Source organism: Lissotriton helveticus, chromosome 4_1 (genome assembly GCF_964261635.1).
Source record: "Lissotriton helveticus chromosome 4_1, aLisHel1.1, whole genome shotgun sequence".
Lineage (NCBI taxonomy): Eukaryota > Metazoa > Chordata > Amphibia > Caudata > Salamandridae > Lissotriton > Lissotriton helveticus.
The window spans coordinates 1,210,808,169-1,210,880,257 of NC_136063.1; positions in this window are offsets into that span (position 1 = coordinate 1,210,808,169).

Consider the following 72,089-nt stretch of genomic DNA (forward strand, 5'->3'; position numbering starts at 1 on the left):
TGGTGATGAACAGAGTGTCTGAATTAAGCAGACCACTCTTACCCAGTCCAAAGATCAGGGCTTGATCCATCACCGTTATTTAGCTCACTGCCCCATCCCAGCTCAGAACCTGGCTATATGCAAATTAGTCTGTCCCTGGCCCAGTGCATCATGGGAACAGGGCAGACCAAACTACCAAGCCAATTCTTCACCAGAAAGGAGACAAGCTTCCGGGGACCGGTTTCTGCCATTTCAGGCGTCGTCGGCCCGGCTTGCTTGAATCCTGATGGAGCAGTGAGCAAGGGACTCATGTCTGAGTATACCCTTCCACGCTTATGGTGGACAAAATGATTCAGAAAAGGGGGTGGTGATGAACAGAGTGTCTGAATTAAGCAGACCACTCTTACCCAGTCCAAAGATCAGGGCTTGATCCATCACCGTTATTTAGCTCACTGCCCCATCCCAGCTCAGAACCTGGCTATATGCAAATTAGTCTGTCCCTGGCCCAATGCATCATGGGAACAGGGCAGACCAAACTACCAAGCCAATTCTTCACCAGAAAGGAGACAAGCTTCCGGGGACCAGTTTCTGCCATTTCAGGCGTCGTCGGCCCGGCTTGCTTGAATCCTGATGGAGCAGTGAGCAAGGGACTCATGTCTGAGTATACCCTTCCACGCTTATGGTGGACAAAATGATTCAGAAAAGGGGGTGGTGATGAACAGAGTGTCTGAATTAAGCAGACCACTCTTACCCAGTCCAAAGATCAGGGCTTGATCCATCACCGTTATTTAGCTCACTGCCCCATCCCAGCTCAGAACCTGGCTATATGCAAATTAGTCTGTCCCTGGCCCAGTGCATCATGGGAACAGGGCAGACCAAACTACCAAGCCAATTCTTCACCAGAAAGGAGACAAGCTTCCGAGGACCGGTTTCTGCCATTTCAGGCGTCGTCGGCCCGGCTTGCTTGAATCCTGATGGAGCAGTGAGCAAGGGACTCATGTCTGAGTATACCCTTCCACGCTTATGGTGGACAAAATGATTCAGAAAAGGGGGTGGTGATGAACAGAGTGTCTGAATTAAGCAGACCACTCTTACCCAGTCCAAAGATCAGGGCTTGATCCATCACCGTTATTTAGCTCACTGCCCCATCCCAGCTCAGAACCTGGCTATATGCAAATTAGTCTGTCCCTGGCCCAGTGCATCATGGGAACAGGGCAGACCAAACTACCAAGCCAATTCTTCACCAGAAAGGAGACAAGCTTCCGGGGACCGGTTTCTGCCATTTCAGGCGTCGTCGGCCCGGCTTGCTTGAATCCTGATGGAGCAGTGAGCAAGGGACTCATGTCTGAGTATACCCTTCCACGCTTATGGTGGACAAAATGATTCAGAAAAGGGGGTGGTGATGAACAGAGTGTCTGAATTAAGCAGACCACTCTTACCCAGTCCAAAGATCAGGGCTTGATCCATCACCGTTATTTAGCTCACTGCCCCATCCCAGCTCAGAACCTGGCTATATGCAAATTAGTCTGTCCCTGGCCCAGTGCATCATGGGAACAGGGCAGACCAAACTACCAAGCCAATTCTTCACCAGAAAGGAGACAAGCTTCCGGGGACCGGTTTCTGCCATTTCAGGCGTCGTCGGCCCGGCTTGCTTGAATCCTGATGGAGCAGTGAGCAAGGGACTCATGTCTGAGTATACCCTTCCACGCTTATGGTGGACAAAATGATTCAGAAAAGGGGGTGGTGATGAACAGAGTGTCTGAATTAAGCAGACCACTCTTACCCAGTCCAAAGATCAGGGCTTGATCCATCACCGTTATTTAGCTCACTGCCCCATCCCAGCTCAGAACCTGGCTATATGCAAATTAGTCTGTCCCTGGCCCAGTGCATCATGGGAACAGGGCAGACCAAACTACCAAGCCAATTCTTCACCAGAAAGGAGACAAGCTTCCGGGGACCGGTTTCTGCCATTTCAGGCGTCGTCGGCCCGGCTTGCTTGAATCCTGATGGAGCAGTGAGCAAGGGACTCATGTCTGAGTATACCCTTCCACGCTTATGGTGGACAAAATGATTCAGAAAAGGGGGTGGTGATGAACAGAGTGTCTGAATTAAGCAGACCACTCTTACCCAGTCCAAAGATCAGGGCTTGATCCATCACCGTTATTTAGCTCACTGCCCCATCCCAGCTCAGAACCTGGCTATATGCAAATTAGTCTGTCCCTGGCCCAGTGCATCATGGGAACAGGGCAGACCAAACTACCAAGCCAATTCTTCACCAGAAAGGAGACAAGCTTCCGGGGACCGGTTTCTGCCATTTCAGGCGTCGTCGGCCCGGCTTGCTTGAATCCTGATGGAGCAGTGAGCAAGGGACTCATGTCTGAGTATACCCTTCCACGCTTATGGTGGACAAAATGATTCAGAAAAGGGGGTGGTGATGAACAGAGTGTCTGAATTAAGCAGACCACTCTTACCCAGTCCAAAGATCAGGGCTTGATCCATCACCGTTATTTAGCTCACTGCCCCAGGATTCAAGCAAGCCGGGCCGAAGACGGCTGAAATGCCAGAAACCGGTCCCCGGAAGCTTGTCTCCTTTCTGGTGAAGAATTGGCTTGGTAGTTCGGTCTGCCCTGTTCCCATGATGCACTGGGCCAGGGACAGACTAATTTGCATATAGCCAGGTTCTGAGCTGGGATGGGGCAGTGAGCTAAAAAACGGTGTTGGATCTAGCCCTGATCTCTTGACTGGGTGAGAGTACTCTGCTTAATTCAGAGACTCTGTCCATCACCACCCCTTGTTGTAAATAATTTTGTCCACCCTAAGCGTGGAAGGGTATACTCAGATGTGAGTCCCTTGCTCATTGCACCATCAGGATTCAAGCAAGCCGGGCCGAAGACGGCTGAAATGCCAGAAACCGGTCCCCGGAAGCTTGTTTCCTTCCCAGTGTAAGAATTGGCTTTTGTAGTCTGGTCTGCCCTGTTCCCATGATGCACTGGGCCAGGGACAGACTAATTTGCATACAGCCAGGTTCTGAAACTGGGATGGTGCAATGAGCTAAAAAACGGTGTTGGATCTAGCCCTGATCTCTTGACTGGGTGAGAGTACTCTGCTTAATTCAGAGACTCTGTCCATCACCACCCCTTGTTGTAAATAATTTTGTCCACCCTAAGCGTGGAAGGGTATACTCAGATGTGAGTCCCTTGCTCATTGCACCATCAGGATTCAAGCAAGCCGGGCCGAAGACGGCTGAAATGCCAGAAACCGGTCCCCGGAAGCTTGTTTCCTTCCCAGTTTAAGAATTGGCTTTTGTAGTCTGGTCTGCCCTGTTCCCATGATGCACTGGGCCAGGGACAGACTAATTTGCATACAGCCAGGTTCTGAAACTGGGATGGTGCAATGAGCTAAAAAACGGTGTTGGATCTAGCCCTGATCTCTTGACTGGGTGAGAGTACTCTGCTTAATTCAGAGACTCTGTCCATCACTACCCCTTGTTGTAAATAATTTTGTCCACCCTAAGCGTGGAAGGGTATACTCAGATGTGAGTCCCTTGCTCATTGCACCATCAGGATTCAAGCAAGCCGGGCCGAAGACGGCTGAAATGCCAGAAACCGGTCCCCGGAAGCTTGTTTCCTTCCCAGTGTAAGAATTGGCTTTTGTAGTCTGGTCTGCCCTGTTCCCATGATGCACTGGGCCAGGGACAGACTAATTTGCATACAGCCAGGTTCTGAAACTGGGATGGTGCAATGAGCTAAAAAACGGTGTTGGATCTAGCCCTGATCTCTTGACTGGGTGAGAGTACTCTGCTTAATTCAGAGACTCTGTCCATCACCACCCCTTGTTGTAAACAACGCCGCCAAAAGGCAGCTCTAAGACATTTTATGACAACTTTCCATACTTTACAGGTTTTAATATATCAAACCCAGAAACGTTTTATTTAAAAAATGTGAATAAGACAGGAATAAAAACAATGTTGACCAACACTAAACAAATTTATTCTGCAAAATGTTATGCTCAACTGTCTACATTAGGGTATAACTTTTGGAAAGACAACATTGAGACAAAAACTGTCTGGGGCACAAAAGAATGGCAGGTGCAGGGTTTAGAAGCCTTGTTCAGAGCCTGCATTATACCAGAACAAGTTATATTTTTGAATGACACAGTTCAACAAACATCCTGTCTTAGCTTAGCTAAGATAAAAGATTTAAACAAACCGTCCATACCTAAGCCCACGCCTGACAGTAATAACACTTCGGATGAGGAGGTAGACGTAAATCAGATTTTAAAACACAACAGAACCGATCCTCATTGGAAACATGGTTAATCTGGCCCATAGACACGAATAACTGTCAAGATAGATTCATGAACAAAACAGAAGGGTTCAAAATGAATAGGCCAGATCCAAGATACTCCCAGAGACAACATCCAGGGATAGTCACCACTTACAGTGTAGGAAAACTATGCTTTGATTGGCTACAGAAATCCACACTTCCAGAAATTAAACAACACTTATCTTTACTTAAAGAAGGCGTTGACTTACTAGACTTCTTACTTGGGACTTGTAAACAACGTCAAAAACGTTTCATATACGCCGGTATATACGCTGCGTACAACGAAGCTTGGAAAATAACGCATATAGAAACTGCTGAAAAAATACAAGAAATTGATTGTATTAATTTAGAGAAAGCACTCTCTGTAGTGGACAATGGGTTAACGACTCTATCCTCCAGAATTTATTCTTTGGACAGCCTTGTATCAACTGCCATTGACATAATAGAGCAGGACTTGCTCATGTTACAACATGGCCAGTCTCAATTACTTTCTATAATGCTGCTAGGCTGGACGTTACAAAAACTCCGTTCAGGCTACGTGCCATGGCGTCTAATCAATACCACGTCATTGTTTACTGTCTTTAACCTTACAGATAAACAAATCTCTTTGGCACAAAGAGGACCAGACTATACGGTGCTGAGCATTGAAAAACTGGAAAGAATACTATAAACTGTTTCTGAGAAGCCTGTCATTGAATGGATAATACATGGCACCATCACGATACCAGTGACGATTTTCCAATTTCAGTATTGTCTACAGCATATACCAGCAGGCCTGTATGAAAGGTTGGGTAAAGGATACATTACGTCAACCTGGACTTTACCATACACACACAGATGTTGGAGTGGGGGAAAGGAGGTATTTCTTAGTACGAAATATTGTAAAAACTCACTAAGAGGTACACATTTATGTGAAGGTATTAATTTACATGGAGCCTGCGAACGTTCTTTACATAACCTTTCTTGCCACATGCACAGTACTCCAGCGGCCGTGATAGACCCGATTTTCAGGCAGCTTTCCAATGGGAGCTATGTTATGCTCAATGATCACAGCTGTTGTGGCATGTTGCCAGGAAAAGCCTATCTGGTTAGTGTGTCGGCCAGGGTCACTTGTTGTATCTAAGTATTGTATCCAAAAAGTAATACAGACAGGGAGTCGGCGTTATGGCCTTCACTAAATATCTCTTTTATACGAATTGAATGAAAGCCATTCTTTTGCAAAAAACTGTATCACTGACCTCGTCTAGAGAAACGTATGATCTGCAAGTTGCAAGGACTTCTGCAGAGATACATGCATTATTATCAACAAACTGCCCAGTACATTTCGCAGAGATGTTAGATCAAATCTTAAACATGTCTGATACCAGTGGCATCGCACATGTTTATAAGACGATCTTTTCAGGACTGTTAACACCATTTGAAGCAGTCCTCGGCCTTTTTCCAAATTTCGTGCACTCTGTGTTCAGCGGCCTGCCTCTCATTTTGGGACTCGTAGCAGGAATTCTATTTTTGTTCCTTCTGCTCCGATATGGCAAGTCCAGTCACCAACGATACCCAGACTACCATAGAACAAGCCCTCCTAGCCATGCGGTATCATGAAAGAATTACATAGATTCTTGGCTTGGCTCGTTTAATAGATCTGAACACCACTTGGTTCCTTTCATTCAGACCAATCTGGCAAGATTGCATCTTACCTGTTCTGCGATACATGCTTTGTGGAGAAGAATGCATGTTGGACATCTGTCTTACACTTCCATCAGCACTGCCAATGGATGTTGACACCTTGCTGAGTCCTGTAACGACTCACACATCGTGTTGCCTCCAACGGCTGCCAATCCTGATGACGGCATTCATTGAGATCTCACCAGCGAATCTAGCTATTGGTGAGGTACGCGGAACAACAGGCACACAGGTACCATCAACATCGAACATTGCTAATGCGAATGACGCTGACGGCGATGCTTCACATCTATGCACATTTGATCTACTTGAAGAAGTAGTTCCACTTTCACCAACTGTGGTAGACGGCTTCTTTGCCAGCTTAGATGATTTGATGTTTTCTCCTGACACCGAGAATAACTTTTGAAAGTGCACACAGCGTTCCATGAACTCTGAAATTCAGCCTTCGGTTTTTCAAAACAAACCCTCTAACATGGGAACTGTATGTTTTGGCAATCTACATTTGAATGTTTTCTCTTTTTTCCTTTTTCAGAATAGAACCTTTTCCCCTTGGCACAAAGTAATCTGCTTAAAGTAGAACTATTCTTAGAGAACAAGAAATTCATTTGACACTTCCTATAGACAAATATTTGGCATTATCTCATGAAAACGATAACATTTTATATATCATGCTATGGAATGGTCTCAAACTTTTTCTTCTGTAAATTTAGAGCCATTTCATAACTATCATTTTATGTTTTGTTTAGATAGCGTTTTTAATAACAGCTATTGCTTGTAAAATACGTGCAGGACAGATACTCATGTATGTGTATGAACCATGTTTAATGCATTTCATGTATTTTGGGTGGGACTATGAACACATGCTTTAGTTATGTTTTTATGCTTATAGATTGAGTAATATTAGACATAATATGTGGAGTGGGTGTTGTATAGCGTTTTAGGACCCTAGTGTAATTTTCCAGATTCATGCCCTTATATAGGTATAAAATATCATATCCTAATATAGGCATAGGAATCATGACCATATTAAGACATAGCTCAAGTAGTCCTAATACGGCTTGGCTACTTCCACTAGTTCCAAAAATCTAGAACGATTTCTTGGAAAAACCCGCCTTCAGCAGTCAGGGACTTCCCCCTGCATGAATATTAATTTATCCAAGAACTCATGGAGTTTTCAGAGAATCAAGTCTCTAATGATGTTATTATGTCCAATCTTACATCAAACTCGGCACCTTCAAGGTATAAATATGCCCACACTTGTCCAAACAAACACACTGTGGTTTGGAGCAGTTCGACTATCTACTTGCCCAACGTCCTGCTGCAGCAAGTGCCGAAGGAAGCCGACCCTCCAGCTGACGCACTGAGAGACGCTGTACTTTCTCCAGCCGAGAAATCCAGCTCCAGTGTTTCCAGGCTACCCTTGCAGGTTGCTGGGAAATCGAGTCCTGAGAGAGAGATACAAGACCTCCTTCATTCTAAACCAAGGTACGGAGCTGATTAGACCCTAAGAGAATTCTTGGAATAGGTTCTTGGCAAAAGAATACTAAACTTAAGCTACACCTTACTTACTTCTTCCCTTGTACTAGACCTAGGTTACGTACACCGGGGTAGGCGTATTTTAAAAGCACCAGTTGGGCATTTTTAGTCATTATATATCACTGTATGTATTTTATGCATCTTATGTATTTTATGGCTTAGAAACCATATCATGCTTTTACAATATTATTTTATAATACTCTTCGTACTGTACGCTTTGAACTTTACCACAAGTATTACGATTGCAGCAGTTCATTTCTTATTCTTGAGAAAGAAGACTGTTCAATAAAAACCTTTTATTGAAAACACCAGTCTCTCTATTTCTCTGCACCTCTGGTGAAACGAAGCATGCACGATTGACTGAGTGAAATAACTATCTATTGTTTCCGCGACTCTAGAGATTGATTTCTTATTCTTGGGAAACAAAGTTGTCATGTTTAAAGCGGTTGTCAGAAACTAATCCCTTCTTGTTCATTCAAGAAAGTTTCTAGTGACCTCTGAGCTAGCTGGCACACCCATAATTAAGTCTAGTATATTCGGTAGACACCTAGTCGACTTCAGTCCTACGTCTAACCTACAGGATACACTATTCCAATGCGCAGAGCCAATTGGGAATATAGGAACTACACTACAATGTCACAAACTGTGTCCATTTGGCATAAGGCCACCAAGCGCCTGGGATGGGCTGATAAACTTACAAAAGCTACATTACTGTGGTCCTCTCACCAGCTGGGATTGCTATGCCACCACACAGGGTTCGATAAATGGGACACCATTGGCATAACAAACATAGGAGACCTAATCTGCAGACTTCTCACATTCAAAGAGCTGCAAACCAAATATGCTCTTGCACAAGGGGAGGTTGTTTGATATTTGCAGATCAGACACGCTCTTCTCACAAATATTCCAGATCTACCCTCCTTACCAGACTCCTCCCCTTTAGAGGCCTGCCTGCTCCTAGAACTGCTCTTGACTAAGGCTATCTCCTGCACCTATCGTAAACTCTGTAACAACTTACCTGACTCCATTCGGACTCTTCGGAACCACTGACCGACGGACATAGGGCCACAAGTTGACGAAGACTCGCAGGCAACACTAATGTCCCCCAGGGAAACGGCGATAAACCATTGCTTTCGCCTCATACAACTAAAAGTTCTACACAGGTCCTACCTTACCGGGGTGCTCCTGGCCCAAATACGCAGCCGTACAGCTGCATTGTGCCTTAGAGGCTGCGGCCAAGACAGCACCTTTGATCTTATTTTGTGGGACTGTCCTGAGATACGTCCTCTGTGGAGCAATGCAACAAAAAAATGAGGGACACATTGGGTAAGCAGCTCCAATTGTCACCGCGGTTGGGGATTCTAAATATATGAGAGGCCACAGACCTGACGGAAATAGAGCAACAATGGGTGGCACTGGGGTACCTACTGGTGAAAAGGGCTATAGCGATGCTCTGGGGATCCAATAAACAGCCTTTGATGGTTGGATGGGTGGCGAAGATGGATAGATGCATGATAGTGGAGAAGGAGATCTACAAACTACGGGGCTGCCCCAAGAAGTGGGACAGGAAATGGGGTGGTGGAATGCCTTTAGGGAGGAAATTTGTACTTCAACGACAGAGGATATGTCACCATATAATACAATATAGTAGCCTCACGAATTTGGAATACCCTCCCCCTGCATATTAGACAGATTAAATCACTGCTCCCATTCAGAAAGCGCTTAAAGACATGGCTCTCCCTAGGGTTCAGTAACATGAGCTCCCCAAATCAGTGAATAGGATATCTGTTCTGCTTAGTGACAACTTGGCAAGTTGCAGCACCAGGATACCCGTAGGGTGAGTTTCGCGCTACATAATTCCACCATACAATACAATACAATATGGCGATGCAGAGACAACCGGAAAAGTAACCTCCCAAACCACTAAACATATGTAGTCTTTGAGTATTGACGCACCTTATTTCACTGAAATTAAAATGTAATATTGTATTGTAATGATGACTCTGTGTTTACAACTTTAATAAAGTTGTTATACAAAAAAAGAAATAACTTCAAGAGTTGGAACTCCGATATTCTCTTTGTCCCGCGCACCTCCGAGTTATCCTAGGTGGCAACACTCAATATTTTGATTCTCCTGCAGATGCATGGGACTTTTTTGAAGAAAACAGACTGACAACGGCTCCTAGACCTACTGATGACCCCCAGCTGCACAAGAGACCCCGCCGTGGTCGTCGCAGGGAGAAAGACAAAGACGGATGGTTACCCGTCGCAGCAATGGATCCATAGCAGATCAGATTGGAGCATCAAGAAGCTCTGCAGGATGCGGCGGCCCTTCGCTTTCGCCATCGAGTTCCGCCGGGTCCCCGTCGGGGTGCAGGGAAAGTGCTGATTCCGCACTAGAATGGTCAACGGATACTGGCTCGCCTCAACTTCCGGATGTTACGCCCCAGATGGCGGACAACATTATATGAGAACTTGTTGCTCCTCACCCCCGGATGCCTCAACTTCACAAGAAACAGACACAACTAGGAGCGCTCGCACGCACATATGTCCCCACTGTTCTAAGTTGTATTTCTGGGTCTATTCATATTATCTCACATACCCCAGTACTCTACTTCCTTCTACAGAGGGGCAAGTAAGGGGGATTGAACATGCAAGTAATCTTTCCTTTCCTTCTTTAAACCTGTGTTTAACCCCGACTCAAACAACAACGTTGAATTAGTTGTCATAAAAAAAGACGTAAAAGTTTGTGTCAACTTCCCTGTTGAGGGTCCGCTCTCATGTTTCATGTATCCTTGGATGCATACATTTTATTTTTCCCCTAGAAGAGTCACCCTACCTCGAGACCTGATGCCGTCATGCATACCCTTCCTGAGGGTGTTCACTTCAAGAAGGGAAACCAACAGATATACATAATCTCCATGAGTAACCTAAATATTATTACATGGAATGTTAGAGGTATTCATACATCTGCCAGGCGGTACTCCATATATGTTTACCTACAGGACAGGGTGGTTAGCACCACTCTCTTACAAGAGACACACCTAAGACAGCCAGAGGCCGTTCGACTGCGCTGTCGCTGGTGGGGTCAGATCTATAGCACCAACTACTCCGCCATGGCCAGAGGGACACTTGTCTAGGTAAAGGCCGGGGTCTCATGGGAGGAGGAGGAGATGGTGGTGGATCCAGGTGGACGATATGTGTTCCTTAAGGGTAGGTTAACTGGCCAACCTATTTTGTTGGGTTCCATCTACACCCATAACACTGACCAGGGAGCATTCCTCTGCACCCTAACAACATTACTCCCTAGATGGAGGGAGGTTCCGTTGTTGCTTGGAGGGGATTTTAACTCTGTGCTGTACGTTTCTCTCGATCGTTCCTCTCCACCTTTGAATAGAACCACATCCTCTTCGAACGCCCAGTCCCTATGTACTTGCGCGAATGGGTGAATTTATTTTTCTCGCCTGTTCACAAGCTGCACGTCCAGCTGGACTGCATTATGGTCTCGGTGGCCCTGGTTCCCCTAATTCAGTCCACAGAGTATTTGGGTCAGACGCACTCCGATCACAATCCACATACAATGCACATGGGGTGGGAGGCCGAGGCGCCCCTGGTTCCAGCTTGGCGTCTACAGACGGCCGCGCTGGAGGACCCGTCGTTCCGGAGCTCTCTGGAGTCTGCAGTGATTGGATATTTTGATCTTAACGCAGACTCTGTGGACTCAGTATTGACGGAATAAAGGCATTTAGAATGGTGACAAGGGGTCATTGCCTTGCGCACACGTGGAGTATCCATAAACAACTTAATGCATCCTTATCCGACATTGAGCGTCAATTACTCCAGTTGGAAGCGCAGGCCTTCGATCGGCGGATAGGCAAAAGCAACTTGATGACGCCCATGCTGAGCAGGAAGCGCTATTAGAAAAACTACGATGTCACAATTTCATGGCGCATTCGGCTCGGTCTCAGGCTACAGCGGATTGGGCGGGCATGCTGCTGGCTTACCGAATCAGACAAGAACACCCCCAATGCCTCATACAGCTCCTAGTGGAGGAACTGGGCCGTAGGAGCTGTACACAGAGAGACATTCATGCAGTAACTACACCGGGTTATATTCGGCTCAGCTGAATGGGAATAGCCCTCACATTGAGTCATTCCTCTCCACTGTGGAACTGCACACACTGACGCTAGGCCACTTCCTCGCTCTGAAGTCCCCCCTGACAGTAGACGAAATTCAGGAAGCACTTCAGTCGCTGGCATCTGGAAAGACGCCGGGGCCTAACGGGCTTCCCACTGAATTTTTAAAACATACGCGGAGACTCTGGTACCTCATCTGCACTCCTTGTACTCCTCTGCAATTAATCACCAGTCTTTACCACCCTCGATGTGCACGGTTAATGTGGTTTCCCTTTTGCAGCCGGGTAAAGATCCAAACTCCCCCGGATCAAGTAGACCGATACCGATACTAAACGGCGACTATAAAAGTTTGGCCAAAGTTTTAGCCAGTCGCCTAGTGCCCCTTGTTCCTGCCTTGGTCCACCTGATTAGAACGGGGTTGTGCCCCAACGAAACACGGCTCTAAAGATCTGGCGGTACTTTCGGGTAGACGAGTACGCTCCCCTCAAATGGCCTCGATCGGGCTGCCTGGTGTTAGACCTTGAGAAGGCATTTGATTCGCTTGACTGGAATTTCCTTTTCGTCTCCCTAGCCCGATACGGTATAGGGCCTTATTTCCTCAGTATGGTTCAGCTGCTGTATAGGCGTCCATCCCTCGGGGTTCGGACGGGCCCCTACTTATCAAATCCTATCCACATACGGCGCGGAACTAGACAGGAATGCCCGTGTCCCCCCTCCTTTTTGTGCTGGCAGTGGATACACACAACCGCGCGCACGTGGACATGGGATTTACACTGGGCGAAGGGTTGCACGCTATTTCGCAATATGTAGAAACCTTATTGCTGTACGTACAAGACCTCCACGACATCCCGCTCTCCCGGGGTATTTCATGGAAGGCGTGCGTATGACGTGGTGACGTGGTGTGATAACCCCTTTAGATACCTAGCTGTGCACATATACCGTGCTAAGAAGGATCTGTTTGAGGATTTATTGATTGGTTTAGCAAACCATTTACAAAATATAAACATGGCTAAAACGAACAATAAAATGACAGTAGTAAATGTTAAAAACTGTGAATTTAAAATTACCAAAAATTTGGTGAACCATTTTGGATAATTATGTTCTGCTGGAAGACTTCGCTCTAGCGTTCCAATGGTCTAGACCCCGATTTGATTAATGAATCAGATAACTCGACTGCCGTACTAAGATGGGGAGGGTTTAGATGTGGATATAGCTTCCAGTTGTTTTGACGCTTTATGGATGAATTTGCAAACCCAATATTTAGCTTAGTGTTGTCAGGGCTAAGAGCTGCCCTTATTGCTTGGCGGCAAGATCGAACTCCCAACATGATACATTGTCCTACCAGCTGTGACTGTCTGGCCATGATCAGTGCAGGGCATGCACAGACGATGTGTTCCATTGTTTCTGAATGGTAACCACACAGCCTGCATTCAGTACTGCTACTTGGCCGGTGCCATTCGGGGAGGTTCTTAAAAAAAAGCCAGTCGCCCATCCTCAGAGCTAAAAACGTATTTTTCCAATAAAGTGTGTATGTGTTTGAAAGATAGAGTGGCTGAGCACCCACTTTGAAATTGGAGATCATTGCCAGGCATGTTTCCTCTTGACAGTGTTGCCCTGTCCGAGTGAAAGGACCACAATCTAACAGTTTTTTTTATGGCAGTCTTTAGCACCAGATGGAAGGGGTTTGCTTCCCAGAGGACCTTTGCTCCTAGTAACTGTAAACTGCGGTCCAAGCATTGCAGATGCTTAGGGCTGGTCTGGTTTTTCTATATTTCCTGCCATAGTCGGGCCTCCAAGGAACCCTCCCGGGCACGGCGCAGTCTATGACATAGTTTAATAAATGCACCTTCCTCCACTCTGTGGTGGTCTTGTAATCCCAGTTCGAGTCTCACTTGGGCTGGCGAGACAGATCTTGACAACCAAAAAGCTCTTTTCAAAATTTTTATTATTAGTTTGGTAATTAACACGTTGGTTGTGCCCTTAGTAACTTCATGCCCATACGTCAAGAAATTAATTACCTTAGCCTTCATCACTTGCAGCATGGGGGTTAGGCTGGGACCTAGTAACTGTTTTACCAATTTTGCAGCGGTCGCTTCTAACGACAAGTCTTTGGTTTTCAATGTTTCTTTGTGCTTGGTAAAAGTGCCTCTTGGTTCAAAAAAGATGCCCAAGTATTTGTAACTGGGGGTTGATGCGAGCTTTGTGTCGTTGAAGTGCCACCTTTCTGTTGACTTTATTTGCTTCCCAAAAGATATTGTTTTGGTTTTCGAGGCAATTTCTTCTTGTGTATGGTAGCAGTTCATCCAATAGCCGCTGGAGACCTACTTTTGGGTGGTTTTACAGCACCAGGTCATTGATGATCTGAGCAATCTCCGACCCATCTCTCTCCTTGCAGCCCCCGGCAAAATGTTTGAAAAAATGATCCAACGGTAGTTAAACAACTTTGTTGAAGAAAGCGGTGCCTTACATGAAACCCAGTCTGGCTTTAGGGCCGGCTTCAGCACCGAGACGGCCCTTATTGAGGTGGCCGAGTCAATCAGGTGGTCCCTAGATTCAGGGGCATCAGCCATGCTGGTGCTCCTGGATCTATCTGCTGCTTTTGATACTGTAGATCATAGCAGACTGCTGACTCGGCTCAAGGACATTGGACTTGGAGACAAAGCACTTAATTGGCTACTCTCCTACCTCACTAATCGCTCCCAGAAAGTGGCCCTAGGTCCCTTCTCCTCTGGACCTAAAAACCTCTGGTGTGGTGTTCCTCAGGGGTCGGCACTTAGCCCTCTGTTGTTTAATGTCTATTTGGCCCCGCTTTTTACCTTGATTGCCAATTGGGGGGGTCAAGGCAATATCTTATGCGGACGACACCCAACTAGTCTTCCCATATACAGACACGTCTGAGGCAGCCTTCAGCAAAATCAGGGGCTGTCTTCGAGACGTGGCCAAATGGATGAACACTAATAAGCTCAAAATGAATGCGAGCAAAACGGAGGTGCTTTTCTTCGGAAATCTCAAACATCCCCCTCCGGACCTGTGGTGGCCAACGGAAATGGGCCCTGCCCCTTCTCCTGGAACCCATGCAAAAAATCTAGGAGTAAGATGGGATGAGAACCTGTCTTTTTTGCCGCATATACAACAGCTCACCGCTGGCTGCTTGCATAAACTCAGAAATTTGCGGAAATTTCTGCCTCTGATACCAGTCGAATGTCGAAAAACGGTTGTTCACGCAACAATCACATCTCGACTTGACTATTCTAACGGCCTCTATCTTGGTTTGCCCAAATATGCGGTAAAACGCTTACAGATCGTGCAGAATGCGGCTGCGAGATTGATAAAACGTGTCCCTTTCAGGCAGCACATCTCTCCGCATCTGCACGAGCTGCATTGGCTGCCAGTGGCTAGCAGAATTAAGTTTAAGGCGCTTACCCTTGCCTTCAGAGCGCTAAAAGGCAAGTGTCCCAACTATCTAAAACTCCGACTCCCCCGCTACCTCCAAAAACGAGAGCTGCGCTCCAACTCCCTGCTTAAGCTAACTGTACCGCGTGTGAGGAAAGCTAGACATGGAGGCAGGTCCTTCTCGGCCGGCACGGCGAAATTGTGGAATACCCTGCCCCCTGCCATCCAATCTGCCACGACAGAAGCCAGTTTCAGGAAGCTCCTAAAAACCTGGCTTTTTATGCAATAATCCTCTCATCCCCCTGACGGCTCGCTCCTTGATGTAGGATTCTCTAGCGCCGGGACACCTCTCCAGAGGTAGCTGTTCGCGCTTTATAAGCATCAGTATTATTATTATTATTATTGGCATACAACAGGTTGGTAATGCGGGTCCCATCTAGTTGAGGGGGATAGCAATTTAAGCTGTTGAGTACTGGAGAAAGGAAGGATATGAACAAATTAAAAAGAAGTGGGGCTAATACACAACCTTGTTTGACGCCAGTTTCAGTACGAATCTTCCTAGAGACATGGAAGCCGTCACCCAGCTAAATTCTTATCCATGTTTTTGTATGGAGTTGAATTATTGCTTGAAGAAGAGGCGGGGGTATGCCCCATGATTTTAGTTTCTGCCATAGCAGGTCCCTGGGCACACGGTCGAAGGCCGCTTTGAAGTCGATGAAAACAGCAATGCAGCTGGATTTGTTGAGCTGTTGCTTTCTCCATCAGAAGTGTTAGAGTTAACAGGTTGGTTGTAGTACCGGTGTTAGCTACAAAACCGGTCTGATTAAAAGGGAGGCGCACTGTTATTTTGACCCAGGCCTATAGCTCCTCCAATAGGATGTTTGCATAGTACTTAGATTCCACGTCGAGGAGTGCTACCTTTCTGTAATTTTTGGGCTCATTTCTCTTCCCACTTTTGTGAATTGGGTGAATGATTGCACCTCACCAAGATTCTGGTACCGTGCTGTGTAGACTACAATGAAGAAATAAAGGGGTCAGGTATTCTGACCATAGGGTAATGTCGGATTTGAACATGGCCTGGGGAAGGCCGTTCGGGCCTGGGGCTCCTTCAGATCTGGCTTTCGTTATAAGGCGTGAGATCTTGTTTTTTAAGACATCGGGAGGCACCATGGGCTCTAGCGATATATTGAGGGGAATGTAGTCAGAGCTACTACAGCTATCCAATCACAAATGAACTTTTGGAAGACCCTCCCACTGGCAATCTCTGGCAGAGTTGCCCTTGTAAAATTGGTAGCTCTCCCTCGTCTCCTCTACCATTTCACTACCCTACCTATTATAATTTCCCCATCCTTCTTTAGAAAATGGGAAATGATAATAAGGGTCTTTAAATGGGGAACGTCCAGACACAGAGTATCTATGGGGAATTTGTATTTATCCACAGAACAGGGTAGGGTAGCGGTGCCCAACTTTGAACACTATTACTTGGCCTCTCAGCTACAGTGGATGGCCCGATGGATATCATCTCGGTATCTGGCAGGCACGGCCTCACTGCAATCTCCAATCCCGCACCAAACATTACTACAAAACTTTCACCCATGCACAAAGCCTAGGCCCATAGATGCGCTTCTACCCACTATAGCTTTCAAGTGTTTCCGTAGGAGCCTATTCCTCACCAGGGCTCTCATACCATAAGCCCCTGCCATCGCATTATTGGGTACAGCACAAGGTGACATATACACCACAGCAACTGAATTGCATCACCAGGACACAGAAGGTATTCAGGAACTGGGAGACCTTTACCGGGATGGCTCCCTCATTCCGTACCAGGAACCTACATGTGATGGGAAATAGGGGTCACTTGACTCGTTAGTTCGCGTCCTCACTCCACCAGCACACAGAAATCGACTTGACCCCCTGAAGTAACATTGGGAGGGGGCTCTGAGTAAAGTATTTACAGACAGGGAATAGTTTGCCATTCAGGGAGGACCGACACGGATTCCACGCAATCAGCGCTTTAAACAAATTCAATTATTTATATTGCACCGGGCATACCTTGCCCCAGCCCAAATCAATAAGTATTTTGCCAGATCAAATGCAGCTTGCCCTAGGTGCCGCTTAGTGAATGCAGACATGCTACATATGTTGTGGAATTGCCCTGACTTGCGTGAATATTGGGCCAATGTGACATCTACAGTAGCTACCCGCACCTCCCAAGCCATCCCTCTTCTCTGGGAGGCACACATACTGCATTTTTTTAGTAGGAGTAAGAAGCACAGAGCAGCTACCCGGTTCCTTATCACCAAAAGGTGAAAGTCCACAACGGCTCCTCATGCCATAGCCTGGCAACGTTCCTTACTTAATTGGGCAGGGCGGAGGGGGTTGCATTACATCGGGAGGACTTGCTTGGGATCCATAAGGTCCCGTTGGCACACCACTGGGATGCGGCGGTGTTGAGTTTGCAGGGCACGGATAATGTCATGGAGGAGGTGCCCCAAGGTAGGGAGCAAGATGAGAAGCCCAGCGCTTAGCAATTGGTAGTACACGCACAGAACTGGCCTCACATACTAACATGATTTCACTTCACTGAGTTTCTGTCGGTCTGCTCTAGCATGGCAGTTCTGCTCTTTCCCCCTTTGTTTATAGCACATACGGCAGCTGGTTTCAGGCGACTATCCCATCCCTCCTTTGGATCCTTTGCCCTCATTAATTTGGACCCTATGCCCACTTTTTGAATAAATGTTGCACCACAGCTAAGAGGGCTACGAGTTGGTACATCGCAATGCCTGACACGATAATGCCGCAGTAATTGCAAGGACAATCCTCCAGGAACTGTTACCAATAATTCATCTGAACCCACAAAAATGATTAAATAGGTTGCGTTCACAAGTCCCTATTTAACTGTTGGTTTGACGAAAGTTGGTGTAACCCAAAATATTATTGTGATTTTTAGTTTCAGATTTTTAGTTTCATTTTTTGGTGTAACAATGTAAAGTATTTGTGAGTCAACATTGAAGCTCAGATTTAGCTCAGTCAATGTGGAGGCCGAAAAGATCCCAAACGTGAGATTTCACACATTAGAGGGAGGAGGTTATCAGATGGACAACGGACAAACAGCAGTATGCCATCTGCATACAGTAGAAGTAAAAGGGGGGCATTTGTGAGTTGAAGGCCACTGTGCATGTGCCGTTCCTGGAGGTGCAGAATAATGGGTCCTTTGTAATGTTGAATAGGAGTGGAGGCAATCTTGCCTGGTCCATCTAGTGATAGTGAAGGTGCCAGTGTGGGAACCACTCACCCCAAGGCATGCCACTGGGTTAGAATAAAGGAGCATAACTAGGGAAATGAAACTGCGGGGGAGACCTAGCTTTGTCAGCGTGGCTCTCAGGAAAGGCCTCTCCAATGAGGCAAATGCCCTGTCAGCATCTAACATGGCCACTGCCGCAGGAATAGTTGGGGAGAGCCTGTTCAATACAGCGGATATAGTCCTCAAATTGAGGGAGTTGGGGCAATAGGGGGACATAGCCGGCCTAGACAGGAGGGTTAATCTGCTCTATCAGGAATGACATTCTCATGGTGATGACTTTGGCTAAAACTTTGTTGGTTAGGTTGAAGAGGGAAAGTGGGCAGTAGCTGGGGCATAATTGGGGATTCCTGCCAGGATTCATGAGAAATGTGCGCACCGCCTTGTGCATTGTGGGTGGTAGAGAGCCTGTGTCCAGGGACTCCATGTACATAGCAAAGAGATGTGAGGCTATTGGATGTTTGCAAGCTTTGAAAAATCCTCCAGTAAGGCCATCAAGCCCCGGGGCTGTGGACTGTCCAAGGCATCTATTGCCTGTATAATTTCCTCACACGTTATTTGCTCAGCTAGAGGCAGTGCTGGCCACCAGTCACCCACACCATCCCAACCTCAGCAAGATAGGCTGTGAACAGACTCCATGTCCAAAGAGCAGGAGGTATACAAGTACTCATAATAGTGCCTGAATTTCATTGTTAGGAACGCTAGACCCAGTGGTGGCATGGAGTTCGGGGACATACCCACTAAGATGATTAGGACAGAGTATTTATGCTATCTCTCGGTCTGCCAGATTACAATATTCGGTCATTAAGACTGAGTGTCTATGTAACTAAGGGTGGCAGCAAAGTCGGGAGTCAGCTCGGTCAATGTCTCGAAGCTCAGATTAGATCCAGGTGTATATCTTGGAGAATATCCGCATGTTTAGATATGCAGATACCACAGATGTAGGCCTTAAAGGCCTCTCAGAGAGGGGCCTGAGTCAACACCATTCCCGTATTTAAAGCAAAATATTCAACAATGACTTCATGTAGCTCAGTGCAGAAAACCTGATCATGTAGGGCCTCGCTTGGGAATCTCTGCCATAGGGGACATCCAGTCCGAGAAGGACCAGATAATTGTCAGAGTATGCAGCAAATGTCTCACATCTATGCTCCAGAGCGAGGCATTGGCAAATAGGAGCCTATAGTTTAGCCATGTCCACGCAACTTGGGGAGTGGAATGGAAGGTATAGTCCGATGAGGAAGGGTGATGTGAGCGCTGTATCTCACTGAGAGCATATGTGTCTACAACATGGCAAAGGATCAACCAGGTGTGGGGTACCACTCGGTTGTGTATTGGTGGAGTCTACTGAGAGATTCTGAACAAGGTTGAAGTCTCAACCCTTACAATAAGATCCACCTCTGTCCGACCCATGTGTGCATGATGTCATGAAAAAAAAATCAGTATTAGGGGCATAGATATTAATCAATATTGCACATTTGTCTGCCAAGATGCAAGTCAGTATAATGTGATGACCCTCTGGGCCTACATGGCCTTCGATAAGATAAAAAGGTACACTTATGTAGGAGGATACAAACGTCTCTCGAATAGGAACTATAACTAAAACCTTGATGAGTGCTCCAAGTGGAAGCAAATTTCTGGGAGTCTCTAGGTAGTAGATGAGTTTCCAGAAGGAAGGCTATTTTAGCTCCATGTCGGGACAAGTACAAGAGGACCTATTTACCCTTAAGCGGATTGTTAGTTCTGTGAATATTCCAAATGAGGAGGGGGATGTCTGTCACCATCTACCGGCCGTTATCTGTTGGCATTCAGAATAGGAGCATTTGAGAATATGTGCCATGTCAATGCTCTAGCGATCCAGGCATGTCCAGAGTTGCAGCGCATCTTGGCACAGGATCCACAGCCCCAGCCCGCGTGTTGCAATATCACATGGTTGAGGTGTTGTTGATGAACAAGCCTTCCCTTGAAGGAACAAATACAGGGTTTAAATGCCAGCAGGATAGCTCTCAGCTCCAGCAGGTTAATGTGGAGCTGAGACTCTACCGGAGACCAGAGTCCTCAGACCTTGAGCTTCCCCGTACAGTCTTAGCAGCCCAGGAGTGAAGCATCTGTCACTAAGGTTAGCTCCGAGTGGGGAAGGGAGCGGGATCTACCGCTGACCAAGTTACGCTTCATCAGCCACCACAGCTGATCTTTTGAACTTGCCTCCGATATCTGGACCAGGTCAGGAGATTCCCCTGATGCTGCACACACTAGGACTTCAGGTCGCACTGCAGAGCCCACATTTGCCAATGGGCTTGTGTTACCAGCAGGAGGCCATGAGGCCTAGCAGCTTCAGTCTCACCGAAATCCAGGATAGAGGCTGAAACATCAGAATCATAGCCTGCATATTGTGGACTCTGTGTTCTGTAGAATAGGCCTGTTAGACCTTGCATCATTGCTGTGGTTTCTTATAACTTTTTGCCTTCTGACCTCCCGTTTTGCGGACTTAATTGTTGATGGTTTTAGGAGTCTGGGCAGTGCCAAAGTGCATGTGCTCTTTACTCTAAACATGGTAACATTGGCTTATCCTCTATTGGCATATATAATTTACTTCTAAGTCCCTAATAAAGTGCACTACATATGCCCAAGGCATAGAAATCAAATGCTACTAGCGAGCTAACAGCACTGATTGTGCCACTCAATCAATTAGCACTTTATCCATGGCTCAGGCCTGCCACTGCAGAACCTGTGTGTTCAGTTTTGAACTGCCATTATGTCCTGGAAAGATAACTTACTTACCAGGCCCAAACCTTCCTTAATATTACATATCAGTCACCCCTAAGGTAGGCCCCAGACACCCCTAAGAGCAGGGTGCAGTGCACTGAAAGAGAAGGACATGTAGTTTTAAGTTTGACATGTCCTGGTAGTGAAACACTCCTAAATTTGTTTTTCAGTACTGCAAGGGCTATCTCTCCCACAGGCTAGCATTGGACTGCCTTATAACATTTTAGGAGTGCAGTTTACAAGTGGAACAAGATAGGAAAAACAAAATTGGGGTCTCTGGGCTCACAATTTAAAAACACAACTTATGGTGAAGTTTATTTTTGTTTTGCAGGTCTGAAAAAGCCACTTTCAGTAAATTGGGCTTTTCTTACTTAAACTATTTGGTGCCTTCTGCCGGTATCTGGAATACACAGGGGTGGGAGACTGCTGGCTTCCTGCATTTCCTCTAGACAGCCGCACACAATGAAGAGTAGGTGTGACTGTGCAGCTATCTGCAGGTTGATGGGTCATCCTGAGGCAGGGGGAGAAACTGGCACGCTGCACCTGGAAGACTTAGGTCTGTCCCCACACAAAGGGTTGCAGACCTCCCTGTAGTGAGTCTGGGGCAAGGGCAGGAAAGGCAGGGTCTTGTGCACTTCAGAGCATCTCTTTGATGTCTCCCTACTTCAAAGGACAGAATGAATATAAGTAATGGACCTATGGCATTATGACTTCAGACCACTTCTGGAACAGAGGACATTCTACAAAGAAGGACTGCTGTGCTGCCACGAAGGACTGCCACTTGCTGTAACTGCTTTGCTCTGCTGGCCTGCTGCTTCTTTCCTGGGAGTGATAAGGACTGGACCAGATGCCCTACATCCTCCAATAACTTAAGTGACTCCAAGGGTTTGACTCCTGGTTTGAAGTCTCATGACCATCAAAGACTTCCTTCAACTGATGAACCCTGCCAACCGAGAGTCCTGATTTGCCAAGAGGTGCCATTGTCAACTTGCATCGACACATTTCCTTCAACGTCAACACAGCACCGCTTCATGGACATCCCTGCGCAACTCGACATTGACGCAGGACCCGGCTGTGAGGTTTGATGACATATTGCCTTCATTGTAATGGGTTCGAAGACAACATGAGATTCAACTGTGAAGCTTGACAATGACGCATCGCATTCATCACTAAGGGGCTTGATGACAATGCAGGATCCTACTGCGGGACTCGGAATAGATGCATCGTGGTTTTGCAGCCGGCGAATCTTCCGGAAAGGTACTATTTTCAGCAGGACCAGCATGACTTCTGTATCCGATCAACGCTTCATCGTGGTTAGCTTGAACTTTCAGATTTACCCCGGTCAATCACGACCAGATGTCCTCTGTTGGCCCTATATGCTTTTAAGCAATATATTGCAGTTTGATCTTAAAAAATTCATATCTCAAGTTCTACTTATTGGATTTTTGTCGTTTTGGTCTTGTTTTACTCAGAAAAATATTCTCTATTTTCCTAAACTGCTTAAGTCTTTTTGTGGTGTTTTCACTGAATTACCGCACAAAAACTTTACACATTGCCTCTTAAGTTCATCCTGCCTGCTCTGTGCCAAGTTAATAGATTGTGAGCACAGATTAATTTTTGTTGTGTATCTGACATACCCAGACTAGGATTCTGGCTCCTGCTTGGAGGGTGTATAAGCCAACCTGAAACCTCGATTTCTAACAAAGGGTGCTGTGGTGAATGTGCACCTGGAGTAACGTAATCTCAGAGGCGTGGGGTATGTGTGCCCTGTGGCTGTTTGAGACCTTTCGAACAGTCGCGGCCCGGACCGGCAGCCCCAGAGGAGCTGAGCAGCCAGGCCGAGCCGCTGAGGCTCATTGAGAAAGTTCTACAAGGAAGGCCCAGTTTGCTGACGGAGGAGAGGAGAGTGGGGTCGCGCCCCCAGGTAACGTGGATCACTACCTGGGTGGGCTCAGAGGGACACTCTCCCGGCCTCTCATTCTTGCTGGCAATGTGAGCCTTTGCTTCTGCTCAGATTGGGCCCGTACTGACCGAAGGAGTGGCAGTACTGGGGCCCATATCGAGAAGCTGTACTTTCTGTCATCGTTGATACTTATGGGGGGGGCAACTGTTATCGAAGAGGCCGATTGCCGTAATACACATTGCCGATATTGCTGCTAACAAACTCCCAGACTGTCTTATGATGCCTGACATTATTTCTGCATAATGAAGTAGACAATTGTAGCGCTACACAATGCATTATATCTCCATTGCCAAGTACAGGATGGTAGCGGCCCGCATTGCATTATTTCTTCATTGCAAAGTACATGATTGTAGCTTTGCATTGCATTATTCCTTAATTGCAAAGTACATGATTGTAGCGGTGCGCATTGCATTATTTCTTCATTGCAAAGTACGTGATTGGGGTGGGAAGCATTGCCTTATTCCTTCATTACACAGTACATGGTTGTAGCGGTACGCATTGCATTATTTCTCCCATTGCAATGTACCAGGCTGTATCGTTAAGCATTATATTATTTCTCCTTTGCTCAGCACAGAATTGTATCGTTATGCAGAGCACTATTGTTTGTCCATTGCAAAGTGTGTGATTCTAGTGTTACGACCAGCATAGCGTTTGGAAAGCGGTGGTTGGGATTTGAACCTACCAGCCAGCCGGAACAAATATTACCCATTATTATATGTTGGCTTTTGTATCGTGTGGTCTGATCATATATATTTTTATATAAAGTTTATACTCATTTTATCAAACTCGTGTGGAGTCCATTTGTGGTGTCACAAGTGCGTTGCTGTGAGCGAAGTTGCACAGACTGTACACTCGTGCCTTGGAGATAGGCCCGGCTGCTCGTGCCAAGCTAATAGAGTGAGCAGGGCTACCTCAAACGGTTTCCTTTCTTGGCCTAACGTTGAGTGAGGAGTCCTGGGTCTCGCATTTGGCGACAGTGGTGCGGGACAGGGACTCCGGCTTCCTACAAATAATTGCACCTCAACATTATATCAAAAATATCCTATTGTCTCTGCCACATGTGATCATACACACAGTTGCAATCTTACATATTAGGACCTACGGAAAGTGTGAAGTCAGTAAACAACAATTCTAGGTAGTTCTGGCATAGGAGATCCTTCCAACTTGGGCCATATGAAGTGCAGTGTCCCTGCCTCTATAGTTTAAGCCCACAATAATGACACATGGAGCGCCAGGGGGCGGGTGCTGCAGAAGCGCTCGATGCGTATGTTCCACAACAAGACCTCTTAAAAAAAAAGATTTGATTAATAATTCTGCAAGTATCATCTCCACCAAATTTTCAATTTTGTCCGTAGTCATGGTTTTGGGGATGAACAGTGCCAGTAGGTTGCTTCTTCTTGTGCAGACTTCAAAATCTTCGTTTTTCATTTTTATTTTAGCCAGTTCTTTAGAACGGTTGGTTTGTTGGATGTCCTGTACAGCCACTTGGCCCTCCAGGTCAGTTATCCCTCAATACACCATATCAATTATCTCTGCCTCTTTGGTCATTCTCTCCTTTAGTGGGTCTAAGTGCACAGTCGATGAGTAATTTTTTTCCATCTATTATGGACAGGCCAGTTTTCAGGTCTAGTAGACGAGATTCGTTACCGGCTTTGTCCAGCTTGCCATTGAGGGCTGTAACCCCCACATTTGTGTTTTCTTGTTTCATCACACCCTTTTGCTTGTAGGATAGTTTGGATTGCCAGTGACCCATGTTTAGTCTCAGAGTATCAACTGGCTTCAGCGTCCGATCAGAGGAAACTTCTCATCTTCAAGGGGTGTGGTAGACATTTTCGTGTGACTAGCAGGTTTGTGAGTGGAAGGGCTCCCAGGTCCTCAGATTCTGGTTGTACTGTTCAAGTAAGCTGGTGCCTATTCGTGATCATGGAGACCCATGCCATTATGATGGTGAATGTGTTAGTCTGTGTTAATATTCTTAGGCCCTAATTACGAGTGTAGGATCTATTTAGCAAACCTGATAAATAAAGATACCACAGGGTACGTTATCTATTGAGTGCAATAAATACACTTATTAAGAGTTTGTGGAGAATAACATGCAGCTTTTGGTGTTTAAAACACCAAAATCCACATAGTGCGGTAAATAACATGTATATTTCCACTGTTACATTTCAGCAGGTTTGACCTGCTGAAATGTAATGAAGTTTGAGGTATTCAACACATCTGATTATTATCGGATACGTTAAATAGTTTTTCACTCGTGATTCCAACTAATGCTTAATCAAGGCTTTATAAATGGGTTGGACTTTACCAACCCACCCATAACCAGGCTTTGAGTCTCCTAGTTGATATTGGTGCTAAACCCAACACCCAAGAGTGTGGCAACATCAAGTTCAGCAGTTCAATTTGGCTTTCGCCTAGACTCGATATAATCCCTACAGCCTACAGCTGGTCCTTCTATTCGAGCCCCAGCGCCGTGGGCACAGGCTCAACAATGCGCTATTAGGCTGTCAGGTAAAGCAGGTAGATATACTCAGCACGTGCAGGGGGAGGACAGATGAAAATCTGCTGCGTTCAGAATCTGGTTTTGTGATATGCAGCATGAATTGAGGCTTTCAATGAGCATGTTGGAATTGTTACGCCACACCTTACTTAGGCACAGTAGGCTCGTGTGTTTTGCCTCCCATCATCAACTGGGCACATTAATGCAGGCCAGATGATGGTGTTGGCCTTGCCACTGCCCAGGAGGCCAGTGCGGTCCATCCATGAGCTCTTACAGTGCCAATTAGGCTGTCACCAGCACAGTTCTCTTCTGCTGAAACCCACATGGAGGTGTATTGCTGCCGAATGGAGTTCGTGAAAGATCCTCTTCACACCTTTAGACCTCACAGGTGGAATGAGCGACCGCAGCAGGACTGGCTACAAGCATCACATATTCTGCCAGCTCACACGGTCACGCCAAGTACCCTCCCTGGCCTCACGCTATTTAGGTATGCCATTGTTTGGCATTTTCAGCTTATCAGCTGTAGGATTGAGGTGGATTTTAGACTCTGGCCTTAGAAGCTTAGCGCAGAGTGGGCAGCAGCTCCCTGCAACCCCCACTACAACCCCCAATGCAACCCCTTGTGATTTGGTTATGGCTAAATAGTTTTGCCAATAACTAATCCACAAGAAAACAGCATGACAAATCATACAATGGAAAGCTGCTGAGTGTAAATTGCTGCTTATGAACTTTGCTAATGGATGACTAACTGAAGATTTCCCAACTCGAATTTCACACCCCCTTCCAACATACAAAAGTTACAGTCTGTGCATCAACATACATTCTGTTTTATTATTTACAAGACTAGGACTATTTAACGTTTAGCATTAGTCAAAAGCCATAATTCAGTAAATAAAAAGCCTCCTCACCATGAAATATTAGCCATATAACCCTCTTTTTAGTCAAACAAATTCAATGAAACAAAAAGAAAGTATTTGTACATTATTTTGGGCCTTCCATAGAGCCACCTTCCAGAGAGAGTAAACCTCTCCATTGTGGCTGACAGTTAGCAAGATCTCCATACTGGACCATCATTTAGGGCATACAAATCAATGTCAACTGAGAGTAGACTGTATCAAGTTAGCATGGAAGTTCATGGTGTGAATGATGGATGCTTCATATTTAGTTTAGAGTTTTTCAAACAAAGGAGAATGCTTAGGAAGTGGTATAATTTATCGACACATTTCCGTAGTATGTTCTGCTTTTCTAAAAATAAGCTTCTTGTGGATATGCTACAGTCTAATCTTTTGAACCTGGGATGCACACACTGCTTCTCCTGATATTTATCAGAAATGGAAGAAATGCATGCATGTCCCTGAGACCATTCCTGTGCCCAAGTGTGCACTATAGAGCGAGTGCTATGAAAGTAAACATTGCTGCTTAATAAGGGAGAAATGTATTAACATGTAATCCTTTAAGCAATATTCCCAACAAAGCAGAATGACAATATTTATGCTAAAGTGTAATTGGTACACAAAGTAGAGAAACATGTTCGAAACTGGATTGTTATTTATAGATATGACAAGATTACCAACATTAGGTGAAATCAAACATTTAAAAAAAGATAAAAACTGCATTCTGAATTCTTTTTTTCTATTAAATATAAATAGTAGGACACCATAAGGATGGCCAGATGAATCAATATCACATGGATGCTGCGTGACAGGATTTCATTGAATATACATTAGGACATTGCAGGTATTGAAATCATGGTTCTTTTTCAATAGAAACAGACAGACCTCATTATCATGACTGTTAAAAGAAAATTCAAGACTTGAAAGGTTTCTGTAAAATGGTGTCATCTGACCACTCTACACATCATAATGCCACCCAAAAAGAGAAAAAATTACATAAAAATATCCTCTTCCATTTATAAGCACGTACATTTACCAGATCTGAGCAATGACATAAGATCATACTTTAATAGAGGAAAATCACATAGTGGTTAATCCAGTAATATGAATGGGGTTCTGGAGGCATTTCATGGGTCTCTATGAAACATGGATTTCATCAGCAAGTGAATAGCCTCAAACCAGTCTGCAGCCCTTTACTATTGCGTTTTGTTGATTCAATATTCCAATGATAAAAATTCACCTTTATACAGACTTCACTTGCAGTTTTTAATAAACAATCACGTTTGAAAAACAATAAAACTATTCAACCCAACTGCCATAAAATAATCATGTAATATAAATATAAAATATATAATATAAAAAATACACACTGAATAACATTTATGACATGACCCTACATTCCAATCTAAGGGATCTGCTCATATATACAAACAACATGGCCATTGGCGTTGTTGTTTATAACATCATCAGTACCCCATGATGAAAATGTACATTGAAATATACCTGGACCTTAATGTTTACATAATTCATTAAGGCCTCCATCATCCCCATGTACATGAATAGAATAGAAAAATGTGCCCCATGGTCAACAAAGTTTAAGGTTCCCAACATACCGAGTAATCAGATTAAAGAGCCATCTCTTCTTACAGCATGCACAAGCAGCTTCCACAGTGGTAGGGTAGTTTCAACATATTATTGTGTTTTTCCAAAGCTAGAAAGCACAATAATTGAATCTTACCTGACATTTTGCAATGTCTAGACATGGTTTCTTCATAAACTTTTTAACTCTGCATGCTGAAAGGTGAAAGAAGCCCACCCATGTTTACTGTAGCCAAAATTATTTTCTTGGATGTGTTGCTGAAAGACTTATAATTTCATAACAGACTCCCTCTTTGGGGAGAGGATGTGGCCTAATGGCTAGGGCAGTCGACTCAAATCTGGGGAACCGGGTTTGAGTCTCGGCAACGACGCTCAACATCCTATGATTCTGGGCAAATCACTTAATCCCCTGGTGCCTAACAAAAATGAATGTGTCCTCATGTAACTCAACTGGTGCTCATGTAAAGTGGTCTGATAACTTCAGGTCAAGTTCACGCTATATATAACTCTGGGGGAAAAAACACATCATATTTGATGCTTATGTATGAGTTTTCCTGTGTGTATATTTACCCAAGCACACATAGTTGCAAAAAAGCATGGAAGCCCTTTTCACATCCCTCCAGATGTTACTTTCTCTTTCTGTGTTCACTAATTAACCACTATGCATAATAAATCATAAAAGCCATTCCCTTATTTACATCTGAAGGAGGTGTCTTAATGTTTATGAACGACTGAAAAAGCCTAAATATTTTATGTTGTTTTTCCTATGTGTGATTGCTGGTGGCATTTTAGGTATGTTGAGCTAGCAAAGCCCATTCCACCTTCACTGCATTTGTATGAGTTGTCTTCTGTATGCCTTCACAGATGGATAGTTAGGACTGATTCTTGAGCAAATCTCTTTCCACATGTGTGTATTTCTCAATTGTGTGTTAGCTGCTGACCCTTTAGTTGAATGGATTTACCAAACGTCTTTCAACCTTCATTGCATTTGCATGTTTTTTCTTCTGAATGCCATTGCAGAAGGATGTTTAGACCTGATGCTCTGATTAAAGTTTTCCCCCTGTGTGGTGGCTCCTTGGATGCGTGGATTTACTAAAGCTTTTTCCACATTCACTGCAAGTGTATGGTTTTTCTGCTATATGCATTTGTAGATGGATGCTTAGGATTGGTGCTTAAGTGAAGAAATGTCCACATTCATCCATGTGTATGGTTTTTCCTGTATGCATGCGCTGGTGGATCTTTAAAGTTGATAAATGAGAAAAGCTCATTCCACATTCACTGCATGTGTATGGTTTTTCCCCTGTGTGTGTTCGCTGGTGGCTCTTTAGAAGTGTAGAGCTACTAAAGCTCTTTCCACATTCACTGCATGTGTATGGCTTTTCTCCTGTATGCTTTCGCACATGGGTGGTTAGGTGTCCAGCTTGAGTAAAGCTCTTTCCACATTCAGTGCAAGTATATGGTTTTTCTCCTGTATGCCTTCGCAGATGAATGGTTAGGTCTGATGCTTCAGAAAAGCTCTTTCCACATTCACTACATGTGTATGGTTTTTCTCCTGTATGCCTGCGCAGATGGATGGTTAGTGCTGATGCGCGAATAAAGCCCTTTCCACATTCACTGCATGTGTATGCTTTTTCTCCTGTATGCCATTTTAGATGGGTTGCTAGGTGTGATGCTTGAGTAAAGCTCTTTCCACATTCATCGCATGTGTGTGGTTTTTCCCCTGTGTGTGTCAGATGGTGGCTCTTTAGATACGTAGATGTACTAAAGCGCTTTCCACATTCAATGCACGTGTATGGTTTTTCTCCTGTATGCCTGTGCAGTGGTTTTTCTCCTGTATGCCTGCGCAGATGGATGGTTAGTGCTGATGCGCGAATAAAGCTCTTTCCACATTCACTGCACGTGTATGGTTTTTCCCCTGTGTGTGTCAGATGGTGTCTCTTTAGAGTTGCAGATCTACCAAAGCTCTTTCCACATTCATTGCACGTGTATGGTTTTTCCCCTGTGTGTGTCAGATGGTGTCTCTTTAGTTGCGAGGATTCCCTAAAGCTCTTTCCACATTCACTACAAGTGTAAGGTGTTTCCCCTGTATGCATAAGCTGGTGTTTCTTTACAGTTGATAATCGAGTAAAGCTCTTTCCACATTCGCTGCAAGTGTAAGGTTTTTCCCCTGTGTGCATACGTTGGTGTTTCTTTAAATTTGATAAAAAAGCAAAGCTCGTTCCACATTCGCTGCAAGTGAATGGTTTTTCTCCTGTATGTGTTAGGTGGTGGCTCTTTAGATTTGAGGATGTACTAAAGCTCTTTCCACATTCTTGGCATGTGTATGCCTTTTCCCCTGTGTGTATCAGATGGTGTCTCTTTAGATATGTAGATCTACTAAAGCTCTTTCCACATTCCATGCATGTGTATAGTTTTTCCCCCGTGTGTGTCAGATGGTGTCTCTTTAGAGTTGCAGGTCTAATAAAGCTCTTTCCACATTCACTGCACATGTATGGTTTTTCCCCTGAGTGTGTCAGATGGTGTCTCTTTAGTTGCTTAGCTTCCCTAAAGCTCTTTCCACATTCACTACAAGTGTAAGGTGTTTCCCCTGTATGCATACGCTGGTGACTCTTTAGAGTAGATAAATGAGTAAAGCTCTTCCCACATTCGCTGCAAGTATAAGGTTTTTCTCCAATATGTGTTAGGTGGTGGCTCTTTAAATTTGCAGATGTATTAAACCTCTTTCCACATTCTTGGCATGTGTATGGCTTTTCTCCTGTATGCTGTTGCAGATGAATGGTTAGATCCAATGCTTTAGTAAAGCTCTTTTCACATTCACTGCATGTGTATGGTTTTTCCTCTATTTGTTTTCCCTGATGGACATTTAGTTTTAATAAATCAGTAAAGTGTTTGCTACATTCCCTGCAAGGATATTCTTTTTCCCCAGTGTGTGATTGCTGATGGATCTTTAGTTTTCCTGAGAAAGTAAAGCTATTTCCACATTCACTGCAGGTGTAAGGATTTTCTGTGTGGATTTGTTGATGGATCTTAAGGTTTGCGGAGAGAGTAAAGCTCTTTCCATTTTCACTGCCTGTGTCGGTGTGTTCTGCTGTATGTGTTTGATATTTGCCCCACAGAGCTGGTGATTCATTAAAAGTCATCTCACATTCATTACACCTAAATAGGCTTTCTGTTTGGCTGTTAGTGATAGCAGTGTAGGGATTAGAAGTTATTAAAACTCTTCTCACAAACACAGAACATTTAAGTTATTTCTTTTGTTTTTGTTTGATAATGAACTCTTAGTTGTTATGGCTGAGGAACCCTATTGCCACATTCAATATATCCTCATGCGTTTTCCCCTGTGCATGGTTGGTGATGCTACTTCAGTAATGAGGAGAAGCCAAGGCTCGTCTTACGTTGTGTGTATGGTTTTTTCTTTGTGGTTTAGAGTCTAAGCGTTGGTTATATTTTGGCATAAATCATGTTAATGTGTTTTCTGACTGATTATTGTGGTTCCTAAATCACTAACTATATTTTAATCTTCACTAGGTATTTGCAGCAGGTATGTTCTTGCAGGACTGATAACATATGTATGATATTTCTATCAGGAGCAGTGTTTTCAACCTGCGTTAAGAACTTTCTAAGATGTGTGCAAAGAATAAACCTCACAGCTTATCTAAATAGTCTGTTTCTTGGACAATATTTATGAAATACACACAAAGGTCAAAACTCAACACCAAGTCGTTATGCTCTAGGATAATGTTCTGCATTGCAAGTAGCCAAACACTTCTTTCTTTTAACTTTCAGATGTCTGCTTCACGATTCATGTTTTGTATACCGATGTTTTGTATACCTCTTTCTGGGGATTGTAAGGTCCAGCCAAAACAGCGTTTATGATGGACTAACACCATAGTATTGATATTGTCATATTAGAGAGAGGAGCACTTTTTATAACTACCTGATCATTATCTAGGATAAAGGGTGGTATCTGGCATGTTTATATTTTGGATGTTTTCTGGCAGTGTTATTTTTGTGATTTTACTTTATTTGGATGTTTTGGGACCAGCAGCATAGATGCCCTCAGCCTCTTGAAGACGCCGGATTGCACTTGATGTTCGCAGGATACGTCTGTTCATGTACGAGATTCTCTGAGTTGTTCTATTTCGAATTACTGTTTGGCATCATTTCTGGTTCTTCTCAAGTATCAGATAGCTTTCCAGTATTGTCATGTTTTCTTCAATACTCTTCATCTTATTACAAGTTCAGGAATCTCCTCTCTGTGGATACAAAAATACCTGTAATGTCGTAAACTATAAGCAGCAAAGTGTCTGAAGAAATGTTTAAAAAAAAAAAGTAACACTTGAATACATTTTAGCCACCGGTAATTACTCTAGGTTGTAATGCAGTACATCTTTTTAGCTCACTGTGCCACTATCCACAATAATCATTCTTATGGAAATCGGCATTCATTGATTATGCTGCAAGAAAATAAGAACAGCCCAACTTGGGGAGAGGATGTAGCCTTACGGCTAGAGCGGTCAACCTCGAAGCTTGGGAACCGGGTCGAGTCTCGGCAACAACGCTCAACATCCTGCGATTCAGCGTGAATCACTTAATCTCCCCGTGCCTAACAAAAATGAATATCTCCATCTGTAACGAAACTGGTGCTCATATAAAGCGCTCGGATACCGGATATCTTCGGGTCTAGTTTGCACTATATAACACTCATAAAAACATTAAAAAATATATATGTACCAGAGTCCACATTCATTTGAATAGTAACATATGCAACACCACATTATGGTGTTGACCCTGTCCTTGGTCAGTGAGTTGTGGCTTAAATCCTATGCCACAGCAAGACATTTAATTAATACATTTCACTTTATCATGTTCGTAGCTTAGGAAATAATAATGTTACAATGAAAATAAAAACACAATAGAATCATTTTCAAGACAAACAAGCATTTACAATGCAACTGTCACGCCTTTGCAAAAGTTAGAGCTATTGGCATTGTAAATGACAAAATTTTTATTTATGTGTTGGTTTTAAAAACAAATAAATGGCATTGTCATTTACAATGCCAATAGCGTAATCTCTCGCAAATGCAAGACCTATTGCATTTGCACCCACACACAGCCACACACAGAGCCACATACACACACCCAGAGCCACACACACAGCCACACACACACACACAGACACACACACTCACAGAGCCACACACAAACATACACAGAGCCACACACAAACATACACAGAGCCACACACACACCTTCACACACACACCTTCACACACACACACACACACACAGCGGCTCCCTGGGACGCGGCACAGCTGAGGCTCTGACGCAAGCAGCACATCTGCTTGTAGGATTTATACTATGGTGTACAGTGGTGGCAAAGGCGTGCGATATTTTGAAAGTTGCAAGAGGATGGGCACTAGAATGATGTGATCTGGGTCAACAGCAAATACTGAAAACGAGATATTTTATTTTTTTGGTGCATACACGTAATGAAGCAGATGTGGTTCTAAAGCCATGGCATACTTTTTCAATTCACCCTCCAAGCCCCAAAACGATGATGATGGCCCTCTGATTGTTATTAATGGAATCACCACCATCAAACCTCCACTCCCACCCATGACACAACACAAGCAGCTGATACTGAAGGAGGACCAATACTTCAGAGTTACCCCCCCCCCACAACGCACAGGTACCACAAACACTCACCTATGGTGGAGATGAAGGTGGTGTTGAAGGCATCGTCGGAGAAGCAAAAGAGCACGCAGCTCTTGCCCACCCCCAAGTCGCTGAAGAGCAGCAGCTTGAACAGCAGGTCATACGTCTTCTTCGCCATGAGGAGGTGGCTGGGGGTGAAGGCCTGTCACCGGACAGGGGGGCAGGAGACCTGTCACCGACAGGGGGGGTTGAAGCAAGCCCTAACCGGGCTGGGGCATGTGGGGGATCTTGGCTCTACACAGGGTCAGCTCTGGGGGAGATGGGAGCCGGGTCTGTCACCTGGAGCGCACCAGTCACTGGGCGGGCGGAGGCTGTCACATGCAGAGAGTGCCAAGCCGGGCCTCTCGGGAGGGAGGGGGCGCAGACTCTCACCCACAGGGGGTGCAGCAGTCTTTCTTACCCGCACACTCAGAGGCCGAGCCAGGCGAGCAAGACTGCTACAGGCCGCGACATCCCCTCATTGCTTGAGCTCTGCTCTCTCGGCCCCTTCAGCCCGGCGCAGTCACAGCCTCCTTTTCTCCGGCAGGCTCACTCGGGACAAAACGCACAGTGAGGTCAGGCAATCATTTAAAGAAAATAGTAAGAAAATGGAACACCTAATAAATTATTTATGAAAACAACGCATTATACGTCTGTCTTACTTTATTGGCACGTCTAAATGAAGCGGTTGTCAACTTTTATAACATGGCAACCAAAAAGGTGAGGAAACTGGCTGGGGCGGGGGGGGGAGCACCACGAACAACATGCTTACATACAGGCAAAGTCAGGGCAGACGTTTCGAGAGCGCCTGACCAGGTACTACCCTTCGCTCCAGAGAAGTCTGCCTCAGTCCCGAATTGCCCAGTGAGCACCAATGCCTTGTGTTTCCCTTTAATTTTAAATATAATTTTTTTAATATATATATATATATATATATATATATATATATATATATACGCTCCAAAATCCCAGGAACATCGGTCCAAAAGGAAGGTAGCACACTCAGGGGAGGTTTCACAAAGATTTAATGGGGAAACCAACAGCAACGACGCGTTTCGCCTTGGGGCTTCGTCAAGTTGTTTGTAGCTTCCTCATATATATATATATATATTTTATTTATTTATTTTTTCCACAAGATTATATAGCGCTAACACGACCCGAACGTAAGGAGGACTTACATGAGCCCAGTTTTTACAAAGCATGAAAAGGCAAGGAAGAGAGGAGCTTTGCCCAGAAACACTGGACGTGAACACGACCCCCGAGGCTCGAACCCTGGTTCCCACACAAGAGTCGGCAGCGAAAACTTGTCCCAAAGTATGGAGCTCAGGTCGCTGTGCCGGTACCTGCGAAATGGAAACTACGCGGGCCGCTCCGGAGCGACACCGCTAGCCTGGAAAGGGGGTGGGAGGCCCAGCAACGCGGACGCATCCCTGCTACCCCAAACGCTGCGAGGGAATTGACATGGGGGGGGGGGGGAGTAGCAGGGTTGCTCTATGCAGTTACCCTCTGTTCCTGCTGCCTGTGTATCCCCACAGACTAGACTTCTGTCTCTTCACAAAATACGTTAGACGATCACATTGGCCCAAATCCACCCAAATCAAAACCGATTTAGGAAGGCAAAGCGTCAGTGCGTCCAGTAACTCCGATGCACGAGTGGCGCGGTAGCCAAAGTACACAAATAGACCCAGAACCCTAGCCTCCATGGTCACGCCAGCAAGAGCCCCGCAGACTAGGCAATGGGTCCAATGCGCAAGGCGTGCGGGAAAACTCAAAAACTCAACCCAGAGAGCGCGATCTGTTATGATGTAAGTAAGCAGCCTCGTGCCGACAGAGCTCCGAGAGAGGGACGGGCGTGCAGAGTCTGACAGAGAAACACCATGGCGCTGTCCCGGGTGGTAGCTAGAAGATCCAACACGCTGCTTTTAAGGCCGAAGGCGCTCTCCGCCACAGAAATCGTCATTTGTCACTCACCTTCTCTGGCTGGTGTTACGCTGGTGACAGGGGCTCTGAGCTTCAATCCGCTGAGCCTTATCTGCCGGGAAGCCAAGAAACAAAGGATGAGCCCGGTAAGTAGGTGACGGCCGGCGGAGAGATCCACCAGCACATCCATCGTCATACCTGCAAGGACATGTTCTCCTCTCTTTCTGCCGTCCCTTTGAGACTGGCTTGGCCTGACTTATGTTTGTGGTAAAAGATTTCTTATCTTCATTATGGGGCGAAACAGATGGCCCAATAAAGAAGATAAGAAAGCTTTTACCACAAACGTAAGACAAGGAGCCCTGTCTGAAAAGGACGGGGCTTAGCGAGAAAGGAGAACCTCACTAGGACCTCTACTCCAATGGCTGGACACCGTTTAGGAGACCAGCCAATGGAGAAGAGGGGTGGGGCTCAACCTCGCTAGTGAAACTCTCCCTACATCATTCAATCTCGCCAGCTCGACTGCGCAGTCTTTCGCAGACTGAGACCTAAAAACGAATCCTAGGGGGAAAATGAGAATTGGGTGGTATGTCAAAGTGTATGATGTCCGTACGTTCAATGACAAAAGGAGCGGCCAAGCAATGTCTATATGATCCCAAAGCGCGATTAGAGGGGCTGCCACATTTCAGTGTAATACTGCTTTCTGCTGCATGCACAGAGATTGGCCATGTGTTCAATAATTGCGGGTTTATTAGGTTCAACACAAACAGTTTAGAGGGAGGACAGTTCTTAGTGTTTGCAACCTTACCATAAGTAATTAAGTTCTTTTAACACTGTCCACAATCTCAAACAAACTGCTGTCAACCATATGGGGTCCATAAGATTTTGATGTGATACATTGTATGCACATATCAATCAGGAAGCAACCAAATCTGCTAATCAGTTCCAAGTAAGATGTGTAAGACTAACTGAAGCTGACTTGAACAAGACATATGCACAAATTAAAACAAATTCTGGAAGTGCCAGATTTAAAATGACACAGAGTATATTCGGCTCCCAAGTAGGTAGCTACATGAGATAGGTTTGTACCAGGTATGGAAATTGCAGAGCAGATTTTTATTCACATATTGTAGGCCAGCTCATTGCTAGCACTCTACTGTGAGATAATAGTATACTCATTGAAAGGTGTTTAAAGAGACATAAATTTTTGTATTTAACCTGCTATCAGGTAGGAGAAGAATAGCCATGTACTGGTTAGACTGATCAGGATCAGCAAGTGGCTTAAAGCTGCTGGTCAATGGAGTGTTGCTGAGAAAATTCACATGCAGCACACAGGAAATTACCCTAAACTTAATGAGCACCTGGGAAGATGATACAAAATACTGTGTTAGGTGATGTATGTCTAAGAAATGTTGCCTTCCTGAAACACAACGCAGCCTAGTTTTATACCTGACAGTCTTTCTTTAGAGTACCCTTTTAAACAATTAGTGTAACTGATTTAGAACTATTACACTTTTGTTAGGCTGTAATTGATGACTTGTTGGTTTGATAGATCACCCACTTGATACTATATTTGATGCTTGTATTTAAAGATTATTAAAACACAATACAAAAAATATCTGTCAATGTACCAGAAAAGGGGAGCTCAGAAATCATCAAACAATACTTAAAATACTTACAGAAATGTCTAGTACTTTAATAGAACCGAGCACCTTCTAACTGGTGCATTCAGTGCAACTAAAACTATCATCTAGAAATGTATAGCTAACTACAGACTTCTCTCAACCCCACCTACGACTACTCACAAAAACAGCAGCAGATAGTGAGAGAAGGTATGACTCTACGAAACAACTAACAACAATGACACCACAGACACTGAGCGCCATACAAGACCAAAGGGCAGCATACTACAGTGGAATGGCAACCTGCAGACCCAGCAGCAGAGACACAACCAACTGCAACCACAAACAAAACATATCAACATACAAACAAGTCATCTGCGGCGTCCCTCAAGGCTCCTCGCTCAGCCCAACTCTCTTCAACGTCTACATGAGCCCCCTCGCAGCCATCGCACGCCAGCACAACCTGAACATCATCTCCTACGCAGACGACACCCAGCTGATCCTCTCCCTCACCAACGACCCCGCCACCGCCAGAGCCAACCTGCACGAAGGGATGACAGACGTAGCCAAATGGATGTTGAACAGCCGCCTGAAACTGAACTCGGACAAGACGGAAGTCCTCATCCTGGGATCCTCACCCTCCGCCTGGGACGACTCCTGGTGGCCCCCCGCCCTGGGCAGCGCACCCAAACCAACTGACCACGCACGCAACCTGGGCTTCATCCTGGACTCCTCCCTCTCCATGACCAGACAAGTCAACGCTGTCTCCTCGTCGTGCTTCAACATCCTGCGAATGCTACGCAAGATCTTCCGATGGATCCCCACCGAAACCAGGAAGACGGTCACCCAGGCCCTCGTCACCAGCCGGCTGGACTACGGCAACTCCCTCTACGCCGGCACCACCGCCAAACTCCAGAAGAGACTTCAGCGGATCCAGAACACCTCAGCACGACTCATCCTGGACATCCCCCGCCGCAGCCACATCTCCGGACACCTGAGAGACCTGCACTGGCTCCCGGTCAACAAGAGAATCACCTTCCGGCTCCTCACCCACGCACACAAAGCCCTACACAACCAAGGACCAGGATACCTCAACAGCCGCCTCAACTTCTACGCTCCCATGCGCCAGCTTCGATCGACCAGCCACGCCCTCGCCGCCGTCCCCTGCATCCGAAGAGCCACCACAGGAGGAAGGGCCTTCTCCTACCTGGCCGCCAAGACTTGGAACTCCCTCCCGACCCACCTCCGCCTGACCCAGGACCACCTCGCCTTCAGGAAGCAGCTCAAGACCTGGCTGTTCGAGCAGTAGCGGATCCCCCCCCCCCCCAGCGCCTTGAGACCCTCCGGGTGAGTAGTGCGCTATACAAATGTTCTGATTGATTGATTGATCCTAAAATGTATGGCCTCATTTGAGGTTCAAGATGCAACCCTCCAAGGCATGTGGAGAGGATGTAGCCTTACTGCTAGAGCGGTGGGCCTCGAAGCTGGGGAACCGGGTTCGAGTCTCGGCAATGACGCTCAACATGCTGTGATTCTGGGCAGATCACTTAATCTCCCCGTACCTAACAAAGAAATGAATGTGTCCATCTGTAACGAAACTGGTGCTCATGTAAGCTGGTGCTCATGACCGGATGTGTGTGATAAATTGCAACAGTTCAGATGGTAAGAGGCAGTGCTTTAGGGTCACAATAACTTTAGGCCAGAAACACAAACAGGAAAAGCAAAAATAGCAGTATTGCAATCAGCATCGAGTGGTAGACGCTGTTTTAAGGTTAGAATGCAAGATCGCTCAACTGGGAAACAATGCAACGGCACATTCATTATACTCTGCATTAAAAGGCTTTTTAATTGTTTTATGTCACACTATATAAACACTTCAAAAAACGTATCATACCCATCATGTGCTAGCCTTTGTTATGATATGGCCAGAATGCCCTGATCCTAGTCATACGGCAGTCATTATCAACATGTGTCCAAACACTGCATCAAATTGCTGGAGTGTGGAGTTATTTACACAAAAAACCCAACCAAAGGGCTAAATGCTAGTGAAATCTACCTGGCCAATAAAGAATTTCACTTTTCAAATCTACTTCCTAAATTAATTTTATGTTTGAGCAAAAAAAGCATTAATAGATTTCTATTTTGTTTTAATAAAACTAGCACAAATTAAATGCTTTGCAACAATGCTCAACTCAAATATTTTGTAATAGAAAGTGGTATTATTCTTGTTTGCACAAAACATACTAACACATAACATAAATGCTGTGTTATAGGTAATTTCAGGTAGCTTGGTAATCACTGTACACAAAGCAAGATGTGGCCCATTTATCGGACAAGCTGCTCTGAAATTTTGTAATTAACAGCTCCTGTATCAACAGAGAGGGGCACTCCTTGACCGTATATGCACAGCAACCATTGTCCTTATACCAAAGGTTGGGAAGCCTGCAGACAGGTGGGACTCCTACATGCTGATATCTCTGCTTAATTCGGACAACAAATTACTGGCAAACCGATTGAGAGGGGTAATCTTTGATTTGAAACACCCAGACCAGATTGAGTTTATGCCACATAGATCAATCACATTGAACATTGCCACAGCAGAAGGAATTAGGGCTCCGTTGGCAGTAGCCTCACTGGACACCAATAAGGCGTTCGATTCAGTGAAATGGCCCTTCTTATTCGGCATTATGAGCAAGATGGGATTTGGTTCCAGCATCTTGAAATGGGTCAGGTTGCTCTATACCACTGGTACTCATAGTAAGGCCTGTGACGCCTTCACTGACGGTCTGCGGACCTTGCCTTGCAGTTTCCACTGCCTTGCAGTAAACACAGAAGAAGACTGCAGGAGCATACGTAGTGAATACCTATTAATTAGGTATTTACTATGTATGCTCATGCGGCCACCTTCTGTGTTTACTGCTGGTCACTGATGTCAGGGCACCTTCAGAAAGCTTCCCAAAAGTCCCTTTAAAAGTCAGATGTAAGCGCTTTCCCAGCTGACTTTTAAGAGGGCGTTTTGGGAAGCTTCCTGTTTGGGCAGAGACAGATAGAGACACAGAGACAGATAGAGGCGACAGATAGAGACAGAGAGACAGATAGAGAAACAGAGACAGAAAGTAGCAGACAGAGGCAGACAGTGATAGAGACAGGGACAGACAGAGATAGAGACAGGGACAGACAGAGATAGAGACAGGGACAGACAGAGATAGAGACAGACACAGACAGAGATAGAGACAGGGACAGACAGAGACAGGGACAGACAGAGACAGGGACAGACAGAGACAGGGACAGACAGTGACAGGGACAGACAGAGACAGGTAGAGGTAGAGACAGAAAGAGAGAGGAAGAGACAGATAGAGAGAGGAAGAGACAGATAGAGAGAGGCAGAGACAGATAGAGAGAGGCAGAGACAGATAGAGAGAGGCAGAGACAGATAGAGAGGGGCAGAGACAGATAGAGAGGGGCAGAGAAAGATAGAGAGGGGCAGAGAAAGATAGAGAGGGGCAGAGACAGGTAGAGAGAGGCAGAGACAGGTAGCAAGAGGAAGAGACAGGTAGCAAGAGGAAGAGACAGGTAGCGAGAGGCAGAGACAGGTAGCGAGCGGCAGAGACAGGTAGAGAGAGGCAGAGACAGGTAGAGAGAGGCAGAGACAGAAAGAGACAAAGACAGATAGAGACCGGGGCAGACAGAGAGATAGAGGCAGAGATAGACTGAGACAGACAGAGATAGAGACAGAAGCAGGGACAGATAGAAGCAGAGACAGGCAGAGGCAGAGATAGAGACATGAACAGGGGCAGACAGCCGGAGGCAGAGACAGATAGAGGCATAGATAGACTGAGACAGACAGAGATAGAGGCAGGGGCAGATAGAGGCAGGGACAGGCCGAGATAGAGACAGCGACAGACAGACAGATAGAGGCAGAGACAGGGACAGACAGATGGAGACAGACAGAGAGAAAGACAGAGAGACAGACAGGCGGAGGGAGAGAGAGACAGAGAGGGAGATGGAGGGAGGCAGACAAAGGGAGAGAGAGGGAGGTAGATGGAGAGAGGGAGGGAGAGGGAGACAGACAGAGGTAGGAAGGAGATAGATAGAGGGAGACAGACGGAGACAGACAGAGGGAGACAGACAGAGGGAGACAGACAGAGGGAGTCAGAGAGGGAGACAGACAGAGGGAGACAGAGAGGGAGACAGAGGGGGACAGACAAACGGGAGAGGGAGGGAGACCGAGGGAGAGCGGGAGGTAGACAGAGTGGGAGGGAGACAGAGTGAGACAGACAGAGGGAGACAGATAGAGGGAGGGAGGGAGGGAGAGAGGGAGAGAGATGTGTGTATGCCTGGTCTGGTGGCTCAGTGGACGAATGCGTCCGCTGCAGGGGCCTGTATTCAATCTCATGGTCCCAGTTTTTTTTTACTCTAGCTCCACCCCCTCCCCCACTGACCTTGCCCCCACCGGTGCGGCCCTCGGCCACAAACCACACTGTAAATTTGGCCCCGAGACAAAGTTTGTGAGTACCCTTGCCCTATATACGAACCCTAGGGAGCAGCTCAAAGTCAATGGTGTCCTCTCTCAGGAATTCCCCATTAGAGAGGGGCATGAGGCAATGCTATTAGTCCAAGAGATAGAGGCGCTGGTGGCATTGATTCGAGTCGACGCCTAAATCTGGGGCTGGAGATGGGATCATTCATGGGAGGAAATGCTATCCCTCTATGCGGATGATATTCTATTGTACCTAGCCCGCACAGACAAAATGTATTTTTTGTTAAAAAGTGAGATCTTTAATATTTATGGGCACTTCTCCAGCCTTGGGATAAACTGGGTGAATTCCCAAATACTACCGGCGCGCATCTGGAAGGGACATAATTAAAGAAAATATCTGCTTATTTTTAAATCTGCTGTGGGGGATACGGGGGGAGGAGGGCTGTGAATTTTATTGTCGATCTTCTTTTTAAAAATGTGGCTGCTTGAATTTTGCTGCAGGAATTACTGGGAGTTGTCAGAGGGTGGGGCCATTAGAGCGGCCGGTTTTGTATACTGTAGCTGGTTGCTCGGCAAGCCTTAAATAAGGGACATGGCACAGAAGAGCCACTGGTGCAGCAAAGGCATGCCTAAGGCAAGCCGGGCTGTGCCCTTACGGGACAAGAAATGCTGCCCTTACCCCCATCATATAAGGAAACTTAAACATGTGGCCAATTACAAGCACTTCATACTCAACCATCCGCTTCCTGTATGCATGTCTTTGACTTTAATCTTCCATCCTGGTCTTGCAACTCCTGCAGTTGGTTATCGCAGCCTGGATTGAGTCATGCCCAGGGATCTCGCATATCCTCCGCAGTAGTTTGGCGTTTCTATCTAGCCAATTGTCGCTCATTTGCTGCCAACAAGCTAGACATATTCGATCTTCTATCTTAGGCTAGTCCGGACGCAATGTTTCTCATGGAGACTTGGCAGTCAGAGGACTCTGGGCCCAATGTCACTCAAGCTCTTCCTCCAAGCTACCGCATTATAAGGCTGCATAGACAGGGGAAAGTAGGGGTGGAATCGCTATTGTATATGGGGAGTCACTTAATTGCACTTCATCTCTGTCCACCATCTCTAATTGTAAGAGTTTAGCTCTTTCTCTAACCTTAGGTCCTACCTTCACTTTTGCTGAATCCTCATATATAGAACCCCGCTACCAAATTCCTTCAAACTCTCCAGGAGGTAGTTGCTGGGCTAGCTGTGGGTATGCCTAATTTCTCTTTACTCAGAGATTTTAATATCCACATGGATGACCTGCATGGTAGTGCCTCCTCTAAAATGATATTGCAGGATATGGCCTCCCTACAGCTGCTTCATTAAACGTTGGGACTGTCTAAGAGTATGTTGTTTCATCAACCTTTATTCGATTATAAAATTGAATAATCATAAAAAGTACATTGAAAAAGTTTTACACACAGGCAACGATTTTGAAATAAAATGGGATTGTGTAAAAATGGGATCACTACACAAAAAGATATTTTGAAACTGTAGAATCAGTTTACAGGTTTTAACAGGAAATATTCGTTTAACTAACAATATTACGGCGAACTCTTATAACTGCTTTAAGAAAAGTCGCTGTAAGTTTGGCTACATATGGGGATTTTGGGGGTTGTAAATAAAAGAGAGCTGGATAGGATTGTCTGAGTCCACTGGCCTGGAGGATCGGAATGATCCACGTTTTCCTTGGTAGTTTATAATATTTACAAAAAAGGACAACATGGATCGTAGATTGTAAAGAAACTCCGTCACAGGGGCATCTCGTCGTGTTAGAAGACCAGTTCTGTGTTTCCGGGAATGTAACCAAACTGAAAAAAACATCAAACCGCAGTCTCGTGAGTAAAAACTTTTCGTAGTTCGATAAAAAATATGTCAAATAGGGCTGGATTACTTTTCCTGTCTGCAATAAGCAGATTTTCTCTTGTTTTGATAATCTCAGCCTGATTTCGAAGGTCTCTCAGATGGGCTAACGCCATCTGCTTTAATTGTTTTCTTGAGATATCTTCGACTGAAGGTGGATCGAGGAAGTATTGTTCACAGTCCAAGTCTCTAAAAAAGTTATGGATGAATTTCAGCCACAGGATCTTTCGCCAGTTTGTTAGGTTTAGGCAATCAGTAATAAGGGAGCGGGTTAGGTGGCTTTCAGGATTGCACCATACTCGGTGCCACAATAAGATGGGCTGGTATCGGATGGTGTCGATGATGTACTCCATACCAAGCTCCCTATGTGAGGCCAGTATCGGGGAGCTTTGAGGAAGACCCAGAATGTACTTGATGAAAGCATTTTCAGTAATTTGGAGCTGGTCAATACGACCGTAACCCCAGATTCCCGCTCCATACGTAGCCACACTATGGCATTTGGCGTAGTATATGGATAACAGTTCAGATGGAGCAGGTTTGCCAAGTTTCCTCGAGAAAGATGTTAGTGCTGAGGTTGCTCGGCGAAAGTGGAGGTTTCTAGCTTCCACTGCCTTATTCCAATTCATTTTGTCATCCACTAAGATGCCCAGATATGGATACACCGGGGTTTTGTCTAATCTGTTATTATTAATCAAAATGGGTTTAGAAACTTTCGTCCTGGGGCCAATATTAATTGTGAACGTCTTTTTAGTATTGACTTTGAGGCCAAGGGAGTCCATGAATGTTACATATTTATTAAGCTGCAGCTGAAGTTCGTTTAAGGTCCGTGCTAGGATAACTGAATCATCAGCATATAAGAGGGTAGGTATCGGGCGGTGATTTATCTGTGGCAGGTCCTGGCTCCCTCCCAGCATCGCCTGTTCGAGCCCATTTGTGTAGAGGTTGAACAGGAAGGGAGCCAGTACGCAGCCCTGCCTTACTCCTCTCGTTATCTGGAAAGGGCGTGATAGTTCGCCACTAGTGCCAAATCGTACTCGGCCTTCTGCGTTAGTGTATAGTTCTCTTAAGAAGGTTAGTATTGGGGGGTCCACGCCAAGGTCAGCTAGGATTTGCCAGAGCTTCGCATGCTGGACACAGTCAAATGCCGCACTTAGATCAACATATACAAGGAAGATGTTACCACCTTTGGCACGGACATATTTATCAGCCAGGAGTACGAGATTGAGGGCCTGCTCCACAGTCCCAAGCCCCTTCTGGAACCCATATTGCAAGTCAGTTATGATGTTGTTCGCCCGGGCCCAAGATTGTAAACGGTCCAGGAGTAAACGACCTGCAATTTTACCCGTGGAGTCCAGGAGGGAGATGGGTCTGTAGCAAGAGGGGTCGTTGCGGTCACCTTTTTTAAAAATGGGTAATAATGTTGAGGTTGACCATGAGTGGAAGAGGCCTGTGGATGCTACTGCTGACATGACCCGTGTGATTATTTTTGACCAATAGCCTACGTCATATAGAAACAGATCCATTGGGACTCCGTCAGGGCCGGGGGCCTTGCCAGTTTTTGAGGCCTTAATTGCTTTTATGATTTCATTAAGGGAGAAATGTATGTTGATGGGATAGATAGTGTTTTTCTCCGAGTCGGCTTCTTGAGTTTGGTTGTTTGACGTGGCGTCTGTTGGTGTTCCGAAGATTTTTGAGAAATGAGAAACCCAGTCCTCTTCAGTTATCGCCACGTCAAGATGATCAGGATCGTTGCTGTTGGCCAAAAAGGGTGATCTAACGGTCTGCCAAAATGCGGTACTGTCTTTCCTTTGAGCACTATCATGTAAGCGCAGCCAAAGATCTCGTTTAATCTGCTTCTTACGATCCTGTCGGACAGTGTTGTAGTGTTTCCTCAATTGGGAAACTTCCTGTGGATCTCTTGGCTGCTTGCGAAGGGCTTCTTTGAGAGAAGTGAGAGCCTTCCGGCAGGAGGTATCAAACCATCTCTCAGAAGGGAGCTTGAGCTTGTTGTTTGATTTAACAAATAGCTTGTCCCTAACCACTTGTTGTATGCTTTGGAAGGAGGCAATAATTATTTCGGGTGGTGTCTCCGGAGACATACATTTTGATAACCAGGGTTGTGTGTTCTCGAGGATCCTCTGCGTTGTCTCTACTGGGTCGATTTTTGCCCATTTAATTGAGTACCCATTCAGTTTGTGCATAGAGATCAAGTGTTGGTCGAGGGAACCGGACTTAGCAGGGTGCATCCCGGCTTGTTTCATATTAATTACCACACTGAGCGGATAGTGATCGCTTATTGGATTAAGTCCGATCTCATAGTTCGTTATTTCCCCTTTATAGGAGTTCGAGGCCATTATATAATCAATGATTGTGGAACAGCCTCGACCATGAAAAGTGGGTAAATAGTCCTGCTGTGGATCAACTAATTCGTTGGCAAAATCCATGTCTAGCGAAAAAAGGATTTCATTTAATTAGTTGCCGCATGGCGAATCCACAAAGTGAGGTATCGGGTTCCCTAGTTCATCTTGTAGCCCACAGATCCCGTTTTTGTGTTTTGGGCACAGTGTAAGATTAAAGTCACCACCCCAAATAAGGTGAGTTGGGGTTTTGGTATTGTCATTTTGAAAAAAGGTTAGGAATGCGACTATTTCCTCTAGGTATAGGCAGCATTCCAGGGTACCTGAATTAGTATAATAATTGATGATTATGTGGCTGCTTTCTTTAGTTGATGTTAATTGCGTGATCTGGATGATTTGGAAGGTGGGTGACTCCTTTAGTAATTTCACTCTGACGGGGAGGGTGTTGGCAATGTAGGTCGTAAGCCCCCCCTTTGGTCTACCCATGTTTCCTGGTATTGCTTTGGTGAAGAAGGTTTTGTATCCCGCCAGGTGTAATGGAGTTGTGCACCAAGTTTCCTGCAAACACAGTATTTGATGTAGCTTTGCTGTGTCGAGCCATGAGGAGGATGTTATTTTTGAGGTCAGGCCGGCAATGTTCCAGTATACGATGGAAACGCTCAAGTCTGCAAATTCCGTCAAGGGACATGGCGGATTCGCCTGGTTATTGTTACCCTCAGCTACTGGTAGTTGTCGTGGACTGGCCTGCGGGGGTCCAACTAAAGCATTGGGGGCTGCAGTTGGTTGGTAGCACAAACCAAAAGGATTCACGCCTTCTAGTAACGAAGTGGGGAAGGTAGCTGTTTTTGAGGTATTAGGAGGAACATTCAACAGTTCCTGGGAAGGCTTTTTGCAGTTGTCAGTAAGGAGCTCTGGAAGTACTAAGTATTGTGTGGGATTAACTGGTTGTGGTATTGTGACGGATCTTGTGTCCCTAGGTTTATTCTCGGGTGGTCAATCGACCATCTCAAGACAATCAAAACGATTTTGCGTTGAAATTCCCTGCCAGCCTTCATAGGTTGGACAGGGTCTTTCATGCCAGTAGTGCCTAGGCCGTTCTCTCGGCCGTTCTCTCAGGCCATTCCTGGCTTGGTAATCTTGTGGGTACTCCATGTAGTTCCATGGTTCTTGATTCCATGGTTCTGTGGGGAATTGGTGCCAGGACCATGATGGAGTATTGCGGTTCTGTCTCACCGGGGCATAGAAATAGGAGAGATGCCGAGCATCAATCCCCCCTTTCTTTTCCAGTGATGGCCAGGCGCAGATGTAGTCCACCACAGAAGGGTCTTTGCATGTTACTACAATGCAGTCTCCACGGATTGATTTTGTTGTTTTGCCTACCCAGGCTACCCTACGGACTGTAGAAATCCCTCCGGAAAGGTGGGACTCAAGAGGTCTATTGATACTTAGCCACTGCATGACCTTGTTTTTAAGTGACCATGCAGTTTCAGAAGTATCGTCAGTAAGTTCTGGTACGCCTGTGAGAACTATCGTATAGGGGGTAGCCTCCGGTGGCAAATGGGCAGGGCGTCCAGTTGCTGGCATTTTTTTAACGATGTTCTTGGGAGATGGTTGGGAGGCCACTGGTTTCGGTAGAGAAGATACTGGCTTTTTTTCCAGATGGACTCTAGTGGTATCTTTATTTATCGTTGGACCTGGGGTATCCACGATAGTCGTTGCGGTATTATCTCGTTGTTGGTTAGAAACAGCAGGAGTTTTGTTCGGCTGAATTTGGGGCACTTTGAGTGGTGGGTTCTGATTTGAGACACTTTGTTTGTAACTTTTTTGGGCTACGGATACTGAATTAGAAAGTTCAACTACTTTGTGTGGTTGTACTTGAGGTTGTTTTTTTGATGGCTGTGGTGGGTTCCGTTGACCCCTTGTTTCAGTACGCGTGTTAGTGTCAAGTAGAGTTGCAGAAATTATATTAAGCTGTGCTTCTAGATTCCTAATGGTAAGTTGGATAGGTTTCAAATATTGAAATAAAAGATCTTTGACGGTAGTGAGAACCTGCGAGGTGACTTTACAAGTTTTACATAGGTTGTCACTGGGCTCAATTGATATTGCCTGGTGTGGTATGTTGGATGCAGTAGGAAGTAAAATGCTTTGCGGCATTATGTTGTTCGAATGGGTTATATCATGATCAACAGGCTGAGCCGTTATTGCATTCCCGGCTGGTGGCGTGATTCGTTTGGGAATTGCTCCTTCCCTTACACCTTGCTGGAACAAATTGGCGGTTATCAAGGATTCATCCTGGGTTTGACAAATCACCAAGTCAGGGGTTGCTTCCAGGTCATCCAAGTTTAATGATGGATCTGACTCGGACTGAGTTACAGAAAGATTTACTGTGGATGGTACTGTATTTATATCCGACGTTAGCAGAGTCACAGGAAGGGAACAGTTGTGAGAATTGGAGTGGATGGGAGAGGTGGCGTTTGCAATGGCGCCTAAAGAGGAGCGTTTGGCATTCGCGATCATAAGATCTAGAGACACTCTCTTTTCCATCAGGGCAATTCTCTGATTTATTTTCTCATGAGTCCGTGAGATAAAAAGGTCAATAGGACCCGTTATTTGGGCTACCTCCTGCGCGTGTTTAGATTTAGCCTTGGTAGTGCTTCTGGTTTTAGGTGGCATGATGTTAACTTACTGCGGTATCGGTGGTGAAGGGGGGGTGGCCCGGTCCGGTCACTCTCGGGCACTAACGGGCAACAACGGGCCCGCCCTTGGCCCGGGCTTCGCCCCGGGCTTTGCCCCCGCGCGTCCCGCGTTGCGCGGTCCAGGTAGCACTTTTGTAGTGTGTGGTTATGGGGCGGGGCACTGTGAGGGGGCGCGGCTCTCACGGGAAGAGGACCAGCTGGAGATGGTGTATGCTGGTCCTCGCAGTCCCTGGGCCGGCGCCTCTCCCTCCTCTGCGGCCTCGCGGTGGTCGGTGGTTCACAGCAGCGCTTGGTCTCAGTTCAGCTGCTCCTGCAGCGGGGACAACAGGTACTTGGCTCTTGGCTTTGGCAATGAAAGTGCAATCCACGAGTGGCACCCGCGAAGCGGGTGCCGCGAGAAGTTATAGCGCTGTGCTGGGGGCGGGGCACTGTGAGGGGGCGCGGCTCTCACGGGAAGAGGACCAGCTGGAGATGGTGTATGCTGGTCCTCGCAGTCCCTGGGCCGGCGCCTCTCCCTCCTCTGCGGCCTCGCGGTGGTCGGTGGTTCACAGCAGCGCTTGGTCTCAGTTCAGCTGCTCCTGCAGCGGGGACAACAGGTACTTGGCTCTTGGCTTTGGCAATGAAAGTGCAATCCACGAGTGGCACCCGCGAAGCGGGTGCCGCGAGAAGTTATAGCGCTGTGCTGGGGGCGGGGCACTGTGAGGGGGCGCGGCTCTCACGGGAAGAGGACCAGCTGGAGATGGTGTATGCTGGTCCTCGCAGTCCCTGGGCCGGCGCCTCTCCCTCCTCTGCGGCCTCGCGGTGGTCGGTGGTTCACAGCAGCGCTTGGTCTCAGTTCAGCTGCTCCTGCAGCGGGGACAACAGGTACTTGGCTCTTGGCTTTGGCAATGAAAGTGCAATCCACGAGTGGCACCCGCGAAGCGGGTGCCGCGAGAAGTTATAGCGCTGTGCTGGGGGCGGGGCACTGTGAGGGGGCGCGGCTCTCACGGGAAGAGGACCAGCTGGAGATGGTGTATGCTGGTCCTCGCAGTCCCTGGGCCGGCGCCTCTCCCTCCTCTGCGGCCTTGCGGTGGTCGGTGGTTCACAGCAGCGCTTGGTCTCAGTTCAGCTGCTCCTGCAGCGGGGACAACAGGTACTTGGCTCTTGGCTTTGGCAATGAAAGTGCAATCCACGAGTGGCACCCGCGAAGCGGGTGCCGCGAGAAGTTATAGCGCTGTGCTGGGGGCGGGGCACTGTGAGGGGGCGCGGCTCTCACGGGAAGAGGACCAGCTGGAGATGGTGTATGCTGGTCCTCGCAGTCCCTGGGCCGGCGCCTCTCCCTCCTCTGCGGCCTCGCGGTGGTCGGTGGTTCACAGCAGCGCTTGGTCTCAGTTCAGCTGCTCCTGCAGCGGGGACAACAGGTACTTGGCTCTTGGCTTTGGCAATGAAAGTACAATCCACGAGTGGCCTGTCTAAGAGTAAGGTCATACTATTGACCTGGTGTTTTGCAATCCCTGGAATCTTCAGGACCACACCCCTCTTCCTCTATCTTGGTCAGACCAATTTCGTATCCCCCTTTTATCTTCCTCATCTCCTCTCTCCCGCCCCTCCTCCCCTGGCTAAACGGCTGAAACATCCTTGGGCCAAACTTAATTTGGAGAATTGGCTGGAGGCCTTGGACCTCTAAACCCGATCCCTTGGATAACATCAATCTAGCCACTCACCAGTCTAATCAGTGGCTGGCCAACTCATTGGATGAGGTCTTCCCATGAGTTGGCATACAAGCATCCAGCGATCTCACAAGTCCCCCTGGTTCATGGCTCAGCTAATGTCTTGAAGAAAGAATGCAGGCGTCTAGAAAGAAGATGGATGAAGACCTATGATGTGATCAGTAAAGCTGAATATAGGAACTCCATCAGGCCTTATCATGCAGAGATTAAATGTTCACAAGCCGCCTTCTACTCCACAAAAATCACTAACTCTTCCAATGCCCCTAGAGAGATTTTTATTATTTTCAAAGACATCACAGAACCATTGGCAGTCAGCCCTACTTTGGTCGCATCCATTGAGCACTGATGAATTGGCGTGCTTCTCCCTGAAAATAATCATGGACGTCTACTCTGTGTTTCTGAACATTTCTGATCCGATGGACCTTTGCTCCTGTAATTTTCTTCAGGATGCTCAAGAACGCTCCCTTTCGGGTTTTCTTGACCTCACCATGTGTTTGGTAAAGGTGCTCCTAAAAACTGTTAATTACTGTTCACCTTTGGATCCTGACGTGTCCCCACATCCTTCGTCAAGGGTCTGATGATGTTGTCCCTGTACTGACAGAACTATTAAATCTTTCTCTGCCTTGTGGACGGGTCCCTCTCTAGTGGAAGCATCCGATTGTCAGATCACTCCTACCTTGACCCCTCCAACTGTAGTAATTACAGGCCTATATCCCTGTTACCGACAGTCGCAAAGCTAAAAGAAAAACACGTGAATAAAAACCTTTCTGCCTTCTTCGAACATAAGGAACCCATTCATTACATCCAGATGGGCTTCTGCCCTTCACAAAGCACAAAATCAGCACTGTTGGTGGGGGCCGAGAAAGTCAGGCAGCTCCTGGATCAAGGAGGATCCACAGCCATCGTTCTGCTAGACCTCAGTGCTGCATTTGATACCATGGACCATCTCACACTCTTGCAGAGGATTCGTGGACAGAGCATTCAATTGGCTTTCCTCCTTCTTGGAGAATCGCACCATTCAGGTTCCGGATCAGTCCTGCCTTTCAACCGGTCTCCCATCCTGCTATGGAGATGATCAGGGCTCCTCCGCGAGACCTACTCCATTCAATCTCTATCTACGTCCCCTTGCTGACATTGTGCACTCTGAGTAACAATCTCAGCAACTTTGCTCTGAGCCCCTTCCCACACTGTGAGCAAACTGTCAACTCAAAAAAACTCAATAAAGAACCTTGGGTTTTGATTTGACTCCGGTCTTACCATGCATGGTAGTGCCTCCTCTAAAATGATATTGCATGATATGGCCTCCCTACAGCTGCTTCATTAAATGTAGGGACTGTCCAATAGTATGGTCATACTATTGACCTGGTGTTTTGCAATCCCTGGAATCTTCAGGACCACACCCCTCTTCCTCGATCTTGGTCAGACCAATTTCATATCCCCCTCTTATCCTCCCCATCTCCCCCCCCCTAAGCCAAAAATCTTGCTGCACACTGCTACGGCATCCTGAGACTATGGTGGAAGGTCTTTAACCTACTGTCTTCCACCACCAGAAGAGCGACAATTTAGGCCATTGTGCTTTCCTGACTTGATTACAGGAACACCCTGTCTCTGGGCTCACCCCTCTATGTCACCAGGAGACTGTAGAATGCAGCTGCACTCCTCCTGACAATCATTTCGAAACACCAATCGCCCACAAAGGCTCTGATTGATCTACACTGGCTTTGAGACTTTCTACAGTATTCACAGGGCAATTCATAGAAAGGGCCCTTCCTTGTTGAGATCATTAGCCTCTCTTGATCTCCCTGGGAGCCCTCAGGTCTTCATCAGCACACCTACTGAAGATCCACTTCCTTTCTGGACCCCAGACTTTGGAACACTCTACCACTGAAACTGGCCTTAAAGACCTAGTTTTTCTGCGACAGATCTTCAATAAATCAAGGGTTTGTAAAGCGCTGCTACTCACCCCTGAGGGTCTCAAGGCGCTGAGGGGTGTGTGTGGGGGGTTGCTGATTCATATGGGAGTGAAGTTTCAGTCAAACAGCCAGGTCTTGATGTCCTTCCTGAACTGGGTCAACGATGCAGATTACCTAAGGTGGAGGGGTAGGATGTTCCAGGTCTTGCCGGCGAGATAGGCAAAGGATCTTCCTCCGGTTCTGGTCTTGTGGATCCGTGAGACCGAGGCTAGGGTCGGATGGACGGAGCGAAGTAGTCTGGCGGGTGTGTGGAAAGCAAGGCGGTGGTTGAGATATTCTGGTCCTGCGTAGTAGAGGGCCTTGTTGGCTTGAGCGAGCAGCTTGAAGGCAATTCTCTTGTTGATAGGGAGCCAGTGGAGTTGTTGGAGGTGATGTGTTATGTGGCTGTGGCAAGTATGTCGAGGACCAGTCTGACTGCAGCGTTTTGGATGTTCTGTAGCTCACTGAGCTGTTTCTGGGTGATGCCGGCATACAGTGTGTTGCCATAGTCAAGTATGTTGGTGATGAGTGCGTGGGTGACCATCATTCTGTATTCTTTGGGCAGCCATCTAAAGGTCTTTCAAAGCTGGTTAAGCGTGTGGAAACAGGACAAAGATACTGCATTGATTTGGCTGTTCATTGAGAGTGAGGAGTCCAGTGTGATGCCAAGGTTGTGTGGTCCGTAAGGGTGGGAGAGGTTCCTAGTGCGGCGGGCCACCAGGAGTCATCCCAGGCTGAGGGGGTGGGTCCCAGGATGAGTACTTCGGTTTTGTCTGAGTTGAGTTTGAGGCAGCGGACTTGCATCTAGGTAGCAACTGCCTTCATTCCGTTGTGAAAATTGATTTTGGCACCTGTGGATTCGTTGGTGAGGGAGATGATCAGCTGGGTGTCCTTGGCGTAGGAGACTATGTTAAGTCTGTGGCTTTTGATGATTTGCTGCGAGGGGAGCCATGTAGATGTTGAAGAGGGGGGGCTCAGGGAGGAGCCCTGGGGAACTCTGCAGCTGATCTCTGTAGGTTCTGAGAGGAACGGGAGTAATCGGACTAGCTGTGTTCGGCCGGTCAGGAAGGAGTAGATCCTGTCCAGTGCCTTGTCGTGGATGCCGGCATTGAGGAGCCTCGTGATTAGGGTGCTATGGGAGACGGTGTCGAAGGCGGTCAAGAGGTCCAGTTGGATGAGGGCGGCAGTTTCCCCCTGTAGGAGGAGGAAGCGGATGTCGTTGGTGGGAGCGAGGAGTGTGGTCTTTGTGCTGTGGCTGTTTCAGAGGCTGAATTGGGAGGTGTCCAGGAGTTGGTCATCTTTAATGAACTCGGATAGCTGGATGTTGATGGCCTTCTCGACGACCTTGGCTGGGAAGGGGAGGAGGGAGATGGGTCTGAAGTTCTTGAGGTATGTCGGGTTGGCGGACGGTTTCTTCAGCAGGGGGTTGATCTTGGCGTGTTTCCAGTGGTAGGGGAAGGTGGCGGTTTCAAAGGAGGAGTTGATCTTCTGCAACAGTTTTATCTTGCTCCCTGCAGTGTTTATGGCAGCGTTGGGAGGCCTTCGCGTAGCTATGCGCTATATAAGACCTCAGGAATAGAATAGCATGCAGTGGTAGGAAAAAGAGCCGCCGAAGGTTGATGCTTGGATTTTCTTCAGCTCTTTGCAGCAAAACCACCTCTAAGGGCCAATAACTGTAATTGGCACCATTTGGCAGGTTGGAACTTCCATAAGAGGAGTTCAGGGGTTGCAGATGAAGTCTTTTATGGCCATGAGACTTCTTAACAGAATGCAAGCTGACACAAGCCCTTGGAGAACCTTGTCAAGCAAGATTTAGAAAGATAAAGTCTAGTCCTTTCCCTGCCCAAGACAAAAGCAGCAAGCATTAGGTCCGCACAACAAAGCAACAAGAAGAGTGGAAGTTACCCTTCTACAGCATCCAGCTCTTTTTGGCAACATCTCCACTTAGTATAAAAGTGTTCAGAAGTTATAGTGTCAAAGTTCCAGTACTTCTACTAGTGTCTGCCTTTGAAGTAGGCAAACTTCAAAGGAAAGTCTTTGTATTGCACATGATCCTGCCTTTCCCTGACCTGGCTCCAAACGCACTACAGGGGTAGGAGACAGCTCTGTGTGAGGACAGGCACAGCCCTATTCAGGTGTCAGTGACCACTCCTCCCACCACTCTAGCTCAGGAAGACTCATCAGCATAGAAAAGGGTTATCAAGATATGCAGGGCACACCTCAGCTCAGCTCAGCTCCTTTGTGTGACTGTCTAAAGTGAATGCACAAGCAGCCCAACTGTCACCCTTCCTCAGACGCGGATTCCACAGGCAGGCAGAGGCACAGAATGGTAAAGCATGAAAGTGACATTTTCAAACACGCAATTTAAAAGCCAACTTCACTATAAAATGTATTTTTTAATTGTAAGTTCAAGGACTCCAAACTCCAAGTATCTATCTCTTCCCAATTAGAAGTGACACTTCTAAGAGGTTACAAGGCAGCTCCAATGGTAACCTACTTTCTGATCAGATCAAATGTGCCAGAACCAAAGCCAGTATTTCAGCCGACCTCTCTGTGCTATAGCACGCGTTGTGAAATAGTTGATGAGATTGATAATAAAAAGTTACAACAGAAACTGTCAGGCTTTTTTTTTTTAACCAATTTTATTGATTTTAGGAGAGACCAACAAGAGAAAACAGTAGACCAGCAGCTTGTACAGATATCAGTGCAAAGCAGAAATATGGTGTTTTTACAGCATCGTACATGACCTTGATATGCAAGGGAAAGGCAGAGCAACAACCACCCCAGCCCTCGGTTGTTCAATGACAGTGTCAATCTGCTATCACCCGAACCCATTTGCCCCACATTTTGCAAAACTCCTTCGGGCATCCTCTGGCCTCGTACAGGGGCCGTCCTTGTGCAGCGGGGATGTAGCTACTACTTCTCTGCTTGTCAATCCACCCCCTGAGCCAAAGTGTCATGGTGGGAGCAGTCGAGTTCACCCAGTATGCCGCAATGTCCCTCTTGGACACCATCATGTTCGTATTTAGAAAGATTTTGTCAGCTTAGGAGCCATCCATGCCCTCGGTGATTCCCAGGAACACATTAATTGGATTGAGAGGAACTTCCCAGCCCAGGACCTCGGTAAGCTCCCCTATTACTGATTCCCAGTAGCGTGTGACTATGGAGCAAAGCCATACCATATGGTAAAAATCAGTTTGTGGGTGGTTGCAGCGGGGACAGGATGCATCGTGTCGGAGCCCAGCGCGGTGGAGGAGCAGCGGTGTGAGGTAGGCGGTGTGGAGGTAGTATACTTGGACTAAGCGGAGCCTTGCGAGGCTGTGATTGTTTTGGAGGTCATTAGCGCATCCCTCCAATCGTAATCCTCCAAGGACACAAGCTATCCTTCGTAATTGTCCCTGAGCCAGGGTAGCATGTTGGGGGTGTTGTTTGTAAGGAAGCGATAGATACAGGAGATCCCCCCTTCCCCAGGCTGCCTTCATGATCTGGGCATTGGGCTGGTTGTATTCGGGTAAGGAGGTGCCCGGGATAAGAGAGCGAAGGGCATGGCGCAGCTGCAGGTAGCGATAAAACTGGGAATTGTGGAGGGAATACCGGTTTTGCAAGTCCTGAAAGGTGCATCAGTGGTCCCCACCCCAGACGTCCCCAAATTGTAAAATCCCAATGAGGTCCCATGCTCTAAAGCCAGATAGATTGGCGACTTCCCGGAGCCAAGTGCCCCGCCAACGTGGGGTATATTGAGCCAGTTTGTCCGACCAGCGGGTGTGGAGTAGGGAAGCCCGCCAGGGCAAAAGCACCCCTCGTGTGACCTCGGGCAGGGTTCTGGGAATGATGTTCCCGTACAGCATCCCCTGGATGTTATGCAAGCCTAGGGTGTGCAGTTCTAGTCGATATGCTGGATCTGACTAGCCACCATTGAACCAGTTGTGCAATGTAAGGAGCCGAGTAGCTAAATAGTAAAAGTATAGATTTGTCATCCCCAGGCTGCCATCGAAGGGCGGGATCCGGCACTGGGCGAGGGTCAACCGGGACCTCCGACCACCCCACAGTACCTCGGAGGTCAAGCTGTTGATTTCCCGTGACTGCGCGAATGTAAAGGGCGTATTCTGAAGCATGTATAGGAACCTGGGCAGAATCATCATTTTAAATAAAGCTATTTTGCCCATAGGATTCAGCGGCAGGGTCTACCATTTGAGGCCTTTTTCACTAGCGGGGTTACATTGAGCGACCCAGCAAGGTCTGGGAGGAGGGCAACCCAGATCCCAAGATATTTGAAGGACTCCCGTCGAAGAGGTATCGATGACTGCCAATCAAAGCACTCGAGAGAGAGAGATGGAGGGGACAAGGAAGGCCTTGGCAGAGTTCAGTCAGAGGCCTGAGTTTTGCTCGAAGAGACTCAACGCCTGGAGACACAAGGGTCCTGATTGTGCTGGGTCCGCTAAAAATAGCAGAACGTCATCTGCGTAAAGATCGATTTTGTCTTCCTCCAGGCCAGGCCAGTTCCATCCCATGATTTGCTCGTTGGACCGGATAAGGCAGGCGAAGGGTTCCATCGCCAAAGCAAAGAGGAGGGTGAGAGGGGGCATCCCTGCCTCGTGCCCCTCCGGATGGGAAAGGGCTGCGACAGGGCTCCATTAACCAGTACTCGGGCTTGCGGCTTACAATATAGCATCTTGACCAGTTTACTGAAGGAGGCTCCAAATCCCATTTCCGTCCACACTGCTTCCAGGTTCCGCAAGTCCACTGGATCAAATGCTCGAAATCCACGAGAACAAGGGACAAATATGGGGTCAGTTGTTGGCGGTTCGGTAGAGCAAGGTGGGGACATCTAAGGCAGTGTCTAGTGCACCGAGAGGGCATGAAACTGCACTGGTCAGGGTGGACCAGTTTGGCCAGGTACGATCGCACGCGGTTGGCTAAGACGGACCAAAATACTTTGAGCTCCGAATTGATGAGAGAGTTGGGGCGATAGTCGGAACAATGATTTGAGGGAGGCTGAGACTTGGGGATCAGCACGATGGTGGCCTTAACAGTTTCGGAGCGGAATGAGCCCTTATCAGTTGCCTCTTGATACATCTCTAAAAGGTGGGAAACCAGCATGTCACGGTAGGTCGCATAAAACTCCTGTGGGAGTCTGTCTGGCCCCGGTGTCTATACAGAAGCTATACGAGATATGGCTTTGTTGACCTCCTCTGGGGTGATCTGGAGGTCCAGCGCCTCCGCCTCAGGTTCGCTGAATCGCAGAAGAGGGAACTGTTCTCGCTGAAGTAGCTCAGAGAGTGAGAGATTGGGAGGCTGCGCAGAGTAAAGGGTAGCGTAGTATGCGGCGTAGCATTGGGCCACCGGCATCGGGGATCGTTGGAACGCTCCGGCAGGGGCTATCACCTCAGGAATGATGCGGTTGGCCATTGGGCAAGTGGGTAGTCGGTGAAGGAGCTTTCCATTTTTTGTCTCCCGATCCATAAACTCGTGCCACAGAGGACCTCCACAGCAGCTTCGCGGCCTCCAGGGAGGTCTGCTTAATTTCGTCCCTCAGAAATGCTAGTCATCTATCCTGGGCTTTAGTCCTCTCTTCCGGGGATTGACCTTCAATTAGGATAGCTTGAGCTTCTAGGAGCATAAGCTGGGAGTCCTGCGCCATTCGTTTGAGTTTGAGTTGGCCCAGCTTCCCACAGGGTGCCACGGGAGGGGACCGAGCCCTGGTTACTGATAAAGTAGTGGTGGAGCTCATCGCCCACTGAGTCCCTAAAATCTTTATCCTTGAGAAACCAGGCGTTTAACCACGAGATCGGGCGCAAAGATTCGGGGAGGTCACCCATCTGCATCGCCACAGGGGAGTGGTCAGATATTTCTCTGGGGAGGATGGTGATATCCTGAATTGCCCGACAATCCAGTGTCGGCATGAAAATATAGTCAAGTCGTGCATGTGTGTGATGGGATGCCGATGTTTGGGTAGGTTAGACCGTTGGGTGCCAGAGTCTCCAAGCATCCCCTAGCCCCAGGGTGGTGGCCCAATTCGATAAGAGATTAGAATGGGTGATCCTAGAGTATGAGGGGGGCCTGGCGGTGTTAAGGTCAGGGTTCATAACTGCGTTGAAATCTCCCCAAATGATTGTCATCCACGGGGTTAGGGCAACAACCAGTGTAGAAACTCACCTAAGTGTGGGGGTCATCAGGGAAGGTGGGGAGCATACGAATAACAGGCTCAGGGTTCGGTCTCCTATGTTCCCTTCCAAGGCAACAAAGCAATGCTGAGGGTCATGAGTAACTTTTCGCAAAACGAATGGGAGGGCGTGGCGCACGAGGACAGCCACCCATCTCGATCCCCGATTAAAACCACAGTGCCAGACTCGGCCATAGCCGTATTTTGCCAGTAAGGGGCAGTTACGGTCTACCAAGTGGGTTTCTTGGAGCAGCAGTATGTCTACAGTGTGACGTTGTGCATATCGCAGGACTGCTGTGCACTTGACGCCGTCAAATAGGCCATTAACATTCCAGGACATTATATGAGCAATGCCCTCCAGGTGCGGTTATCAGACATGGGGGTGTGAGTGTAGGATAAGACACCCAGTGTGGGTGTCGGGTGTGGGAGAATCGTGGCCCCTGCATGATGTAGTGGGTACATCCTATAGTGCTGGTCATGTGCGCGCTCGCCTCGCTGCTGGAGAGGAATGCTAGTGCAATAAAAACAAAAACAAGAACAAGAACAACATCGGGACAACGGTGGGAAGGGTGAAGGGAGGCCTCCACCCTTCCCACAACCCATGCTTCAGAAACAGAAGCATCTGTCATCCCGAATAGGCAAAGTTAGTAACTAAACTAAAACGTTTGGGTTGGGTTGCATGGAGGACCCCTCCTTAAATAAGGATACATATTGTCTCAGCAGAGTGATCAGATGGTCATAAGTGAAAACTAGCCGTGAGGCTGTTGAAGATGGACAGTCAAAGACGCAGCACTGGTCTGAGCCGTCAATTTAGGAGAACCCGGCAGCAGGGCCGTTTGGAGTCCACAGAGGCAATGCAGAGGCTTTCTGGTGAAGTGTTACGCAGATCGATACGGCTTGTGGAGCTGGACCGCGGCGGGGAGCAAGAGGTGGACAAGGGTTCACGATCTTTAGTGCGCGGCTCGGATTTGTTGGGTGAGCCAGACCTGGTCCGGCGAGCTCCGCGCCTCCTGCGAGACTGTGTGCACCTTCCGTGTGGGTTGAATGTTTCCTTGTGGGTGTTACCTCCTTGGCGTCTGGACGGGGATCTGAATTGAGCAACTTGAGGGGCCGCTCCTCAGTCAGCCAAGTCCCAGCCTTCTCAGGGGAATCGAAGAAGTGGGTTTTGTTCTGAAACACCATGCGGAGATGAGCCAAGAAGAGTAGCCTATATTGGAGATTCAGATCCTGCAGTTTTTGCTTCACTTCGGTGAAGGAGCACCTCTGGGATTGTACCTCCCGCGTGTAATCCGGGAAGATCAGCATGGGATGCCCTTGGAAGGTTAGAGTCTTGTTGCTACGGGCCTCACTCAGACTGGAGTCTCTGTCCTTGAAATTAGCAATGACAGGTCTGTGTGGTGCGCCAGGTGGAGGCCTGGGAGCTAATGAGCAGTGGGCATGCTCGACGGCAAACCAGGCGGACAGGGAGACTTTGGGCATCCAGGATATGATTCATCGTTCAATAAAGTCCCCCATTTGCCCCTGCTCTGTGGTGTCTAGATTAGACTACTGCAATGCCCTTTATGTAGGGATTAACAAGGGGCTCCTACACCGACTTCAACTGGTGCAGAATGCCGCTGCTAGGCGGATGATGGGCCTCCCCAAATTCCACTCAGTTTCAGCCACCATTAGAAGCCTGCACTGGCTCCCGTTGGGGAGGAGAATTGTGTTCAAAGCCCTATGCCTGGCTCACAAAGCCAAGGACGACATGGGGTCAGAAGGCCTCAATAAAATGTTTCAAAGGTACCTCCCCAGCAATGAAGCAAAAACCGGGTAAGAGTGCCTAGGGTTAGGAAAGCCAGGAGGGGGCCTTTTCGCTTATCGGAGCTAATTTATGGAACTCCCTTCCTTCCCCAATTTCCTCGCTGGAAACTCACTCCTTATTTCGTAAGGCCTTGAAGACCTGGCTCTTCACCTATCCTAACCTCTAAGCCCTGAAAACTGGACATCCCTGACTTTGATCTCGTTCCGCAACGCCTTGATGCCCCTGGGCTAAGTTTGCGCTTTACAAAATTTATATTCATTCATCCATTCTCTGCGCCCTCTAGGAACCCCACCAGGCGGAGGTTGTTGCGCCGCGACCTGTTTTCGGCATCTTCTGCCCACCTGCGCAGGTCTTTTGAGTGTGTCTGCAGGCGAGCCACTTGTTCTTTCAACTGGGCGACTTTGTCTTTGACTGTGGAAATGCACAACTGAGTTTCTGTGATGCGGGTCGTCTCGTTACGGAGGTCCTGTCGAAGGAGGGTCACGTCCACCTGGATCTCGCCAATCTTGCCCTCAACTGAGGCCTGCAAGGCACTGATCGCCTGGAGTATGGTGCTGAGGTCAGTGACCGGCGTGGCGTATTTCTCGACAGGTCCGATCGCGGACCCGGGATCGTTAGTTGTGTACAGGTCCATTTTGGTCAGCGTTGATGGAGGTTTAGGCCTTTGGTCTCTCCCCATGTCCGCCGATGATGTGGGTGACCTTGAACGCGGGCATTTCAAGGTGCGACACAGGTCTTATCAGACAGGGCACGGGTCAGCTTTGGTGTGACGCCGCCAGGAGCGCCAGGTCCCAGCAAGTACGGGAAAGCAGGGCCCACGCCTGTGGGGTGCCATAGGAGTCAGAGATGGATGCCGCCTGCGGTGGAGACCTGGTTTTGTTCAGCAGGGGGGTGGGGGGGGGGGGGGGGTTAGCAGCTACTGCCAGCTGCAAACCAAGGTCAGTTGATACCGCAGGTGCTGAGCAGTGGCGGGAGGTGGAGGGCAGCCGAAGGTCCCACCGCTGGGCTTCTCGTCTGAGGGTACTGGTGAGAGGAACCCGCCCGGCCCGGGACGGCAGGTCCAACTGTGGGTGATGGTGAGCGGCGTCTAACCCCAAATGACTGCTCTGCGGCACTGTCTGTCCATCAACTGTTGTTTTCACATTTGTCACCCCGAGTGGGATGGGTATGCTCAGACGTGAGTCCCATGCTCTCCACACCACTGGAGTCAAGCTATCCTGGCTGAAGACGGCTGATAGCAAGAAACCGGTCCTAGGATGCTTGATTCCGGTCCAGGAAAGACATGGCTTGGCAGTTCGGGCTGGACTGTTCCCATGAGGCACAGGGTCAAGGCTGATTTGCATATGGCCATGTCTGAACTGGGGTGGTGTGGAGTGCAAAAAAACGATGGATTTAGGCCCAGATCTCTGTACTGGGGTGAATGTATGACATTGTTCTGCATTCTGTCCATCAACTGTTGTTTTTGCATTTGTCACCCCGAGTGGGATGGGTATGCTCAGACGTGAGTGCCATGCTCTCCACACCACTGGAGTCAAGCTATCCTGGCTGAAGACGGCTGATAGCCAGAAACCGGTCCTAGGATGCTTGATTCCGGTCCAGGAAAGACATGGCTTGGCAGTTCGGGCTGGACTGTTCCCATAAGGCACAGGGTCAAGGCTGATTTGCATATGGCCATGACTGAACTAGGGTGGTGTGGAGTGCAAAAAAAACGATGGATTTAGGCCCAGATCTCTGTACTGGGGTGAATGTATGACATTGGTCTGAATTCTGTCCATCAACTGTTGTTTTTGCTCTGTGGCACGGACCAGTACTTGGAAGTGCAACAGGGTGAGGGAGCACTGCCCGCTGCGCAATCTTATGGTCGAACCACCTCCCTCAACCACTCCCATGTGGTGACACTACATTTAGCCGGGAGCCAGTCCGAACCTCCCTCTCATGCGTGGCGTGGGCCTCCCTGGGCCCCGATCACAGATGCCGCTGCCCTAGGCGGTTGGAGGATTCCTCGTTGGGGCAGAGGCCCCTCGTGGGCAACATGGGTGATGCGGGGCAGGCAATACGGCACCCCCTGCTGTCCGATCATGACAGCCAAACTCCTGCTCGGGGATCCCCCTGCACTTCAGGTGCGGGTGTTGGCGGGCCAGGGGCCTTGTTGACATGATGAGGCTCGGAGGATACTGGTGGACGTGGGCCTCCTCCTCCCAGTGCAGAGCTGCCCGACCCACTGCCTCCCACGCTGGTCTGTTGGATGGGGGGTGACGCCCGACCATGACAGCCAAACCCCCACCTGGTGATCTTCAGGACGCTGTGTGCAGGGATGTTGGCAGGGCAGGGAGCCACCCCAGTGTATCATCACCAGGACGGGTACGGGGCTCCTCCTCCCGGGACAGCGCCCAACCCAGCACCGTCAATGAAGCTCGCTGTCACTCTGGCCCCCACACACTCTCCAGAGGTCCCGATTGCCTCGGGGGACGCAGCAGGGGGCTCCCACTGGGGCCCACCACTTGATACAGCGGCCAGTATTGCGGCCCTTACTCCCGTATGGCACAGCCTGCAGGGACAGGCATGAATCAAGAGCAAGTGCGGCAGAGGGTAGGGGCCCGCCCCAGGCCCTAGTCTCTCAGGCGGCGCAGAGCACAGAATCACACACCAGTCCGCTGCACCCGGGGATGACCCACCTTAGCTGGATCGGAGCTTGCAAGCCGGCCCTGCCGCTTGATATAACGGCCGGTGTTCCAGCCCTCGCTCCCGCCAGGCACAGCCCCACAGAATCAGGCCCGTCTCAAAGTCAAGGCAGATCGGAGGTGATCAAGGCCTCAACACCACAGAGGTCAATCTGCCAGGGAAGACTGCCCATCAACTGGAATCAGACCCCAGGTCGGGGTACGGCCCGGCAGGCACCGCCATCTTGCGTGGGGGCAATCAAGGATGCAGACACAGCTCTCCCTCTGCGGCGGCCCTGGATTCGATTTCGCGATTTCCGCGGGGAGTCTTAACATTAATTAGGTACTGCCATCGATTTAGGACCAGATGAGACTGCCGATGGCGTCGAATGCAGGAGAGGATGAGGGAGGGGTCGGGAGCACTCTTAGAGTGCGACCACCATCTTGACGCTCCAGGCCACGCCCCCCAACTGTCAGGCTTTTCCAGCGTTCAATCAATCAATCAAATAAATTGTAAAGCGCACTACTTACCCGCAAGGGTTTCAAGGTGCTGAGGGTGGGGAGTGGGGGGGTGCTGTTGCTTCTGGTCGAACAGCCAGGTCTTGAGTCGTCTCCTGAAGGTTAGAAGGTCTTCAGTTTGTCGTAGGTTGAGGGGGAGGGTGTTTCAGGTCTTGGCAGCGCAGTGGGAGAAGGATCTGCCTCCGGCTGTGGTTCTACCGATGCGTGGGATGGTGGCCAGGGAGAGGTCTGCGGAGCGGAGATTCCTGTTGGGTACGTAGAAGGAGACTCAACTGTTGAGATAGGCTGGGCCGGTCTTGAGGAGCGCCTAGTGTGTCAGGAGCTTGAAGGAGATTCTTTTGTCGATGGGGAGCCAGTGCAGGTTCCTCAGGTGGGGTTGATGTGGACGTCGAGGATCAGGCGTGCAGAGGCATTCTGGATTCTTTGCAGTCTGTTGATGAGCTTGGTCGGGGCTCCGGCGAAGAGGGCGTTCTGTAGTCTAGTCTGCTGCTGACTAGGGCCTGGGTGACTGTTTTCCTTGTGTCTGTCGGAATCCATCTGTAGATCTTGCGGAGCATACGGAGGGTGTTGAAGCAGGTGGAGGAGACACCGTTGACTTGTTTGGTCATGGGGAGTTTTGAGTCGAGGATGACTCCCAGGTTGCGGGCCTGGTTGGTAGGTGCGGGGGTGTCCCCAGCGATGCGGGCCACCAGGAGTCGTCCCATGCTGACGGGTTGGGCCCGAGGATGAGGATCTCCGTCTTGTTAGTGTTCAGCTTAAAGCGGCTATCCTCCATCCAGTCGGTGACGGCCTTCATTCCCTAGTGGAGGTTGGATTTGGCGGTGAGCGGATCCTTGGTGAGGGAGAGGATCAGTTGTGTGTCGTCGGCCTAGGAGATTATGTTGAGGTTGTGATGTCGGGCGATGCGTGCGAGAGGCGCCATGTAGACGTTGAACAGTGTTGGGCTGGGGAAGGAACCTTGTGAGACTCTGCAGATTATCTCAGAGGCTTCGGATCAGAACGGGGGGATGCGGACTCTCTGTGTTCTGCCGGAGAGGAAGGAGTAGGTCCAGTCCAGGGCCTTGTCTCGGATCCCTGCGTAGTGTGCGGTGGCAGACGATGTCGAAGGCGGCGGAGAAGGATGAGGGCCACCGTCTCGCCATTGCCCAGTAGGATCCTGATGTTGTCTGTTGCGGTGATGAGGGTGGTCTCGGTGCTGTGGTTGCTGTGGAATCCTGATGTCTTCGAGGTAGCGGGTGAGCTGGATGTTGACTATCTTCTCGATGACCTTAGCTGGGAACGGAAGCAGAGAGATGGGCCAGATGTTTTTGAGTTCCCTTGGGTCCGCCTTGGGTTTCTTTAGTAGGGCGTTGATCTCGGCGTGCTTTCATCTCTCAGGGAAGGTCGCAGTCTCAGATGAGAGGTTGATGATGTTGCGCAGGTGGGGTGCGATGGAGCTGCCGGCTTTGTTGAAGATGTGGTGGGGAAGAGGGTCAGACGGCGAGCTGGAGTGTATTGTGCCCATGGTCTTGATTGTGTCTTCGATGCTCACGTTGGCCCAGGTTGTCAGGGGGTCGTGGTCGGTGGGGTGTGGTGGGTCCGGCATGTTGGAGCCTGTTAGGGTCCTCCGGGGTTGAAGCTGTCGTGGATGTCGGTGATCTTGCAGTGGAAACGGTGGTGAGGGAGTCACACAGGGCTTGCGACGGCGGGTTGTCGTTGGCTTTGGAGCCGGGGTTGGAGAGTTCCTTCACGACGTTGAAGAGCTCCTTGCTGTTGTGTGCGTTGTTGTCGAGGCAGTCTTTGAAGGAGGTCCTCTTGGCTGTCCTGATGAGGTGGTGGGGGTTGCGGATAGCGTCTTTGTGGGCTGCGCGGCTGCCCGGCGACTTCTCGCTGTGCCATATATTCTCCCACTTCTCCCACTTCCGACAGGTGCGCTTTGACACTAGGAGTTCAGGGGTGAACCAGTTGGCTCCCTTGCTGGTGTCTTTGAGGGTTTGCTTTTTCAGCGGGGCTAAGGTGTTGGTGCAGTCGTCCATTCATCGCCTGAGGGAGCGTGCACAATCGTCGGGGTTGGTCGGTGGGTTAAGTGCGAGGTTTGTCTGTAGTTGTGCTTCGGTGATTTTGCCCCAGCAGCAACGGTGGGTCTATATGGTGCGGCGATGTGCGACGGGTTTCCGGAAGGTGAAGTGGATGCAGTGGTGGTCGGTCCAGGTGGGTACGGAGACATGGCTGAAGGAGACATGGGGGCTTGAAGAGAAGATTGCGTCAAGCTCGTGTCCGGCGATGTGGGTCTGCGTCGTGACGAGCTGTTCCAGTCCGAGATTGGCGAGGTTGTCTATCAGGGTGGAGGAGTTTCTGTCATTGTTGTTATCCAGATGGGAGTTCAGGTCTCCGAGGAGGATGTAGTCGGTGGAGGTCAGTGCGTGCGTTCTGATGAAGAGGGTGCCTCTTAGGGTGGTTTAGGGGTCCGTGTGGATCTGGAAGTGCATGTGTTCGGTGGTGCTGAGAGTGTCATTGGTGTTTGTAGAGACCCTGATGGTCTTCTTGTGGACAATGGCGACTCCTCCTCTGACTCCGTTGGTGTGGTCTCTGCGGGCGATCTTGTATGCGTCGGGGATGGCTATGGCGATGTCTGGAGAGGAGGCTTTGTTCATCCAGGAAGGCGACGTCTGGTGATGCGGTGTCGAGTAGGTCCCAGAGTTCGACGGCGTGTTTGCGTGCGGAGCGGGTGTTGATCAGGTTGCATCGGAGCTGGTTGTGTTCTGTCGTGGCGGGTGTCTCAGCATCTTTGATGCAGGAGAAGCTACAGTTCCGGCAGGCGAAGGGACCGTGAGTGCGCTTCGGGGCTGCCCTGCAGCAGGTGAGGGTCCATCCTGGGTTGAGAGCATTGAGGGTGCTGGCGTCGTATCGGAGGCAGTCTTCATGGCTGGTGCGGGGGCCAGGGGTTCTGGCGCTGGGCGCGGTCCAGGCGCGGACGGGTTTGCCTTAGGTGCGCCTTCAGTGGAGAAGGCACAACGGGCAGGGGGCACAGAAGAAGTAAAAAGGGCACACAAGGGCAACAGAAGGCAAAGGCAGTTGGAGCTGCAGCGGGGGGGAGCGACCTACCTGGCAAGGTCAAGGGTCGCTCTCTTCACCACGCAGCGGCTGCCATTTGAGGGGAGGTGGGTGGGAGGAGCAGCTGGGAGGCAGGAGGCGGGTGGCAGGGGGCAGCGAATGGGCACGGAGGGTGGCGAGGCCGCAGGGGATGCAGCGGCGGGAGCAGCGAGGGGGCGAGCAGGGACAACAGGGGGCACGGGGTGGAGAAGGCAGAACGGCAGCGGGGCACAGAAGAAGCAAAAGGGCACACAAGGGCAACAGAAGGCAAAGGCAGGTGGAGCTGCAGCGGGTGGAGCAACCTACCTGGCAAGGTCAAGGGTCGCTCTCCTCACCACACAGCGGCCGCCATTTAAGGGGAGGTGGGAGGGAGGAGCAGCTGGGTGGCAGGGGACAACGAATGGGCACGGAGGGGGGCAGGGCCGCAGGGGAAGCAGTGGCGGGAGCGGCGAGGGGGGCGAGCAGGGACAACAGGGGGCACGGGGTGGAGAAAGCAAAACGGCCAGCGGGGCACAGAAGCAAAAAGGGCACACAAGGGCAACAGAAGGCAAAGGCAGGTGGAGCTGTAGCGTGGGGGAGCGACCTACCTGGCAAGGTCAAGGGTTGCTCCCCTGTTAATAGAACAAAGTCTTCTTTAGCCCCAAAGATGAGCTGGAAGACTGCATCAACAACTTTTTACCACCCATGGAACGACCCCATGAAGGAAAGTAGCACATAGTGCTACTTTTCATCATGTTGACCAATTTTTCAATGAAAATCCTTATTTGCTCTAGAAAGTAAATACCACCATAACTCAAACCAGATGAAGAGCAGATCGCCTCACTATAGATGAGTTGGGAGTGCGTACTGCGCTGGGTGGCTGTCGGCTCCATGTGACTAATTGGGTAGTAAAAAAGAACAATGATATCATGGTAAACGACTAAACAGCTGAGCGTCAACACTTGTTATGGGCCTTGAATGGGCCCAGGGTGTCAGACAGACATGAATTTATGCTGATGATATCCGGACATTCCTTGATGAGCCTTAGCAGTCAGGACCCCAGGTACTCCAGGTCTTTGGGAAATTCTCAGCGCCATCATCAACAAAGATAGATCATCTGTGAATCTCATGGTGTACCCCACTTTAACTGTTTGAAAGGGTAGGGGACTTTCAGGTCTTGATGTATTTAAATACCTCTATGTATACATTACAGAGGATGTGCAGAGGGCCTGGGACAGAAACATTCAACCATAGCTGGATAGCCTGCCCAGGGATCTGGGGTTTTAGCAAGCACTCCCTCTGTCCTTCTTGGGGTGCTCCTATATAGTTAAGGCGGTAATCTAGCCTTGCTAATTATACCATCTACAGAATTATTCCATATATTATTCCCTGCTACCTCTTCACTCGAATGGATGCCGTCTTGCAAGGTTTTCCAGGGAACAACCATCCTTCCCCAGAATTGCTTGTTAAAATGCTTCAAATCCAGGTTCAAGGGACACAGTGGCTGTAGTGGATTCATATCTTAGAGCATCCCATTTAATTATTAAAAATGGATGGTGGTTTGATACCTGGGGCGACCCAGCTTTTGCCCCTAACAAATAGGCGATGTGGAGGCCAAGGTATTCCACCTACTTTATGGGGGAAGAGACTCCTTTTCTCTCCCTTTGGCCATGAGTGACGTTTCGGGTTTGGAATGAAGCTTTTAGGTCTCTGGATGCGTTGTATAACAAGGTCTCACCCCTGTAGTCGGGGGGCGTGGCTGGGACAGATGTCTGGGGTTACAGGGACTCCAGTGGTAGCATGCAATCTCAAAGTGGGGGAGGTCATGTCGGGCTACATTGAAATCATTTACAGAGCTCAATAGTGAATATAACCTCCACTGTAGTCAATTCCTTAGACTTGGGTAGCTCCTGTGTGCTCTTCCCGACTTTGCATGAGGGAGGCCAAAGTTTTATTGAATGAATTGATGTCATAAGATTACAGCAGTCAATGGCTCTTTAGCAACTTGTTCACCGGACTCTTTTGGCGAGTTGCGGGATGTAGGAAGCTAGTTATATATGTGGTATACCAAAATGAGGTATACCGTGCAAAGAGCCTAGGTATTTCCATATGAGTGGACAGGGGCTTGCTCTAGCAATCCCAAGGTGCTCTTCTAGGGGGTAGTGGGATTGAGCACCCCTTGGCTTATCAGAGAGGAGTGTTAGACAGCTGCAAAATATACACACAGTCAATAGTCCTTAGGAAAACCCACTCTTGTAAAAATACTAATGAGGGCTCAGGCAACTGTTGGAGTGTTGGAGCAGTGACAGTCCTTAGGGGTATAGCTTCAGGGTACCTGGTGGCATGATCCACTACCACCAGTATAAATCTGTTCCTCAATGCTATTGGAGGGTCTGGGGGGAGGGGGGCAACAATGTCAACCCCTACCCTTCAAAGGGAACCCCAACCTCTGGAAAAAGAATTAAGGGAGCCTTTGGGTGGCCATCTACTTTGCCACTGGCTTGGCAGTTGGCACAGGAGTTCCTACTCCAAGTTTTGGCCTGGTCAAGATGCCCAACTAGGGGATGTCATGAGGTAAAGTGAGTGAGAACTCTCTATACATGTGAAGCACTACCACTCTCCTAGTGGCACCAGGAATGGTGTCTATGGCCTCAGTGTAAATGAGTCCAACCCTCCCAAAAGGGTCTGTAGGAGCCACTGGCATCTCCCCTTCCTGATCAGCAGCTTGCCGTCTCCGGATTTCAAGAGTGGGACAGGTCCTCTGACCCTGGCACAGATCTTGCCTGTGTATGTTCTTAACCTTGAGGGGCACCAATACTGTATTTCAATTTTTATGCATTGAAAGAGTGATGTGCTACCATTAAGACCACCACTACCGTCTGTAAATTATTGTACAGATCTTACCTAGAGGGCCTCCCTGGGCCTAGGAGCTCTGACGTGTAAGGCACAAGTTCCCGGGGCTCAGTCCCCTCTGAGGCTGACAGGTCTTCTCCCTGAGGAGAGCGGAACTGAGCTTGTTTCTGTTATATAGCTGGTTTCCCAGAGTTCTTGCCTTTTCTCTTGGAGGGTTGGGCCATTATTCCACGGTCCAACTTCTCTTTTTCCCCGGGCTTTGCATTGTGCTCTGGTTTTGACACACACTAATTTGGTTATACCCAGCATAGCTGCATGGGTCTTTCTTTCGACCTCAGCCCATGCGGACTACAGGGCGCATATGAACCAAATACTGTATTTGCGATTCTTAAATGGCGATTTTTTGAGAATCGCTATTTAAGAATCGCAAAACAAGATGTAATAAAAAATGCGCAAATATTTTGCGATTCCTTGGTATTCCTTAATTGCGACTCGCAATTTGCGACTCGCAATTAAGGAATGGCTTCTCATTGATTCCTATGGGCCTAGAGGCCCATAGGAGTGAATGGGAAGACATTCTCAATTTGCGAGTACCCATTAGGTACTCAAAGGGCACTTAAGGGCATATATGTGTGCCACATGTCACTTTGGAAAAAGCAAAAAAGTGCTTTTCACAGAATTCACAAATTCCCACCAACTGTCAGTTGGTAGTAATTTGCGATTTCTTATGTCAAATTCGCACAACTTATGTCCTTTCTACATCGCATTTAAGGAAGCGCAATTTGAGATTCCTTAAATGCAATCGCAAAATAGAGAATCGCAAATTTTGCGATTCTCTAATTTGCGATGCCCTTTTGGGATGATACATCCCAAAAGGCCTTTTCCCGTCAGCAAACAGGCCAATTCTGAGAATCGTCCACTTTGCGAACAGGAAAAGGGCTTGATACATATACCCCCAGATAATTTCGTAGCAGGCAGGCTACAGGAATTGCGGAGGATACCACCACCACCTTCTTTTGGCCAGTAAACCCTCCCAATTCTTAGAATACCATGGTCATGGGATGGACCATAGTTTGGTTGTCTGCACTGATGACTGAATGCCTCACCAGCCAGATACTATTCTGGGGATATCATTTTTTCAGGCTTAATAGTGAGACTTGCACCTGCATCCCTCAGTGCTTCAACTCTGATCCCATTTATATGAGGCTGTTGTCTGTATGTTTCCATGTTAATGTCCCCCCCCTCCTGGCCCCCCCGAGACTAAAATTGCTTCAGTGAGCTCTCGGACATGGTCTGGGCTCACTTGGGATACCATCTGGAGACTTACCACTGCAGGTGTACTAGTAGGATTCTTTTTGAGAGCGCTAGGGTCTCCAGTCCGGTGCCCTTTGACCTTACAATTAAAGCTCCAAGCCTTTTTAGGATCCAAGTTCTTGCCCTGGAAACCCACCCTTGGATTGTAAAATGGCTCGGGCCCACCCTCCTGAACAGGTTTCTAGGGGCCTTGAGAAGACTCTTTGTTTTTATCTTTAGACTGGTCACTATCTTTCCCTTGGGGGGTGGAGGGGGGCTTAGTAACTCCATTCTTTTTGTCACCCCCATCATGAGTTGTCTTGGCTACCCTCGTCTTGACCCAGAGGTCCGCCTTCTTCCCCAGCTCTTGAGTAGAAAGTGGACCTAGGTGTACCAGATATTGATGTCATGTTTCAGGAACACAGTTACTCAACAGATGCTCTTTCATAATAAGATTATAAAGCCCATCATAATCTTGCACCTGATTACCTGTCAACCAACCACCTGGTGCTGTGGTTCCCAAACTGTGCGCCGCGGCACCCTGGTGCGCCGCCTTGAAAAGCCAGGGGCGCCGCAGACACGATGTGGGAAACAGAAGCTGGCAAGTTCATGTAAAGTAAACAGTATGAGTACTGGAATATGCCGGCCCTGCTTTTGACCTGCTAACCTGCCTTCAGTCAGGGTCGGATTTAGAAGGTGGGTTATTCGCTGGTGCCAGACGATAGATTCCTGAGGCCAGATGTAGGATGTTGTTTTTCAGGGATGGGCCAGGCTCCCCACTTAGCACAAACTCGTGGCCGGCCATTGTCATTCTATATAGAACGACAATGATCGACTGAGCAGGCACAGCATGCAGGGAGTCTCCTCCAATCCTAGGCTAAGGGCCCAGCAGGGAGGCCTCTGGCTCTGAACAGGAGCGTTTACAACCCCCATGAAGAAGGCAAGTGCTGGGGCAATAGAAGGAGCTCTTCTTTAACCAGGTGATGCATCTTTCTTATGCCCCCCACCACAAATACACGGGAAAGCAAACCTCTTGCTTTCCTGTATATTGCCAAATTCCCACTTATTTAATGGAAGTACATTGCCAACAGATGCTCTGAGCAACGTGTGAACTGTACCTTAAGGCTACTGCAGTCTAGCCTTTTAATTACCTTAGTGCAGCAAGAGGCCCCCAAGAATGTGTTTCAAATTTATAAAGCAGATAAACTGTTTGATCATATACTCCTTTTTGGGGAAAAAAACACTTTCAGACCAAACAAATAAACTGAAAGTGTTTATACCCTGCAGCTTAATAGTTAAGAAATCACTCAGATGTAAGGTATTTCTGCTATGTTATGTTGGCAGGGTTG